Source organism: Trichosurus vulpecula, chromosome 4, assembly GCF_011100635.1.
Source record: "Trichosurus vulpecula isolate mTriVul1 chromosome 4, mTriVul1.pri, whole genome shotgun sequence".
Taxonomy (NCBI): Eukaryota; Metazoa; Chordata; class Mammalia; order Diprotodontia; family Phalangeridae; genus Trichosurus; species Trichosurus vulpecula.
The window spans coordinates 396,171,727-396,243,815 of record NC_050576.1 but is presented as its reverse complement, the minus strand read 5'-3'; the positions used below and the strand labels follow the sequence as shown (position 1 = coordinate 396,243,815).

The 72,089-nt window shown below is 37.4% G+C and overlaps 1 protein-coding gene across 4 annotated transcripts; it reads left to right on the top strand.

The window, feature by feature from the left end:
- The first annotated feature begins 20,796 nt into the window (after positions 1 to 20,796).
- Positions 20,797 to 68,858, top strand: SLC5A7 (solute carrier family 5 member 7). Of its 4 annotated transcripts, none has more exons than XM_036757699.1 (9): positions 20,797 to 20,918; positions 26,433 to 26,663; positions 32,808 to 32,921; positions 35,123 to 35,278; positions 44,416 to 44,564; positions 57,216 to 57,359; positions 61,726 to 61,879; positions 64,119 to 64,336; positions 66,666 to 68,858. In XM_036757699.1, exons 2-9 carry the CDS (start codon positions 26,486 to 26,488, stop codon positions 67,296 to 67,298), a joined length of 1,746 nt encoding a protein of 581 aa, XP_036613594.1. In that variant the 5' UTR covers positions 20,797 to 20,918; positions 26,433 to 26,485; the 3' UTR covers positions 67,299 to 68,858. The 4 variants fall into 4 exon arrangements, with proteins under 4 accessions (XP_036613594.1, XP_036613596.1, XP_036613595.1 ...); XM_036757700.1 differs by lacking the exon at positions 20,797 to 20,918 and adding an exon at positions 25,008 to 25,098 and having other exon boundaries at positions 66,666 to 68,850; XM_036757701.1 differs by lacking the exon at positions 26,433 to 26,663 and having other exon boundaries at positions 20,808 to 20,918; positions 66,666 to 68,851.
- Positions 68,859 to 72,089: the final 3,231 nt, after the last annotated feature.

Here is a 72,089-nt window from a genome sequence, read left to right as displayed (position 1 = left end):
AATTTCATTTTATTTCTTTTAGATATCTTCCCTTCCTCTTCAACTCACCCTGTGTCTGCTCTCTCTCTTTTACATACACACACACACACACACACACACACATATATATATATATATATACATGCATACTCATACATACATACACACATAGATATATACATACATACACATTCACTTATATATATACATAAACATATACATATATGCATATTCCCTTCAGCTACCCTAATACTGAGGTGTCATGAATCATACATGTCATCTTTCCATGTAGGAATGTAAACAAAACAGTTCAACTTTAGTAGGTCCCTTGCAATTTCTGTTTCTTGATTACCTTTTCATACTTCTCTTGATTCTTGTGTTTGAAAGTCAAATTTTCTATTCAGTTCTGGTCTTTTCACTGAGAAAGCTTGAAAGTCCTCTATTTTATTGAAAACCCATATTTTGCCTTGGAGCATGATACTCAGTTTTGCTGGGTAGGTGATTCGAGGTTTTAATCCTAGCTCCATTGACCTCCGGAATATCATATTCCAAGCCCTTCGATCTCTTAATGTAGAAGCTGCTAGATCTTGGGTTATTCTGATTGGATTTCCACAATACTCAAATTGTTTCTTTCTGGCTGCTTGCAGTATTTTCTCCTTGATCTGGGAGCTCTGGAATTTGGCAACAATATTCCTAGGAGATTTCTTTTTGGGATCTATTTGAGGAGGCGATCGATGGATTCTTTCAATTTCTATTTTGCCCTGTGGCTCTAGAATATCAGGGCAGTTCTCCTTGATAATTTCCTGAAAGATGGTATCTAGGCTCTTTTTTTGATCATGGCTTTCAGGTAGTCCAATAATTTTTAAATTATCTCTCCTGGATCTATTTTCCAGGTCAGTGGTTTTTCCAATGAGATATTTCACATTGTCTTCCATTTTTTCATTCCTTTGGTTCTGTTTTATAATATCCTGATGTCTCATCAAGTCACTAGCTTCCACTTGCTCCAATCTAATTTCTAAAGTAGTATTTTCTTCAGTGGTCTTTTGGACCTCCTTTTCCATTTGGCTAATTCTGCCTTTCAAGGCATTCTTCTCCTCATTGGCTTTTTGGAGCTCTTTTGCCATTTGAGTTAATCTATTTTTTAAGGTGTTGTTTTCTTCAGTGTATTTTTCAGTATTTTTGGGGTCTCCTTTAGCAAGCCATCGACTTGTTTTTCATGGTTTTCTCGCATCCTTATCATTTCTCTTCCCAATTTTTCCTCTACTTCTCTAACTTGCTTTTCCAAATCCTTTTTGAGCTCTTCCATGGCCTGGGACCAGTTCATGTTTTTCTTGGAGGCTTTTGTTGTAGGCTCTATGATTTTGTTGTCTTCTTTAGGCTGTATGTTTTGGTCTTTTTTGTCACCAAAGAAAGAATCCAAAGTCTGAGACTACATCTGCGTGTGCTTTCGCTGCCTGGCCATATTCCCAACCAACTAACTTGACCCTTGAGTTCTTCAGTGGGGTATGACTGCTTGTAGACTAACGAGTTCTATGTTCCACGTTTGGGGGGGAGGTGCCAGCTCTGTCACACCAGCACTACTCCTTCCCCAAGAACCCCCAGCCTGGGCTGGGCTTATATCTTCGGCAGGCTGTGCACTCCTGCTCTGATCCACCACTTAATTCCTCCCACCAGGTGGGCCTGGGGCCAGAAGCAGCAGCAACTGTAGCTGCCCCACCTCTGCTGCCCCCGGGGCTGGAAGCTGAACCGTGAACTCCTTCCACTTCCACAGCTTTTCCCACTAACCTTCTCCACAATCTTTGGTGTTTGTGGGTCGAGGAGCCTGGTAACTGCTGCAGCTCACATATTCAGGGCGCTAGGGGCCCCATCCGCCCGACTCCAAGTTTTGTTGTTCCACACCGCTCAGGCTGGGCTCTGCTACACTCCATTCCCAGCTCCCAGCTCCCAGCTCCGTGAGGGATAGACCTCACCCAGAGACCATCCAGGCTGTCCTGGGCTGGAGCCCTGCTTCCCTCTGCTGTTCTGTGGGTTCTGCCATTCTAGAATTGGTTCAGAGCCATTTTTATAGGTTTTTGGAGGGACTCGGTACGGAGCTCACATTAGTTCCTGCTTACCAGCCGCCATCTAGTTTTCAACATTCATTTACACAAGATTTTGAGTTCCAAATTTTCTCCCCATCTCTCCCTTCCCCCACCCCAAAATGGCATGCATTCTGATTACCCCTTCTACCAGTCTGCCCTACCTTCTATCACCCCACCCCATCCCCTTTCCCCTTACTTTCTTGCAGGGTAAGATAGATTTCTATACACCCGTTGCCTGCATATCTTATTTCCCAATTGCATGTAAAAACAAATTTTAACATTTGTTTTTCAAACATTGAGGTCCAAATTCTCTCCCTGCTTCCCTCCCCAACCACCCTCCTTGAGAAGGCAAGCAATTCAATATAGGTTATACATGTGTTGTTATGTAAAACACTTCCATAATAGTCATGTTGTGAAAGACTAACTATATTTCCCTCCATCCTGTCCTGCCCCGCCCCATTTATTCTATTTTCTCCTTTGACTCTGTCCTTTTTTGAAAGTGTTTGCTTCTGACTAACCCCTCCCCAATATACCCTTCCTTCTACCATACCCCATTATCTCCCTTCCCCGCTACTTTACTGTAGGATAAAATACCCAGCTGAGTGTGTATTCCTTCCTTAAGCCAAATCTAATATGAGTGAGTAAGGCTCACTCACTTTCACCTTCCCCCCTTCCCTTCCATTATAACAAAACAACCTGTGAGTAGATCAAGCCACCTGAAAGGGGACCCATCTAGTTGAGTAACTCAGCTCATCCTCTCCCTGTCCCAATCCCTCTCCTTCTCCTTTCCAAAGAAAGGTAAATTTTGATGACCAGAAGCTGCCTACTTAACTTGGGGTTTACTGACTAGATTTCTTATCTCACTCTGAGTATATGAAAAGGCCTTAGCCTAAAAGGGCCAGGATCCCCCATTGTATCCTGGGTCATCTCCAGTCATCCTGATGAATATCTGGTCACTGGAACCAGATGGCTCTTGAGGAGAAAGTGAGGCTGATGATCGCACAGCCCTCCTTCATATCTAAGTCACTACAAGTCATGTTATCATTTCCCTGATGTCGTGGTCCTTTTCAAAACGAAGGACAAACACAACAGCCATTATAACAGCTTTTTCTTGCCTCTTTTATGTGACATAATTTACCCCATCCTATCTCTCCCTTTCTTTTCCCAATATATTCCTCTCTCACTCCTTAATTTTATTTTTAGATATCATCCCTTCATATTCAAATCACCCTGTGCCCCACCCCCATATGTGTGTCTCTGTCTCTGCCTCTTCCTCTGCCTCTCTCTCTCTCTCTCTCAATATCTATATCTATATATATATGTATGTATATACATATATGTATATGTATACATGTATACATATACACATATATTCCCTTTAACTACTCTAAAACTGAAAAAGGTCTCATGAGTTGCAAATATTATCTTTCCATGTAGGAATGTAAACGGTCCAAGTTTAATAAGTCCCTAATGATTTCTGTTTGATTTTTCTTTCTTGTTTACCTTTTCATGCTTCTTGAATTTGAAAGTCATATTTTCTATTCAGCTCTGTCTTTCCATCAAGAATGCTTGAAAGGCCTCTATTTTATTGAATGACCATTTTTTTCCCTTGAAGTATTATACTCAGTTTTGCTGGGTAGGGGATTCTTGGTTTTAGCTAGAAGCTCCTTTGCCCTCTGCAATATCATATGCCAATCCCTTCAATCGCTTAATGTAGAAACTGCTAGATCTTGTGTTATCCTGATTGGGTTTCCACAGTACTTGAATTGTTTCTGGCTGCTTGCAATATTTTCTCCTTGGCCTAGGAACTCTGGAGGTTGGCTACAATATTCCTAGGAGTTTTCCTTTTGGGATTTTTTTTTCAAGAGGTGATTAGTGCATTCTTCCAATTTCTATTTTTACCCTCTGGTTCTAGAATAACAAGGCAGTTTTCCTTGATAACTTTTTAAAGATTATGTCTAGGCTCTTTTTTTTGATCATGGCTTCCAGGTAGTCCACAAAATTTTAAATTCTGTCTCCTGGATCTATTTTCCAGGTGTGTGGTTTTGCCAATGAGATATTTCACATTGTGTCCTAATTTTACATTCTTTTGGTTCTGTTTTATAATGTCTTGATTTCTCATAGAATGGTTAGCTTCCATTTACCCCATTCTCATTTTTTTCTTTTTTTTCTGCTTTGTAGGTGTTTATTTAATATATTTAGTTTTCATCATTGATTTTCACAAGAGTTTGAATTACAAATTTTCTCCCCATTTCTACCCTCCCCCGACTCCAAGATGGCATATATTCTGGTTACCCTGTTCCCCAGTCAGCCCTCCCTTCTATCACCCCATTCCCCTCCCATCCCCTTTTCCCTTCCTTTCTTGTAGGGCAAGATAAATTTCTATGCCACATTGCCTGTGTATCTTATTTTCTAGTTGCATGCAAAAACATTTTTTTTTGTTTTTGAACATCTGTTTTTAAAACTTTGAGTTCCAAATTCTCTCCCCTCTTCCCTTCCCACCCACCCTCCCTAAGAAGGCAAGTAATTCAACATAGGCCACATGAGTATCATTATGTATAACCCTTCCAAAATACTCATGTTGTGAAAGACTAACTATATTTTGCTCCTTCCTAACCTATCCCCCTTTATTGAATTTTCTCCCTTGACCCTGTCCCCTTTTCAAAGTGTTTGTTTTTGATGACCCCTATCTGCCCTTCCTTCTATCATCCCCCCATTTTTTATCTTCTTCCTCTTTTTTTCTTGTGGGGTAAGATACCCAATTGAGTGTGTATGGTATTCCCTCCTCAGGTCAAATCTGATGGGAGCAAGATTCACTCATTCCCCCTCACCTGCCTTCTCTTCTCTTCCTACAGAACTACTTTTTCTTGCCACTTTCATGCGAGATAATTTACCCCATTCTATATCTCCCTTTCTCCCTCTCTCAATATATTCCTCTCTCATCTCTTAATTTGATTTTATTTCTTTTAGATATCATCCCTTCATCTTCAACTTACCCTGTGCCTGCTCTCTCTCTCTCTCTCTCTCTCTCTCTATGTATATATATATATATATATATATATATGTATATATATACATATACATACATACACATACATATATATATACATACATGCACACATATATACATATATATACATGCACATATATATATATATATGCATATTCCCTTCAGCTACACTAATACTGAGGTCTCCCCATTCTCATTCTTAAGGAATTATTTTCTTGAGTGTGCTTTTGGTCCTCCTTTTTCATTTAGCCAATTGTGCTTTTTAAGGCATTTTTCTCCTCTTTGGCTTTTTGGACCTCTTTTGCCATTTGGGTTAGTCTTTTTTTAAGATGTTATTTTCTTCAGTATTTTTGGGTCTCCTTTAGCAAGCTGTTGACTTATTTTTCATGATTTTCTTGCATCACTCTCATTTCTTTTCCCAATTTTTTCTCTATTTCTCTTACTTGATTTTCAAAATCCTTTTTGAGCTCTTCCATGGCCTGAGACCAATTCATATTTTTCTTCAAGGCTTTTGATGTAGGATCTTTGACTTTGTTTTCTTCTTTTAGTTGTATGTTTTGATGTTTTCTGTAATCAAAGTAAGATTCTAGAGTAAGTTTTTGTTTTACTTTGTCTGCTCATTTCCCCAGCCAATTACTTGACTTCTGAGCTCTTTCACAAGGTATAACTCTGCTTCCAGAGTGAAGAGCGCATTGTACCAAGCTTCAGGGGTTTGGTGCTGCTGTTTTCAGAGCTACTTCTAGGCACCCATAAATTTCAGTTCTTCTAAGGTGGTGTCATCCAAGGAGAGGTGTTTATTCCTCTCCTGGCCTGTGCTCTCATCTGTGAGTGATCTCGAGTACTCTTTTCTGACCTGGAACTGCAAGGAGGACTCCCTCTCCACAGCCACCACAGCCACCACTGCCGTGCCAGAGCTCCTTCTCCCCCTAGAAATGCCGCTCAAGATAACAACCCAGATTGAAACAGGGCAAAGCAAGAAAATCCTCCCTCAGCACCAGCAAAGAGATCCCTGCAGTCCCACTCTGATCAGCCACTTGACCCCCCACTGTCTGTGGGCCTAGAGCTCCAGAAACAGCCATTGCTGGTGCCACCTTCTCCGCCCCAGGGCTGGGGCCAGACTGCTTCTCTCACCCAGGCCCAACCTAGTGGTGTTTCTGGGTTGAGAAGTCTAGAAACTGCCACAGCTGCCAGTGATTCAGTGCTCCGAGGCCGGCTCCAGTCCTGTCTATTCTGGCCCAGGCCAGGCTGGTTTGCGCTCTGCTCCCAGCATGGTGTGTTATACCCTTCCCGTGGATCTTCCATGTTGTCTTGGGCTGGAGATTTGTTTCACTCTGTCATTTTATGGGTTCTGTAGCTCTAGACTTTGTTTAGACTCATTTTACAAGGATTTGGAGGGATTTGGAGGAGACCTTAAGCAAGACTTTTACTCTACCATCTTGGCTCTGCCCCTCCTCATTGCTTTCTTATGTCTAGAAAAGAACACGATAAATCAAGCCTTGATTTATAGCATTTGCTGATTTCCAAAGTGTAAATTCCCACACCAAAAATTTGACAATAAGCTCTTGAGTATCAATAGGAGTTAGCTCTAGCTTGTCCCTGTATGGACACATGAACATACACATATGTGTATTATGTAGATACATGTAGATACACACATATATATGTATACACACATACATGTACACATGTATATGATATACATATATACATACACACACAAATTTAGCTACTTCCTTGTGCTATGAATTACTTTACAATGCCAAGCAACATTTTTTAATCCTTGATCATAAACCTAAGTCATGACCTTTGAAGCTGCATTAATTCTTTAAATTATTATTAGAACAAGAAACTTATTAATCACCAATGTCAAAATTCAATCCTAATGCTACCCTCACCAAATCCACAAAATCCACCAAAGCCAGATGTCCTCCTGAAGCATACTGACTCATTCTCCCTTCACTTTAGTAGCAATGCATTTAAATACAACTGACAGCTCATCCATTACACATTGTATAAACCTGTGTTCTTTGGAAATGGAAGCTTCTGCAATCAATAAAATAGTATAAGAAAAGCTTTCCAAAAAATAGCATGATGTAAAGAGGAAGCACCCAAAAGGATACAAGAAAAATGTTACTGTAGCTTTGAAAAGAAAAGCCTTCCATCTTCAGAGCAATACATTCTTTGGGACATTTTTAAAAAGCAAATACCATATTTGTGTGTGTATATACAATTGTATTATAAATCACATATACATGTATGAGACAGAGATTGCTATTATCATTAGTTATAACAATAAATATCTTTACCTTTGTTGTAATGCATAAATTACAAACAAACAAACAAGCAAAAATGCAGTCTTTCATATCCAGGAATAAAGGAAATATGAGATGTTTTTTGAAATGTAATTATAACATGATATTTATTATAATTATAACCAGCCATAAATATTATTTTATTTTAATTTTTGTATAGCAGCACAGATTTAGAGCTGGCAGGAGCATTAGAAGTCACTGAGTCTACCCTCTTCATCTTACAGATAAAAGGAAGGGAAGAGAAAAAGCATTTATTAAGCATCTACTATGCACTAAGAACTATGCCAAGTGCTTTGCAATTATCTCATTTGATGGGAAAATTGAAACTCAGATAAATGATATGATCTTCCCAAAGGTCACACAGGAAGTAAATGGTAGAGCAAATATTCAAACCTTAATCCTCTTACTACAAATAGAAGGCACTTTTCACTCTACCATGGGGAGAAGCCACCACCATAGCTCTATTCTGAGACCTCACTTTGGTAACAACTTTGAATCATATGCCGTAAAATACAAGCACCCACAAAATTCAACCAAACTGGAAAGTCTCCAACTGATATATTACCATGAAATCATTTCTTTTTTTACCCATTCCTCACTAAATAAAACCTATTTATACATATATACACATATGTACATATGTATTTGTATATAAATATACATATTGTATACAATGACAATATAAAGACAATATAAAGCAAAACTTAAGTCAACTACAAAAATGTTGGTACAATTCTATCAAAGCATGAATTTTTCTTTTATGCTAACAATCGTTAAGCTGCAAAAGTGAAAAGTATTAGCATGGTACAGTAGAAATCATTTTCTCTGGGGTCAGAGGATTTGGGTTCATAATTCTGCCTGTTACACTTAATCTCTGTGACCTTGGACAAGTCATTGACTTCCTTGGACTCTAGTGTCATGTCTCTTCCAAATCCAGACCTGTGAGCTTATGATTTCTAAGGCATTAGTTGTAATCAGGCTATACTGTATGGCAGGATTCATTTAGGTTTGTGTTGGAATTCATTCTGTCCTTTTCTGCTCAGTTATCTCTGACAAAACATCTTTACTGATTAAGCAGTTTCCATCAGCCCTGGATATCTTTGATTAGTTGTTTTGTGGTATTTATCTTCAACTATGAAATTTCTCCAGGCTCTTTGAGTACATCTTTCATTTATATCCCAGTATTGTGCAGTAGCTGGCAAAAATTGGAGGCAACTAAGTGGCACAGTGGATAGAGTACTGGGCCTGGATTAACCTTTGAACCTGAGTTCAAATTTGACCAAACCATGCATTATGAACAAATGACAAATAAAAATTAACACAAGTCAATGCAAAGAAATATAAACTGTACAATAAAGCAATTATTAGGTAGAATTAGATAATAGTATTCAAACCACGTTTTGGAGAACAGTTGCCTAACAAAGAGCTTGCTTGATCAATGGGTGTCCCAGTTTGAGACAAGGAGTTGGGGTCAAATAATCTTCTTAAAAGAAATCCTATAATTTACTTTACATTGCAGATTTTACATTAAGTTACAAAAAAACAGAATCCTTTGTCAAAAGGAAAGAAAAAAAAACAAATGCAAGTTACATTTAGTGCAGTTAAATCAAAATAATGATATCATAGAGCTTCAAGGACTTCAGAATGAGATAAAGATATGGCAGCTTCTAAGACTTAAACAATATTAGTGTTACGAGAATAAGCTAAATACTATCTTATCTTTAATATGAAATGTTAATATTGTTAACATATTACAGCACATGCTAGAATATGCATGTAGGTGATTTTGTTTTAATTACTAACTACTAGCTTAAAATTGTAAAGGCCTAATAAACTTTAGCTAAAACTTATGAATTACTTTCTTTCATTTATTTGTAAATTTGAGACCCCAATATTTTTTCACTCATAATGAATGGTACCAAGGTTCAATTTGTCTTTAGTAAATCCATTCTCAAAAGTAAGTGCTTAAGATCATATGTTAAATTGAATTTTGGAGTCTGTCCCAAAGACTTCAATACTAGATCTTTAGATATTATGAATCCAATTTATATTTTAGCAGGCCATTACCAGCTTGCTTTCTGCCTGTAATTCTAATTTGGTACTGCATCAGTTTTGTAATTCTAGATTAGTGATCAGTGAACTTTGATGTGAATGTCAGAAGGTGGCATGCCAAGGCACGCTGCTTGGCATGCTACCTCATGCCCTGACCTCAACTCTAGCATCAGTACAATGAGAGCCAGACTTTGACTAACAACTGCATCTCTTAGCCTAAAGTCGTGTCTGCCAAGGCCAAAGGAACATAAGCAATGTCATATGGAGTAACAGCTATGGATCATCCAGCCCCATAGTCATCTTTGAAAGTGTCAACCAGGGACATTTGTGGGAGCTTTAAAAAAATGTATCCCATTAGGACATCACCTTCAAAGGTCAGAAACACTGTCCTACACCTCAAAGGACTAGTTCCTCTTTAATAATTCCCTATAAATGTTAAAATATATCTTATATGAATCTATCTAAACACTTCTGAAAAAGAAAAAATCCTTTTCAGCTTGTATCAACTTATGAGGGTCGTTATTCAAAAATATTTACTGCCTTTTGTAAAAAGAAATACCTCCTCTTATTTCTCCTTAAATCACCTTCTCTATACTTCAAGGCAGGCAAATGAGGGAGCCTGGGACAGTGGACAGAAAGCTGGCCTGGATTTGAAGTCTCATCTCTGATATATACAAGTTAGATGACAGAGGGAAGACCCAAAGGTGTGTCTTCTCTGAAGCCAGCTAATCATCAGTTCATATAAACCTTTGAATGTCTCTTTGAATTCTTATTATTCATTATTTCTTAAAGTCCAATAACATTACATTACATTCACGTATTTTGAATTTTACTATATTAAACATATAGAGACATTCATTGGAATAATACTTCAGATTCAGATAATAAACCTTCATTCAGGGAGATATCTGGGGTCATTGAAAGTACTGCATAAGAAAATTGGGAGAAAATATTTACAACCAGTATCTCTGATAAAGGTCTCATATCTAAAATATACAGGGAACTGAGCCAAATTTGTAGGAATACAAGTCATTCCCCAGTTGAGAAATGGTCAAAGGATATGAACAGGCAGTTTTCAGAGGAAGAAATTAAAGATAGGCATATGAAAGGCATGTGAAAAAATGCTCTAAATCACTACTGATTAGAGAAATGCAAGTCAAAACAACTCTTAGGTACCAAGTCTCTCCTGTCAGATTGGCTAACATGACAACACAGGAAAATGATAAATGCTGGAGAGGATGTGGGAAAATTGGAACATTAATACATTGTTGGTGGTGTTGTGAACACATCCAGCCATTTTGGTGAGCAATTTGGAACTATGCCCAGAGGGCTATAAAAATGTGCATACCTTTTGAAATAGCAATACCACTCCTAGGGCTGTATCCCTAGGGAAAGGGACCTGTATGTACAAAAATATTTATAGCTGCTCTTTTTGTGGTGGCAAAGAATTGGAAATCAAGGGGATGCCCATCAGTCAGGGAATGGCTGAACAAGTTGTGGTATATGAACATAATGGAATACTATTATGCTATAAGAAATGGGGAAGATATGGACTTCATAATAACCTGGAAAGACCAACATAATCTGATTCTGAGTGAGAGGAGAAGAACCAGGAGAACATTATACACAACCACAGACATATTGATTCTGCGATGACTAACTTTGACAGACTTGGTTCTCCTCAGCAATACAAGACTCAAAGACAGCTCCAAAGGATGCATGATGGAAAAAGCAAGCTACATACAGAGAAAGAACTGTGGAGTCTGAATACAGATTGAGGCAAACTATTTGCTCCCTTTTTTTTCTTTTTTTTTTGGTTTTGTTTGTTCTCTCTCATGATTCATTCTGTTGGTCATGATTCTTCTTTGCAACTTGACTATTGTGTAAATTAGTTTAATGCAAGGATTTATGTAGAATCTATATTGGACTTCATGCTCTCTTGGGGGGAGAGGGCAGGGGAGGGAAAGGAAGAAAATTTGAAACTCAAGAACATGTAAATTTGGTGTTGTAAAAATAAAAATAAAAAATCTAATAAAAAAGAAAGTATTGCATATTGTTTCCAATGCAATGTAGCATATTCTCTTCTCCCTATTCATCTGTGGGCCAGCCCCACTCATTGTCTATTTGCTGTGGCTATTCAAGGCATGTATATTGATGGACTATATCTATGGAGTGTCCACATAACTACCTATCATATTGTAGGCAATAGGGATTTTTTATCCACTTGTTTGTTTCTTTGTTTTTCTATGGAGTAGTTATATTATTTTCCATGATTATAAATCTCATCTTGGAAGCTTTGCAGTGTTCTAGGACTTGATGCAATCAGCACAATTCATCCACCAATAGGAACATATGAAGGAGGTGAGGAAAGGGTGGCTCATCATCAATCTATTTTAATTCTGTGTTAAATATCCTCCAAATGCTTTTGGTAAGTATCCATCTTGCAGTTTTATTTCACTTAATATGAATATGCTCATTTGATGGTAATAAGCAGAGTTATCAAACAAAATTATCTTTGTTGTATCTTCGTTCAAGGAATACTAGGTGATTTTTACGTATAGGGCTGGCATCCACTGAGAAGAGCCTTTAAGGCAGCATCTTGCTTTACTGAATCAAATGTTTTTGATAGTGAACAAACAAAAAGCCCAGTAGGATTTTGTATTCTCTCCACTTTTCACTCAGTTGTGCAAATGTAAAGATGTTTTCTGCTATCAAATATCATTTGTGAAAGCCTGCCTCTTCTCTTATACTTGTATCAAAGATAACCTCAACATGCATGGCTTATTTTAACAAACATTTTTAGAGGCGTAAAAGTAGGCATATTCAGTCCATAGTTACTGATAATCTCTAAATCCTTTTTTTCCGGTAATAATGGCTGTGCTTTTTTCATATGCATTTTGTTTTTACTCCTCTTTCAAATATATTTAGAACTGATCCTTTGATGTTCTCACAATTGTTTCACATCCAACACAGACCTCTTCTGAGGACAGTTAGTCAAATTCAGCTACTTTCCCTATCACTTTTTTCTTTAGGACAACTTCTATTTCTTTATATAACACATAAGAACTATTACGTTATTGTCCAGTGTTGTGACTCCAGTGTACAAAAGAGTCTGTAATAGAACTTTGGACATATCTTTTTCTTTTTTTTAATCTACTTACTGCTTACCTTCCAATTTTATTCTTAAATGTTTTCAGAATGATTTATCTCAACAAATTTTGCATCCCCTTCCCCTGCTTCTCATTGTTTTATGCTGTAATTTTGCTCAGTATCTTTCACTATATTCCTCCATAATATATTACAAATAAATATATATTCTAACCTCACAATGCCTTTGTTTTTCAAGCTAGAAGGTTTTTTGAGCTCTTTTGGTCTTCTTGTGATTATTGTTTCAAATCAATTAATCTTCAATGGTGATAGCTAGTACCCATATTTGTTCATTTATCCATTTCCCATTTTTTAAAAACATAAATAGCTCATTTTGAAATGTCACATTGGAGCTGTTTTCAGTATTCATTTTATCTTCTCATTTTTATTCTTTCAAATTTGATGTTGATTTTGGTCTTTGCCCTGAGAAGTAGATAATTCAGAAGTCCCACATCAATAATCAATCATATCTTATCCATTAAAAACATGATCAATCTCATTTTTGTGATTTTATTTGATGTTTATTATCTCTAATGTCTCCTGGTATTTGTAGAAGAAAGTATTCATAATATATAGATCAAGACTTTCTCAATCGTGGGTCCCCTAAAATTATCCCATACTTAATAAATTGATGAGAAGTAATTGATTAAGCCCTTATGTGCAAAGCATTATGCCCAGGAATGTTTTGGATCAGCATCTACTTAAAACAACAGCTGCCCAGCTACCATTGATGTTCCTTTTATCTAACAACCAGAGGATACATTATTCCAAAGCAAAAGGCATTTACTTGAAATAAAAGTCAAGGTCAACTACAAAGTGTTAAATTAAGCAGAAGCATTCCAGGCTTCTATTCTCAAAACAGCTGCTCCATCCCACACTGGGAGCTGTGTGTGTGTGTGTGTGTGTGTGTGTGTGTGTGTGTGTGTGTCTGGTGGCCAGGGTAGATGGAAGAGGGAGGAGTGATCTTCTAAACCACTTCTTGCACGTTGAAGCAGAAGGAGAATACACCAAGTTGCTTAAACCAGGTGCTAGATAACTCTCCAAGGCAGCAGCATTTGGGTGCCCTGGTTATCAGCTCTATATTTGTCACTCTGCACTATTCCTGCTTTCTACATACACACTCATCAGATCATAGACAGAAGTAGTTAACCCATGACCATATGCTACAGCTTGGAAATTTTATTACCCTTGTCCAGTTTCTGCTCCGTCTTGTTCAGTATCCTTTTTTGCCCTGTTTCCACAGGATATTTACCTGACCAAACAAAGAACATTGATCTCCTGGGGATCAACACCAACCCACTTTTTTCTCTTCTGTCCAGACTGCTTCACCATAGGAAATATCCTATTTAGAAACTTACTTCTGCTCTTCCTCACATACTAGGATAGCAGAACGCAGAATTCTCTGAACTCAGCTTCATAAAAGAGGACAATGGGCATCTCCTCTTGTTTCTACTCTGTCACTAGCCCATTACATTTCAATTACCATGTTTCTCAGCCCTCCATCTTCTCTACTGAGACTCTGCTAAGGATAAAAGGCAGCATTAGTATACTGCAAATTATCACACAGATACCTGAGAAATGTGATTTCTAAATAGAATATCTTAATGGTAATACTATATGAATTGTTCTGGTTCTGCTCACTTTGCATTACAGGATTCATACACAAGTCTTCCCAGGTTTCTCTGAAATGATATCTAAGTCATATCCCATTACATTCATATATAGCAATTTCTTCAGCCATTCCCCAATTGATGGATACCCTCTATTTTCTAGTTATTTGCCACCACAAAAAAGAAATCCTCTCAATATATAAATGTATGTAAATATAAAAACAAAAATATTTTTGAATACATGGGTACTTTTCCTTTCTCTTTTATCTTCTTGAAGTATAAGCCTTGAAGTATTATTACTAGGTCAAAATGGATATACAGTTCAATAAGTTTGGCTTTTGCATGCCACCCACCTCTCCTAATAGAAAGGTGATAGATTCAAAATGCAAAATGTGACATACATACATTTTCGGACATGGAAAATATGGGAACTTGTTTAGTTTAACGTATTTGTTAGGAGATGTGTTTTCCAATAAGGGTGGGAAGGAGAAAAATTTTAAAAATAAATGGATAAATAGATATATACATGAATAAGCAAAGAGATTAGATAGACAGACAGAGAGAGAGAGAGAGAGAGAGAGAGAGAGAGAGAGAGAGAGAGAGAGGAGAGAGAGAGAAATGATATAGTATCCAATTACATCCTGGCAAGGCTTCTGTTAGTTTTTCTTGATGATGATTCATATTTATCAACATGTTATTTATAGTTTTTGTTTACTGTCTTCTCCCTTAAATTAAAGTTCCCTAATATCAAAGAATATATTGCTCAAATATAATGGGCTTCCTCATGTTCTTTATAGATTTCTCTAACTCTTTTTTCCATGCAATAGATGCAGATACATCTATTTCACTCTCCTTTCATAGAGAGTGGTAAATGGTAAATGTTTATCAGGAATGCTGAATGATGAGATGACCAAGTGTTCCACAAAATGATGTCTTATTGTCTATAGCTATACAATAAAACGAATTCCACTAACTCTGTTATTTCCCTCACTGAGGAGAATATGAGTCATTCTTCCATTTAGTTGCAACAATTTTGTCTTTTGATTTTGTTGACAGTGAAAATGTCAATATTGGTATGATTCAGTTCCTCCATTATTATGACAACACTGGAATGAGTACTCACATTTAGAGTACCGAGAGTTAAGTTAATATTTATAAAGAGTCTAAATACTGTATCTTCTCTAGAACTCTTTACTATTTTTCTACCATTCCATTGGGCATCTAGGTGGTATACTGGGTAGAGTACCAGACATTAAGTCAGTAAAACTCATCACTTTAAATTCAAATCTGAACTCAGACACTGGCTAGCTATGTTATCCTGGGCAATCACTTAACCCTGTTCACCTCAGTTTCCTTATCTATAAAGTCAACTGGAGAAAGAAATGACAAACTAGTCTAGTGTCTCCACCAAGAAAATTCCAAAGAGGGTCATGAAGAGTTGGATACAATTGAAACTACTGAACAACAACAACCAATCCATGTAATCATTGCAGAAACTTCAATGGCACTGAGTCACAGGGGACTCAATGCCGTTTTGCAATTTTTTCTGAGTTGCTATAGTTTTCATAAGGTCCCACTTCAGTGTCCTACTATGGCATGGAAATGACCATTGATTCTCAAACTCTGTACTAACAGAGTGTAAGCTCTTGTAGATTCTGCCATGCCAAAAGACATTATTTGGTCTTAGAGACAGACAGACTATTTCTGTTTTCCTTGCATCAACCTAATTAAGTAAAGACAAGATCAAAACTTGCAGGTTGGCCACCAAGGGATGGATTCTTTGGTTGTGGACCACTGTCTCATATACTCATATGACCTTTTCAAGTTGCATATCTACTTGAAGGTCATTGCAATATATGGTGTAAAGTGTTGGTCTAAAGCTAATTTCTGCCAAATAGCATTTTAATTTTTCCAGAAAGAAGTTCTTGTCAAATAGTGAGTTGTTCCCCTGGTAATTTATATATTTTTTTGATTTAGCAAACACTGCTACAAGATTACACATGAATACCTATTTTAGCTTCATTCTACTAGTCTAGCCTTTGGGGATTTAAATTCAGTAATTCAACATAATTATCCCTCTGATTTGTCATCTACAACTTTGAAAAGTATATCACACAAATATCCTAGGCCATACTTTAACTGAGCAGAGGGATTTGAAGTCATTGAGGAAAGCTAGCTGCTTCTTTATTATTGCCTTATTCATCCTGAGTTCCAACTTCCAATTAATCATTATTGTTCTATCCTCTGAATTCTGAGGACCAATTCTTTTGATAGACCCAACAAAACTATAATTAGATTTAAGTAATTTGCCATCTTCCTATTCCCACTAAACTCTGCAGGTATCCTAGCCTATGGTTACAGCCATAACCATAAAAACAGATTTGGGGATTTGGTTTAAAAATGAGATAGCATAATGTAGTGGTAAAAATATTAGTGTTCAAGCCAAATAGACCAAGGTTCAAATCTTGACTCTGCTATGAGTTTAACTTCTCCATTTTTTCCTAAAACTCATTGATAGAACTTCACTGATTATATCAATGAAAGACCAGTCACTTATCTGATATAGTGATTGGGACAGCAAAATGTCATTTCACTTAGTAACAGTCTCTCACTACTCTTCATCTACTTTGGATTTCAAAACCTGCTTGACCATTTTTGTTTTCTCCTTTTCTGATTCAAGATTATTCTCCTTGATAGATGAGAGGGAAAGATTTGCAACTGAGTAGTTCTTGACCTAAACATTGTTTTTTTAAGGTCCCCCTTTTTAATCCTTGACATATTTTGGAGGTATCTTTTATCAAGCTGCTGTTCCGTGGCTTTATCAAGATACAGGGGTCTGTTGAGATGCCTTCCTTTTTTCTTCCTCATTGAGATTATTTAAATTAGATGAAAAGAATGTTATTTTTGAAGCTATCATTCCTCTTGAATTATCTTCATTGTTAGAATCTTAGGCACATGGTATCATAACTACATAAATATAAAATTTTTTCTCTTCCATCTCCCATATAAACATGTATACATCTCAGGTTTTAAAAAGAATGCTTTAAAAACTCTTGGCAATTATATTTGAATGGAATTGATCTGTTTTCATGGTAGGAAAAAAGTCATTAATCTAGAATTATCGTTAATGTCAAAACTTTGAACATTTATTCCATTGTTCTCAAAATCAAACTAATGGAGGCATTACTAAAAATGCCAATTTGGTTTTTCTCCATGTACCTTTCTCTACCTTTATTCTTTTTCCTTTGCTTATGCTTCCTTCTTCCCTTTTGCTTCCATTTTTACCTTAACCTCTATATCCATGATTAAAGAACCCCCAAAATATTAAGTACTAAGCTTTATTACCCTCTGGATATACCATATTGTCCTGGAATCAAGGGATGGTGAAATATCAATTTGATTACCAGAAGGCATCATGGAAAGAATACTGGACTTAGATATAGGAGACCTGGGTTCTACTTATCTATAGCAGTGAGGTGATATAATGCATAGAGGGTTAGATCTCAGAGTTAGGAGAGCCTTGTGTTCAAATCTTATTTAAGATACTTCCTAGGAGATACTTCCTTGACAATGGGCAAATCACTCAAACTTTTTCAGTCTCAATTTACTCATCTGCAAAATCAGAGTAATAATAGCACCTTATAGGGGTGGAGCCAAGATGGCAGCTGGAAAGCAGGGACTTTCTTAAGCTCTCCCCCAAATCCCTCCAAACTCCTGTAAGAAATGACTCTGGACAAATTCTAGAGCTATGGAACCCACAAAATTGCAAAGGGAAACAGGTCTCCAGCCCAGGAGAACCTGGATGGTCACTGGGAAGGGTTCATTGCATAGTGCTGGGAGCAGAATGCAGCCCAGCATGGGCCATGCCAGGACAGAGCAGACTGGGAGTCACCCAGCTGGAACGGGACTTAGCGCCATAAATCCTTGAGCTGTGGCAGTTACCAGACTTCTTAACCCACAAATGCCAAAGAGCAGGTTAGAGGGAAACCGTGGAATGGAGAGCGGTCTGGCCACCAGCCCTGGTGGTGACAGCAGCAGGAAGCTCCTGAGGCTGTATCCAGAGCTCCAGCATTAGTTGCCTCCTGAGTCCCTGGCTCACATGGTGGGAGGAATCTAGCAGCCATTCAGAGTGGGAGTGAAAGGAGTGCTTTGTGGGCACAAAGACAGGTTCTCTTGCTGTGTCCTTCTTGGATCTGGATTGCGGTCCTGGTTGGCAGTTCTTGGGGGAGGAGGAGCACTGCTGTGATGGTGGAGTAGAAGTAGCTCTGAAAACAGTTGTGCAGCCCCTAAAACTTGGGACCAAGTACTCTCTACTCTACAAGCAGTCATACCCTGACAAAAAGCTCAATGCTCAAGTAGTTGGCTGGGAACATGAACAGGCAGAGAAAATGAATTCAGACTCAAACTCGGACTCAAACTCAAACTGTAAATTCCTTTTTTGGTGACAAAGAAGAGCAAAAGATAGAGCCAGAAGAAGAGAACAAAGTCAAAGAGCCTACATCAAAAGCCTCCAAGAAAAATATGAATTGGTCTGAGGCCATGGAAAAGCTCAAAAAGGATTAGGAAAAGTAAGTAAGATAAGTAGAGGAAAAATTGGGAAGAGAAATGAGAGTGATGCAAGAAGACCATGAAAACAAGTCAACAAAGGAGACCCAAAAATACTGAAGAAAATAACACTTTAAAGAATAGACTAACCCAAATGTCAAAAGAGTTCCAAAAAGCCAATGAGGAGAAGAATGCTTTGAAAGGCAGAATTACCCAAATGGAAAAGGAAGTCCAAAACACCACTGAAGAAAATACCACCTTAAAAACTAGATTGGAGCAAGTGGAAGATAGTGACTTTATGAGAAATGAAGATATTATAAAACAGAACCAAAGGAATGAAAAAATGGAAGACAATCTCTTCCAAAAATGGAAGTAGTATCTCATTGAAAAAACCACTGACCTGGAGAATAGATCCAGGAGAGATAACTTAAAAATTATTGGACTACCTGAAAGCCATGATCAAAAAAACATAACCTAGACATCATCTTTCAAGAAATTATCAAGGAAAACTTCCCTGATATTCTAGAACCAGGGTAAAATAGAAATTGAAAGAATTCACCAATCACCTCCTGAAAAAGATCCCCAAAAGAAGACTCTTAGATACATTGTTGCCAAATTCCAGAGCTCGCAGATCAAGGAGAAAATACTGCAAGCAGTCAGAAAGTAACAATTTGAGCACTGTGGAAACATAATCAGGATAATACAAGATCTAGCAGCTTCTACATTAAGGGACTGAAGGGCTTGGAATATGATATTCCAGAGGTCAAAGGAGCTAGGATTAAAACCAAGAATCACCTACCCAGCAAAACTGAGTATCATGCTCCAAGGCAAAATATAGACTTTGAATAAAATATAGGACTTTAAAGCTTTCTCAATGAAAAGACCAGAGCTGAATAGAAAATTTGACTTTCAAATACAAGAATCAAGACAAGCACAAAAAGATAAACAAGAAAGAGAATTCATAAGGGACTTACTAAAGTTGAACTGTTTTGTTTACATTCCTACATGGAAAGATGATGTGTGTAATTTATGAGATCTTTCTCAGTATTAGGGTAGTTGAAGGGAATACACGCACACACACACACATATACTTATATATAGACAGAGGGCACAGGGTGAGTTGAATAGGAAGGGGTGATATCTAAAAAAATAAAATAAATTTAAGGGGTGAGAGAGGAATATATTGAGAGAAGAAGAAAGGGAGAGGTAGAATGGGGCAAATGATCTTACATAAAAGTGGCTAGAAAAAGCAGTTCTATTGGAAGGGAAGAGGGGGCAGGTGAGAGGGAATGAGTGAATCTTGCTCTCATCAGATTCAACTTGAGGAGGGAATAACATACACACTCAATTGGTATCTTACTCCACAGGAAAGTAGGGGGAAGGGGATAAAAAGGGGAGATGATAGAAGGGAGGGCAGATAAGGGGAGGAGGTAATCAAAAGCAAACACTTTTGAAAAGGCACAGGGTCGAGGGAGAAAATTGAGTAAAGAAGGACAGGACAGGATGGAAGGAACTATAGTTAGCCTTTCACAACATGAGTATTGCAGAAGTGTTTTAGATAATGATACATGTGTGGCCTATGTTGAATTGCTTGCCTTCCTAGGGAGGGTAGGTGGGGAGAGAAGAGGGGAGAGAATTTGGAACACAAAGTTTTAAAAGCAGATGCTCAAAAAAAGTTGTTTTTGCATGCAGCTGGGAAACAAGATATATAGGTAATGGGGCATAGAAATCTATCCTGCCCTACAAGAAAGTAAGGGAAAAGGAGATGGGGGGAAGTGGGGTGACAGAAGAGAGGCCTGACTGGGGAATGAGGCAATCAGAATATATGCCATCTTGGAATGGGGGGAGGGTAGAAATGGGGAGAAAATTTGTAACTCAAAATCTTGTGGAAATCAATGTTGAAAACTAAACATTAAATAAAAATGATAAAATTCAAAAAAAGAAATGCAAATTGCTAAGGCCAAGGATGACAAAGATTTTGGACACTGATGCTGTTATCTTTAATGGGATCACACAGAGATTTTGAGAGATCTTGGAAAGGTAGAGAATCCTTGAACTGAGACTGTTCACTGGAATTCTGAGAGCTCAAGTTGTTTGGGAGAAGCTGTTTCTCTAGGAGCCTTGAGGAAGGGACTTTTATTCAAACTTCAGGACACCAAACTTCAGGATACCACATGAAAAGGTAAGACTGAGGCTATAGCAGATGGTCTTGTGGACAAAGCAGAGAGTAAGAAAAAAAAAGACAGCTGTGGGCCAGAGGAGTGGACCAGAGTTGATAGCAGGCTGAATCTGCAGTTGTGACAGTTGGTGAGAACGGAGTTCAGTTAGAAACTTCTTTCACCTGCTTTCCCAGACCACAGACCCCATGCTGGCTTTGAACCTCATCACAACTGCTATACTTTTCTTAAATGTTTATTTATTACTTGATTCTGCTGGTAAACTACCTGGATATTAACAGTGAAAAAAATAGCACCTATATCACAGGGTTATTATGAGGATCACATGAGATAATATATCTAGAGCATTTTGTAAGTACTCAAGCACTATAAAATATTAGCTCTTATTAGTACTAATTTTGAACAAGTCACTTAATTTTCCTGGGTCTCAGTTTTGCTATCTGAGAAATGAAGGCGTTGAACTAGATCCTTGTAGCTCTACATTCTATGAAACTCAATTTTTTGTTTCCTAACCTTCTCACCACTGTTCTAGTCAACAACCATGTAGGCTGGATTTAATTTGAACTTTCGAAAGGAGTAAATTATAAAATAAAAGCAACTGAGGAAAATGTGAATATGGTCCTGAATAGATACTTGGCTTCTTTCAGTTCACAAAAGCAAACTTCTGGAAATAAACATCACAGGGCATCTAGCCCAATCCCTTGTCTCTTAGAAAGATAGTACTTCAACCTTTTATGTATACCATTGTATGGAAAAAATAAAAAATATATCTAACCAGAGTCAAAAGAGAAGTAAATTTCTGGGTGACTACAACATAAAACAGAGAATCAATCCTGATGCCATTCCTGGATCAGACAGAGGAATTTAGGGGAATTTTTAAATGAAGAAATGTCTCCTCAGATTCAGACTTAATATATCTGAAGCTGTCTTGCCCAGCTGATGCCTCCTCTCCATCCAAGCATGGGAAAACATTGTATTTTCTTGCACTTTAATTACCAGGCTTTCTTGTAACTTTCAAGGTCATCATTTCCACCCACTTTTGCTATTCCCATGGAGACCGGCAAGTCAAGCTTCTCAAAGTGTATTAGATGGGCCTCTGTAGAGCACTGAGTGCCAGTCTGGCTCTTCTGCTTGCTGCTTGTGACAGAGAGGCCTTACATTGAAAACAAAAGCTTTTGCAAAACTAACATTCATCTGTTTGGTTTTTCGGTTGGATTTTGTTCAAGCTTCCTAATCTCTGTGCTGTGCATCATTTCAGTCCCTTACATGCCTACATTGTTGCTTCCTGAAGCTTTCTGTTACCATTGACTTGGAAACAGAGAGTGGACCACTATGAGTGATTTCATTAATGTAAGAAACTCCCAGATAAATAAGCTCCCTCTGACCCTGTAGGTCAGTAACTTTTTTACAGCATATAATCTTGAGAATTTGCCTTGTACACTGAGAGGTTTATAGAGGGTCATACAGCCAGCCACTATGTGTCAGAAGTAAGACTTGGACCTAGATCTTCCTGGCTCCAAGACCAACTCTTTATCCATTATACCTGTGTTATCAAACTTGAATAGAAATGGGCGCACTAAATCATCCATAAGGATCTCTGAAGCTATATATTGACTTAAGAAATCATATCTATATTTTATCCTATTTTTAATTTATTTTGTTAAATATTTCCCAGTACATTTTAATCTGTTTTGGCTGCAGAGGAGTGTTGTCTGACAAAAGTGGACAAGGGGCTACATATCTGACACCTTTGTACTACACCACAGTGTTTCTCTGTCCTTGACTTTGGGATATTTTTAATGACAGATTTAGACTGATCCATATCCAAAGATTACCATCTGAAACAGCATTATTGAAGAAAAAGCATGGATAAAAGAAGTGTTTAAGTTAAAACATCAAGGTTAACAATTATGCCAAAATTCCTATCCATTGACTTTCTCTTCCAGTCTCACATATCTCCTTACCAAAATGTGAGTAAAGTTAGCAACTATCTCAGATTTTTTTTTCTTTCAGAAAAGCCATTAGGGTTAATCTGGGAGGCCAGATCACTTCCCCCTTGCTGGGTCTGGGCCTTTGTCTTATCTTCTGTTTGAACGCCATAGGGTTTCTCACTTCAAGAACTTTATCTGTAGCTCATGGTGGTTGTTTTTTACAGAGAACAAAGAAAATAGGACACAAGATAGCTATGACAGCTTCTGAACCTGACTGGTGATAATGTGGAGGGTAAGGCTCTAAAACTGCTGGTTAAGTGACTGAGAATTCCACTTAGATATTTTGATTGCATTAGTGGATTGGTATTATTTTGCTTTTCACCTACCCTATGAGAATCAGCATGGTTCCTGGACAGAGTACTGGCATTACACCTAGGAAGACATAGGATCAAATTTTACCCCTCTCCCAGCCATGTTGAATCACCCTGGGAAAGTCACAGTCTTTCATTACTCTAGGCAAGTGCAGACCTCCATTGTGAAAGGAAATTTCCTTATGCCAATGAAGTCACAGTTCTGTTGTTTTCCTACCACCACATGATGACATTTTAGAGAAGTTAAGGGAGAATTAACTGCTATCCAGAAGGATACGTGGCCAAATAGTCTTTTTCCCATTATAATTTTTACTTTTTTCAGTTAAAAAGCATTTTATTTTTTCTCTCTGTTACCAACCCCCATTGAAAAAAGAACAAAATCTTTGCGACAAACATGCATAATTTTAATTTGTCTTTACAAGCCATGTAGCTTTATTTTTTGCAGTCTCTAAAAAAAATGATGGTAAAACTAATCATTTGTTCTCCCTCTCCTTGTTTTGTTCTGTTTTCTGTTACGTGGGAGAAGTTTTATTTGCTGCCTGACCTGGAGCAAGTCCCTTCCCATCTCTGTCTCATTTCCTCCTTTGTAAAAATAAGGGAGTTAGAGTAGATGTCTAAGGTCCCTTCCAACTCTAGTATTCCGTGGGTCTAAGAAGCTAAAAAAATTCTTTCCAAAACCTTATTTTAAAGGCTTCCTTCAAAAGGCTAGTCCTTGGGGGTTTCATAATTCCTCTTCACATAGTCCTACAGGGGCCAAGAGTGGAAGGCTTTCTCTATATGTCTGATGAGATTATAATATTAGATTTAGTTCAGGAGGGCACCTGGGGAACCATCTGGTCCGACTCCCTCATTTTACAAGTGAGGAAACTGAGACCTTGTTACATTAAATAAATTACCCAAGTTTGTTCCAGCCTATATTATGTGGCGCAACTGGGATCGGACCTCCACAACTGCTAAGAGAGGGCAAAAGGTAGGAAATATCTGGAGCCAGGTTGCAGGTTAGGGGGTCTTGAGAGGCTGCCCCTATTCATTTGTTGCTTCCCTTGAAGTCAGATATTTCTCTGAACAGTCCCTTCCCCCGCTGGGCTGGGGGTACTCGTTCAACTCCCCACACGCTGCTCTCCTTCCTTTTCCTCATCTATTTTTCTCCTCACAGTCCCCCTCCTCTTTCTCCATCAGTGGTTTTAGTATCCCCATCATCCAACGACTCCGAATCCGACTCCTCTCCCTCCCCTGGCACTCCGCCCTTTTCACTGCTTCCCTCATCTCTCCGCTGCTTTCAACCTTTCATCCACCCGGAGCGCCCCAGACGGTCGCTGTCCCCAAGTACTCTCTCATTCACTTTTCTCTGACGTCCGGCTTCCCGGCTCTGACGAATACCCCTTCCTCTCCGCCCCTTATTATATTATAAAAGGTGTTTTCTTTAGCTTGACAATCACGTCTAACACCCACAGAATCCCCCAGCCCAGCTACTCGCCTAAGCCCAGCAGCACCCCATCCCTTCGAATCTCATCTTCCCCATGAACATTCCATAACCTTGTGCCCCACCCACAAACTAGACTGAAACTCGGGGTACTGAGATACTTGTAGACTAGAGGGAGGCTCCTAAAAGAAACCTGCTGCTGCTCCTGCTGCCTCCAGGGCCGCCACCAATCTCATCCTCGGTCTCCCCAGGGAGACCGGGGCGGGGCTGGGGGGGGGGGAGCGCACTCATCTTTCCAACTGGAGGAGCCAGCGAGTGTGTCCCCGGAGGAGGGCTGAGTCCCTAGCATCTCCTGTGGAAGGCTCGCAAGAGAGGAAAAACAAGGTAGGACCCAGGGCTCTGCATTCCCGCGCCCAGACTGGACTTAGGAGCCTTTTTTGGAGTTGGTGCGGGAAAGGAGGTACGCTCGCGGTTCCTACCGAGGTGGGATTGGAACGTCTTTAACAGGTGTACCCTGAGTCCTTGAAAAGGGTCTCTGGGGGAGATCATATCAAACTCTCCGTCCTCCTCCGCCCGGTTAGGTTGGTCTAAATTAGAGTGGAGATCTAGCAGGTTGGTGCCGGCTCAGGGAGGAGTGGAGACAAAGAAACCGAGAAGGAAGGGGTAAAGGGAAAAAGGCAAGGAGGGCAGGAGGTGATGGGACCAAAGTATCCCACTAGAACAGGTCAGGAGCTGTGTGCACCAGGATGTTGGGATGAGGACTGGTAGGAGTAGAAGGTATGGTAGAAATATAGCAATGAGCATCTAAGGAAACTACTTTCACAGACTAATTTCCAGAGAAAAGCTGGGTCTACTTTTTCCTAGATAAGGGAAAGTGCTTTTGTGCCCACCTACATGGGTGTATTCTCAGCAACCTGCTTGATTGACCTGATGACAGTAGGCAGGTGTGGCATCCAAAAGAAAAAAAAATCTAAGGGGAACAGAGTTAGAACTGGTCCCCTCGACTCAATGTTTGGTACTTTCAATGATTTTAGGAATTTATTGTATTTCTAGGCGTTCTTAAACTTAAAAGACAAATCCATTTTTGTTCATGGAGAGATTTTCTGATAGCATTCCATTTTAAAAGCTGTGTAGGGGAAAGAGGGAAGAGATATTTTTTCCAGGGTTGGGGGTTGGGAGATTCTTCGCCACTAGGTAGAGAACAGCTATAGAAATGATTTAGTGAGGTGTATTTGGCTTTGACTTTCCCAAATGGATTTAGTCTATACTTATCAAGTTGTTTTTAAAGCTGTGTATGTTTGATATTGAATATAAAGTTCTGATATATTCACTAATTCAACAGCCTAGAGAAGTTCTAATTCACTTAAGACATATCTGAATATTTCTAGGTAAAAAATATTGAAAATTACTTATAAAATTATATAAAGCCATATTCTTAGCAAGTGTTCTCACAAACTCGGTAAGTTGAGACAAGGTTCTTTGTTTCTTTTTCTTTGAAAGACCACTAAACACCAGCAATTAAGATATTTATAAGAATTATTTCCAACTTAATTTTCTATGTAAAAATTTTTACTTGGTGAAAAAAACACCTAGTTTATAGTCATATTCAATGACATTTAGTAATGGTTTTAGGTTTTAGGTTGTTCTCAATATAATGCTCCTTTAAGTCATGCAGGCTATCCCATTCATCGCCACCTAGTATGCACATAGCTTCTTCTCAGTTAATAGTATATTACAGTTATTATCGGAATAATTATATTAATGAATTACAATTCTTATTGTATTTTTCTTTAGAATCCTTAATGAAATAGCCAATCTGGGAAACAAATCAAGATCTCTAGCTGAAGATGGCTTTCCATGTGGAAGGATTGATAGCCATCATTGTGTTCTATCTTGTGATACTGTTGGTTGGGATATGGGCTGCTTGGAAAACCAAGAACAGTGGCAGTTCAGAAGAACGCTGTGAAGCGATTATGGTTGGTGGCAGAGATATAGGTTTGCTAGTTGGTGGATTTACCATGACTGGTAGGTGCCAAGATTTCACCTTTCACCTTCTTGGCTTCCTCTGAAGGAAAACTGTGTTGATGCTTTGTGACTTACGTAGTGATAAATCCACAGACCTTGATCTTCAATTCCATGTACTCAGTGATCTGAAGGAAGTCCTCTCTGTTGCTAAACTAGTAAAATTCTAATGGTCTAGATAACTATTTAAAAGTTTTTAAAAATCAAAATGGTTCAAAGCCTAAGAGCTATAAAATTGTGTAGCAAAATTGAATTTGTGGTAAATTTGTTAGTAGTATGTCAATTAATAAATACATAGACTGAAATGTGGCTCAATCAGAGTTCGCTTTAGTGGATGAAATGAAAACAATGAAAGCAAAGAGGTGGGTGAAAAGTCTAAACCAGCCTTAGCTTTCAAAATTAAAATGAGTACAGCATGTAATCTCCAGTAATAAAGAGGAAACTAATCAGAGCCATGTTGTGCCAGTAGATACTAGGGTAATATCATTTTTAGTAAAATCTTAAATGCAAATTCAATGAATATTACTAATTGATTTGTTATTTTTTAAAAATCCAAGCAGATTAAACCCAGGAGTAAAAGTTGCCATTGAATCAAAATCTTAATAACAAATATTCTGTACTAAAAATTAATTTACTAAAAAATGAACATTGCATGTTGATAATGTAATGCTCTCATGCAAAATCACTGAGGACATGTATTGCTGAAAAAGAGGAGGAGAAACAGCAGGGAGTGCCCTAGAAGAAATTCCACTCTGATCATTCTCTCTTCTCCACCAATTCGTTATGTCTAAAGTATTGTCCAGCTTGTCCTCCTTTTCCCCAGAATGTCATTTCAGGAGAGGAATGAAAATTAGTGAAAAAAGCATGTGCATATCATAATATTTGATATGCAAACATTCACCAATGACTAATGGCTAAAGAATTGTGTTTTCAGCATCTCAAAGTCTGTAGTGTGTTAATGTCTTTTTAAATGATTGCAATGCCCCTTACATTGATAGTCTTTCCTTTTTTCTCCCAGTGCAAACTAAAAATAATTGCAGCTCTGAAATTATAATAGTTGAGTCCTGAAATTCCATTAAGAATATGTTTCTACATAGCACAGTTATGTTGCCAGAACTGAGTTGATGAAAATTATTTCTGCATCTTGAATGTATGATTTTGCCTAGCTTAAGCATAAAATATTCTGGAACGATTTATTGGATACAATAATTCATCTTTCAGATGTTTATATAGCTAGCATATTACAAGTATCTGAGGTAGGATTAAAGCATGGGTACCACTCCCATCATAGATCTATAAACATTGCTGGGGATCAAAAGGGTTGGGTGTGGATTAAGCACCTGCTGATCTACTATGTTCATCACAGAATGGCTCTCAGTTTGTTCTTGTTCAATTTTTTCCCAAGGTATCTGCCAATTTACCAAAAGATATTGGAAACATTTCATTTCTAATCATTTTGGTTAAAAATATCAAGAACTATACCTTTTTTTGAGGAGCCCTGTTTTCTCATAACATAGTCCATGATTTTATTACATTTTGTCTTAAATTTATATAGTATGTTTGCTAAGTAATTGTGCACTGGTTTGGCCATCCTGTGTGTACTCTACAGAGAAGATAATTATTCTTTTAAAAAATAAAAGTTAAAAACAATTTCTTTGTCCCACCCCCAACCCCTAAACTCTCACACTCATTGCTTACAGTCACATAAGAAACTTTCTCTTTTTGTGTTTTTTTGTTTGTTTTTGTTTTTTCTTTAACAATATAATTCATTATTTATTTATTTTTAACATTCCTTTCTTTTTAAATTTTGGATTCCAAATTCTCCCCCTCCCCCACTCTCTGAGAAGGCAAGCAATATAATATCAATTATACATGTGAGATCATGCAAATCATATTTCCATATTAGTCATATTTCAAAACAAAGCAAAAAATAAACTGAGAACATTATACCTCAATTTCCACTCAGTTCATCAGTTCTCTCTCTCTCTGTAAGTGCATAGTATTCCTTCATCATGAGTGTGAGGAACTTTCAATAGAAAATATATTTTTTTTTTCTTGATCAAAATGTCAAAAATGAAGAATTTTGCATAATCAAAATGCTAACCAAACTAAAATTATACAATTATGAGTTATAATCAGTCTGATAGTAATTTTCATTTTAGCCTAAAGGACAAAGGGACCACCATGATGAGAAACTGTGCTTGTGTGACTAGACATTGCTGGTACAGCTGTCAGCTTCAGTTGCTAACAATCTTGCCAGGAAGAAATAGCTACAGGTTTTGTATCTGTAAGAATACACTATTCCATTTTTTCGAATTAAACCCTGGCAGAAGGCTGTTATTTAATGAAAGCCTCTCTAAACTGTTTGAGACTTAAATACATAACTTGAAACTGCAACAGGGCTAGAAGTGAAGAAAAATATTACTTATTATTTATTAGTAACCCAGAAAAAAGGTTCAGGGTCAAGGTGGAACACAGGGAGGATGGGTGACATATTACTCTATATCAAATAACTTGTTTCAAATGTTCTCATTTTATACAAAGAACCTTTGGTATTTAATACCACTTGGGAACATATTTTATCATTGCTTTTACATTTGTTTTTAAAATAACATAGCCTAGAAACATTTCCCCTCATTAAGTTTTGTTTTGAGTTTCTCTAATAACAGCTTGGGTAATAAGAATAATAATGGTATAATTACAACTGGTATAGATATATGTATGTGTACACACATGCATACATAAAGTAAACTTTGTAAGCCTTAAAACACTGATATAAACATATATGTGTATATCATGTATGTATATATATATTATATGTGTATATATGCATATATACCTCATGTCATTCGTTATTTAGTTGACTGGCATAGGTGACAATAAAAGCAGTTAGGTAGTTGTGGTGCTCTATAGCACTGGGGCTAGAGTTAAGAAGACCTGAGTTCAAATGTGACCTCAGGCACTTGCTAGCTTTGTGAGTCTGAGCAAATCACCTAACCTTGTTTGCCTCAGTTTCCTCACCTGTAAAAATGAGCTGGAGAAGGAAATGTCAAACCACTCCAGTATCTTTGCCAAGAAAACCCTAAATGGAGTCAGACAGAGTAGGAAACAAATGAAGACTGAACAACTAACAGTTGGACAGTAGCAATTGAGGCTAATTGGTCTGTACTGAAGAAAAAATGGAGATGGAGCTGCCATATCTTTTAATTAAAAGATACATTAATTACAGTCAAATTCTAGACTCAGGCTGCTAATACCAAATGAGGCTTTTAGAGAATTAGCCTGATAGACCTGTATAGACTGTTTTGAGGAAATATTGCAAGTTCTAGAGATTTTAAAACAGCAGAAAATTGAAAGAAAAAATAAAAGGCTCTTCCACTGGTCAGATTTACAGAAAAACCTATGACATCTTTTTTAATGCATTGGTTTTAGTCACTGTAGTCACAAAGGAACATGGGAAATTAAGAGCAAAAATATAAACAAAGATATGGAGAATCTCATGGTAAGAGGTAATATACATAAATGAAACTTTGCAAACTTTAAAACATTTTATATATATATATATACACATATATATGTACATGTATTTCATATATATGTGTGTATATATGCATATACATATATACATAAACCTGTAATTATTATTATTATTACTATTGTGACCCAATATGCTGTTTATTCTGGCCCTTCATATTGGACCTGTTACCAGGCAGTAGTACTCCTTGAACTCAAAGGTCCTTCCCATGGCTCACTGGACCTCCCATAATCCTGATGCCTAGTTTTTATTGTTGTTCAGATGTGTCCAACTCTTTGTGACCCCATTTGGGGTTTTCTTGGCAAAAATGTTGGAATAGTGTTACATTTCCTTCTCTAGCTCATTTCACAGATGAGGAACTGAGGCAGACAGAGGTAAGTGACTCACCCAGGTAAGTGTCTGAGGCCCAGTTTGAACTTACATAGATCAGTCTTCCTGACTCATCTGGCCTGGCGCTCTATCCACAGTGCCACCTAGCTGCATAGCAGGGGATGCATAGTAGGTGTTTAATAAATGTCTATGGACTGACTATGATTTTAACAGTGATACTTCATTTTCCCCCATTAACATTCCTTTTCTTATCATCCTCCTTTCTATTGATGGAGTTGAATTTTATCTTCAACTCCTATAGCTTAGCATAGTGCCTGGCACATAGCAGGTACATAATAAAAGTTTACTGAGTGAATGAACATGTACCTGTATATCTATACAACCCATATCTATGTTGTTTGGTATTAATCTAATTTGTGGTTTCATTCTTATAGTGTAATTTAATTGGGTCTTTTCTGAAATAACTGTTTCATCTCAAGATCTTTCCTAGCATCAGACATGCTTCAGGTGGCTCCAGCATGCCTTTGCCAGCAAGCTAATTCTGTGTTATTGCCCTACGAACATTTGTTTTAAGAACAGGCATGATCATTGTCTACGGAAAGGGAATATTCTTCACTTCTTGTTCCTCATGGAAAAATAGTCTAAAAACAAACCAAAAAATCCTCAGTTTAGAAGTTTTGATTGTCATATAGTGGTGATGATGGTGATGATGATGATGATGATAATTATGATATTTGCATAACACCTACTATGTGTCAGGTACTGTGCTAAGCACATTTTACAAATATTATCTCATTTGACTTTCACTACAACCCTGTGATATGGGTACTATTATCAACCCCATTTTACAATCAAGAAACTGAAGCAGAGGTTAAATGACTTGCCCAAGGTCACACACCTAGAAAATGTCTAGGGCTAGATTAACTCAGGTGTTTCTGATTCTAGCACTCTATCCATCATACCCACTTGTGCATAGCACAAATATTAGCACTACTACTATCCTGAGCATAGTTCATTCATTTGCTAATTGAATACTTATTAAGTATAATATGCTATGTTTGGAGGCAAAAGAGATAAAACCATAAATAAGATAAGGACTTTGCCCTCAAAGAGCTTACAATCCAGTAGGACATAAGACACAAATCCAGATAAATAGGATGCAAATTAAAATATAAATATAAAATGCAGTGAGATCAAACCAGGAGAGGCTGGTATGATAGAGTCCTTCTTCGATTTGGAGTCATATGGTTGGTATTTATTGTCTCAGTGACTTCAACTATCTTTGGAATTTCTGTTCCTCAGTCTGGGTAAAAGGAGGGAGTTGAATTAGGTGATTAGAAGTTTTTTTCAGCTCTAATTCTATGATCCTCTGAGGTAAAACTGTTTTGCGGTTGGTGGCGGGAGGGGATGAAAGGTAGCATCATAAGAGAGATGGAACTGATTAATTGTTAGGCTATCAGTTGGAAGAGACTGGGAAGGAGGGCATTACAGGCATAAGATACATCATGAGTAAAGTTTGGAGCCAGTTTCAGTTCAATTCAGTCAACAAACATTAAATGCCTACTATGCAGTAGAGATACAAAGACAAAAGCCAAGAAGTCCTTGGCCTCAGGGAGTTTAAACTGTATTCTCTCCTGGCATAAAGGCAACTATTCTATTTAAAAATTGTAAGGATTATTATCAGTAAATATTCCATCCACAATTGCATCCTGTACACAAAAAGTACAGAGTGGAATTTTGCATTCTGAAAGAAACAACATTGACAATGTGAGCACTGGGAGAGGAGGTTTCCTCCATTTTAAAAAAAAATTGTATCCCCAATATTTAGCAAAGTATCTCATACATAATGAGTGCTTAATACATACTTGTCCATAAGTTGCTTGATTGGCACAGCCCTGTGGATCCACATGTAAACAGCCACACTGCAACCATCCCCACTTTAGAATAATAATTTATAATAATAATTTAGAGAGAAAATATGTAAACTAGAGGTTGTAGGGAAATGAAATCATAACACCCCATTTAATGCTAGAGAAAACTTTAGAAGTCAGCTAATTCAGGCACCTCCTTTTACAAATGACAAAACTAACCTTGAGTTGAACATAGCAAGACATCCACCTTTCTAAGGAAATTTAAAAAAAAAAGATTGGGAAGGATTACTTATTTATTGTAGATCATACTTTTTCTGTGTCATGCAATGAATAAAAATAAGAATGGTCACTTAAAAGGTTAAGTGATTTGCAGAAATATAACTTAATTTCCTGTTGTTTCATTCTTTTCAGCCACCTGGGTTGGAGGAGGTTACATAAATGGGACAGCTGAGGCAGTTTATGTACCAGGTTATGGTTTGGCTTGGGCACAAGCACCAATTGGATACTCACTTAGCCTGGTTTTAGGTAAGACAAAAAGTTGGACCACAGTGTCTACTTAACTAGATGCAGATGGATCAATGACCTTTGTGTGGGCAAGTTCTCCATTGATAAAGTTTGAAATCCTTCTATACCTCATTATGCATAATTCTCATACATTTCTTTGCACACATGATCCATAACAAGCACTGGAGGAAATGGATTCCTTCCTCTGTCTTTTTGAATCCTAAAAGTCATGATCTAGCATCTCAACTGTCCATCTGTGGTCTGTAGTCTGTCCTTGCCTACCTCATGTCTTGGATGATGTCTTGCATACTTTTTCTCACACAAGTTGTCATCGGTGGCATGCTTCAACCAACCTACTTATCGTCTCCTTGAGTCTTTCCATTAGCTTTTACGTTAACAACCAGTAATTTTGCATCATGATTCACCAGCATGTAGCGACATACAAGGTTATTGATATGGAAGAGTGGATTTTCTGCCATTTCTACAAACATTTCCCTCAATGTATCCAAATTCAAATCTTTCTCTCCTACTAAATTGGGGGCCCAAATCATTATTCTGATGCTGTACCTGTTAGATATTTTATATTATCTCTTTGTATGTCTATTCATAGAGAGAATAAGAGGGGAGAAGGGAAAGGGAAAAGGGAAAGAACAGGGAGAGAGGGTGGAAGATGAAAATGGAAAGAGAGAGGAAAAGCTAGGGAGGGGAAGAGGAGAAAAAGAGACACACAGAGACAGAAATTAAGTCACTCAACATTCCTTCTATTAAGTTATGTGGCATAATCTGGGGGAGAAATGCATTTTTAGTCTGTTTATTTTGTCAGTATAGATGTGTAAGAAAACATGTTTTAATTGTTATGTATTTCACTGTGAAGGTATTGTAATAATAATCATTGCAGAAATCTACACCTTTTTCTTTCTGTTTTTGCAATGGCTTTTTTTTGGTTCAGACCTGTGTGATTACATTGGTAAAGGAAACTCCTAGTGATAAAACTCCCTCTACCAATGTATATCTGCTACTATTCAGAACTAATAGTTCAAGAGAGTCATCTGAGGCATGGAGACATTGAATAACTTAACCATACTCATAGTCAGTATTTGAAAAAGGTACAATTTGCATTCAAATCCTTTAGACTCAAGGCTGGCTCTCTAACCACCATTTTATATTTATATGGGGAGTATAATAGACCCTATGGAAATATGTAAGTAAAATGTTAATGAAAAAAATTACGCAGATCTACAAGCAGCAGTTTTAATGAATATACAGTTTGATCATTTGGTAATAGAATGTTCCTAAGAATTTCTTTTAAGATGACAATTATAATGCTAAGGGATTCAGTGAGCTTTATCTCTTATTTTACTTCTTTCATTGATAGCCTGCCTATAGGTCATTAGTATTTTTACAATTAGAATTATCAAATCATCTTCAAATGCACATGAATCTTGCATACAATTAGTGTTCAATTTGAACAAGGAACTGCATAAATGGGAAACAAGAATGACCAAAAACAATAGCAAGAGATAAAAAACTGCAACTGTTCTGAATGTGCAGTCTTAAAGATTTGCCCAGGGTCCCAAGTTGACGATATTGGTCATAGCCTGGGTGACATCTGTATTCATATCCTTCTGAAGACTTGCATTGACTCAAACTAGAGCTTCTGCTAGGACTTTTCACTCACACAAGATTCCTAAATAATATCTTGAAAATGCAAATATCGTATTTTGAGTTGAGGAAGACTTAAGATAATGCCACAGGAGGAACCTTTGTGTGATTTTACTAGGAAGAGCTTTTATAGCTTTTATTTTTCCATTGCTAAGTTCTTTAGATTCAACTTCATGAAGAAACTATTTTAAACTTTTATTTCTGCTCTACCATCTTTCTGTGCTTTTAGATTTCACTGGAAAAAACCCTTTCTTTTTTCTGATTTTTCTTCTATCCCCCAATTTTATAGCTTTCCCAGAAAATATTAGAATCCCCTAAGAAATGAGTACACTTTGCATGGATGTGAAAACATATATGTATAATATGTATACGTTACATATAATATGTGTATATATTATGTATGATATGCATGTGTTATATATAATATGTATAGATGATGTATGTATATATTATGTGTATATGTATGTATATATGAATATATATGATATAAAACCTATTATAGAAGCTAATAATTACATAGTAAATTTCTAAAATTATATCTTTCTTATGTTTTGTTTTAGGTGGTCTGTTTTTTGCAAAACCCATGCGTTCCAAAGGGTATGTGACAATGTTAGATCCATTTCAGCAACTCTATGGGAAGCGCATGGGTGGACTCATCTTTATTCCTGCCCTAATGGGGGAAATGTTCTGGGCTGCAGCTATTTTCTCTGCCTTGGGTAAGGAACCTAAAGTATTATCTCTACTATTTACTATATTGGTGACTTTGGACATAGATCATTTAACCTTCTTAAGCCTTGGGTTTTTTTTTTCTTCTGCATGATACAGACATTTCCTTTCCCATCTTTCCCCCAGAAAGCTACTGTGAAAATAAATGTGATCATTTGTATACAGCATCTGAGGTCCTTAGCCAGAGGTACAACTAGAAACATAGTTGGGGCAGGACAATCAGAAACTTTATCCCATGGTGTTGAACCTTTGCACTTATTCATCATCATGGGAACAATTTTGTTTAACATCTAGTTAACAAGAAAAATTTATTAAAATAAGAAGCCACAACCATTTGTTCCCCCTATTTGCCTCACCCCAAGTGATCTCTTCATCATTTCCACTTTCACACTATGCCCATTTTGTGTTCTCTCTCTCCCTCACTGCTCCCTCCCCCATGCTCCAAAATGAATTTATCTTAATAAGTTGACTTGAAGGAGTTTCTAGTTGCCTTCCCTAGGCACAAAAAATTATAGTGCTGGGCAATAACAGAATAAAAGATATTGTCATTTCTGGAGCTTTTAACTTTTAAATTCCACTTCCTCTCATTCAAAAGACAAGCCTTGCTACTGTAAACTCCAATAGAAGAAAAGCTAGGAATGATTTGCATTTTTTAAATCTTTGTTTCCCAAGCACTTTGAACAACACTTTGTGTATAGTAGGTGCCTAATGAATATTTATTGAGTTGACAATGCTGATAGTACTTTGCAGGAAAGTTCAGTAACTAACTGCAACCACAATTCGAAACCAGCCAATCCAGGAAACCATTCAAGGAAGTGAAGGATTTTGATACCAATCTAGTGAATTATAAGTAGAAGTCATTTTTTTAAATGGATTATAGAAAGACACACCACCAATTCATGTTAATAATTATTTCCACACCAAAAAAACAGCAGTAGGGGAAAATACTGTAACAGGTATTGTGAAATAATACCAATCATTGAAACATTATATAGGAATTTCTGTAAGTTTGTAATGAGTTCTCCTAGCTTCTCTAGAATATTAACTGGTTTGTGGGATCTTATTGGGCAGGTTTCTTGGTCCTTAGGGAATTATCTGTCAATAGGAAAATCAGTAACTGTGGTATGCTAGCTCTCAATTACCTTTTAACTACTCTCTTTGATATCTAAATTGCTGCCAGTAAATTACTAAAATTCTCAGGAGAATGTGCTTTACTGGTCCAATGAGCCTTATACCATGTTTATGAATTACTGTCCTATATGGATGGGACCTTGAGATACCATCTGGTCTTTTAGACAAGGGAAAGGCTGGTTCTCATTTATTTTTTTGTATCCTAGACCCTTTTGCTTTTTCTCGTTGTTATTCAGTCCTTTCAGTTGTGTTCAACTCTTTATGACCTCATTTAGGTTTCTTTGGCAAGGATATTGAAGTAGATTGCCGTTTCCTTCTCCACCTCATTTTACAGTTGAAGCACTAAGGCAAACAGGGTTAAGTGACTTGCCCAGGGTCTGAGGCCAGATTTGAACTTGGGATGATTAGCCTTCCTGACTTCAGGCCCAGCACTCTATCTGCTACATCACTAGCTCCTCAACCCCTTTAGTAGTGTGGTGAAATCTATGGACTCTTTCTCTGAATAATTTTTAAAGGTATAAAACAAGATATATGGGTATAAAAATAAACCAGCTATATTTAAAATATTTAAAAAATTGTTTTAAGTTAACAGACTTCAGATTACAAACTCTTGGTCTAAAACACACAATCACACAACTCTGCAAATCAATCTAAGATTATAAAAACACTTTTCCCACAACAACTCTGTGAGGTAAATAGCATGAGTACTGTATTTATATTCCCATATTATAGCTGAGGACACTGAGGCTTAGAAAGTTTAAATAACTTCATCATAGTTTCACAATTAGTAAGTGTCAGAGTTAAGCCCTGAACACAGATTTTCCAACTATTCACCAGATGCTCTTAAACTACCCACAACTGATGATTGCCTATTTTTCTTGAATGTCTAGGATCACATTGGAGGTAGAAGGTGTATAGAGGCCACCTAGTCCAGCCTCCTCATTTCCTAGTTGAGAAATGAGACACAGTAAGATTAAATGATTTGATAAAAGTCTCACAGTCTTATACATATGAAATGTCGATTAATCTACAGAATTATTAATTGATTTAGTGTGACCCAGGTAAGAGGAAAAAAAATTTCCTGGGGAACTCATGGTTCAGACACCCCACCCCACCCCATCCTTGCTTTCTACCCATGAATTCATTGTGCCCAGCTTATTCAAGGGTAGGAGTTACTATGAATAGCATAAAGCCTCAGTCTTGGTGCTCACTGTTTTATGGCTAAAGGAACAGGACGTCTAAATGGTCCCTTTGGGTCAAGGAGAGGCAGGAAAGTTTTTGGATATTCTCAGGGAAAGACCAAGATAGCACCAAGAAGGGAGTAATGCTTCAACCATACTTCAATAAGGCACAGAGGTTACAGAGAGATGGTACGGTGGAAGAAGACAGGCAGCATGGGGAAGATAACGGGAAGGAGAGGGATGTAGAGAATATTTACAAAACCACAGATTGGAATTGGGAGGACTCAAATAGCATGGATCCATAACAGATATAGGAGTCCCACGGTGGGGGGAGGGGTAAGAGTTTAGGGGTCTCAGTTTTATAGGGTTTTGGGGGAATAGATTAACTCTTATCCATGCCACCTTAGCTCACCAGCAACATGTTAGGGTTAGTTCATTAGCATAATGCTCGAGACTGTGTTCTGCTGGTTTTACTATGCATGTCTGGAGTTTGTCTGAGGCTTACAGGAAGTCAACAGGACCAAGGGACCCTTACGTTAAGACCTAACTGGCTTCCCCTAATTTAGCACTTAGGATGTGGTCTTAGTTATCTAGGAAGACAGTTTTCAGTGACTGACACTCTTCTAATTTCTGAAGCACTTTGTAATTAACTGTTGTGCTTCCTTAATATATAGGACAGTCTGTTAGTGACTTCTAGGTTCTCTTTGCAATTGTACTGTTATACCAGCTACTTCTAAGCTTACATGCTATACTAATTAGAAGGGAGTGTGTTCAGGGGCACCAGGAAAGGGTCAGTCAACCAACATTTGTCAAGTTCTTACTATGTGCAAGGCACTGTGCTAAGTGCTGGGCTACAAAAACAAAAAAGAGTCTCTGTTCTCATGGAGAATCTAATGGGAGAGATAACATTCAGACATTTATGTATGAACAAGATAAATATAAGTTAGAGGGAGGGAGTCTCATAAGGAAGGCAATAAGATGAAGGAGGACTAGGCCTTGCAAAAGGTGGGACTTTAGTTCAGACTTAAAGGAAGCCGGGAAAGCTAGGAGGCAGAGGTGAGGACGAGTGAGAGCATTCTAGGCAAAGAGAGGCGCCAATGAAAATGCTCAGACATGGAATGTGCTATGTGAGGACCAGCAAGTGGCAGAGGAAACATTAAGGAGAATAAAGCATGAGAAGACTGGGAAGGTAGGAATGTGTGAATTTGTGAAGGGTTTTAAAAGCCAGAGGACTTTATATTTGATGCTGAAGTAATATGGAGCAAATGGAAGTTTATTGAATGATGGGAGAGGGGGTAATATAGTCGGATCTGTACTTTAGGAAGATTACTTTGACACTGAAGTATAGGATGGATTGGAGTAGGGAGAAACTTGAAGCAAGAAAGGAGACCAATTAGCAGGGTATTGAAATAGCCCAGCCAAAACCAAAGTTTGGGATTTTTTCCACGATACCATGAGACCCTTTCCGTTTCTTCCTCAAAGGCTCATTCTAATACTTTTTATTTTGCTGATGCTCATGAATACATTGTATTCTTACAAGGAGAGTATGGAGCAGGAGTGTGCTTATAGACAAATGTTTCACAACTGGCTCTCAGGAGGGAAAATGTTCTTTTTAAGTTTAATCTGGCTTACTATTATTTTCTCCACCACTTTCTTAAATCTAGACAATCAACAAAACAACAAAGTAAGTCCTTATTTGTAGCCTTTTGTGATTGTTGAAGTATAAATACTCATGCTGAAAATTTAACAATCAATCAACTCTCCTGAGCCAAAATGGTTCGAAATTTCCTGGCTCCTGGTATGGAAGTAATAGGTACATATAATCTATGGCTAGAAGGAACCTGAGAGGTCATCATGTCCAACATACCCCACTTGGACTTTACTAGGCAGAGAAATATAAGGGTAAAACATTGTGTTTTTTGTAGAGGTGGTATACCATGATGCTTTGAGTGTTGGACCTGATATCATGAATAACTGGATTAAAATCCTGCCTCTGACACTTACGAGCTATGTGATCATGAACTAGTCACCTTCTTTGAGGGCTTGATGTTTCCATTTGTAGAATGGGAATGAAAAAATAATTACATGTAGGACCTACCTAACATGTTTGGAAGGATCAAATGAGATGAGGTACATAAAGCACTCCTTGAATATGTATTTATTGAATGTGTGCCTTTGGAACAACCAAGTTGGCCAATATCAAGCAGCAACACAGTAGGTTGGTTATGGTTTCATTCTTTTTCAGTCACAAGAAGGGCCACAGAACTTCCCCTCTTTCCTACACCCCACCCTCATACACATTGTGCTTTCAGAAAGCTGTAGAAATACCAGACATTATCAGAGACAGAGACAGACGGACTGAGACAGAAGGGGAGAGAATGAGAGACAGAGACAGAGAGAGAGGGAGAGCCAGAGAAAGACATGGAAATCGAGACAAAGACAGAGAGACAGAGACAGAGACAGACAGAGACAGACAGACAGACAGAGACAGAGAGAGAAACTTAAATGCAGGAGATACAAGCCTCCTATTCCTAATGTACCTTAAGAGGCTATAATGGCTGGTGCTGCTGCCTACCTAGGCTGGGTAATGATGCTCAGCAAACACTGCTGCTCCCACTTAGTAATGGAATTGTATGCAAAAGTGCAGCTCCTTTCTTGCCCTGCACTCATTAGCTCAAGAGCCACAGGGAGCCTATTCACCATGATTTAATCATGAGAACCTTTAGTTTTCCAGAACAAACTGCCTGCTGAGTTGACAGGAAAGGAAGGAGTGGGCTGGAGAGCTTGGAGAAAATACGCGATGTTCACTCTTACTGAATGAAGATCAATTTATTTGGCAAGACCCTGGAAGGGAGAGAACAAGATTAATTAGCTAATGCTTTAAAAGTACATTTTGAAAATATAAAGCCCTATATCTATAGTCTGGGGATTATTACAACATCTCTCAATAATTGAAGGAGATGGGCACATGGAGTAGTAGATACAGAGCTGGCTCCAAAGCCAAGAAGCCCAGGATTCAAGTCCTGCCTCTGACACATAGTGGATGACTGACCCTGGGCAAATCATTTAATCTGTCTAAGCTCTAGGTAACTCCCTAACAGTATATAAGTGGCAGAGTAGGTGCCTGTCTGGAAGCATTTCCTCACCTGGGAGTTCACAGTACCAAAGAAATCATAGGTCCAGTCCTAACTTAGAACAGAAAGAGCCATCCATGCAACAACTGGATTGACAGAAATGACTTTACTTAATGTTACTGTTATGACTTAGTAGTTAGTATTAATAATTCACATTTCTGTAGCATTTTACGAAATATTTTCCTCGCTCTAACCCAGTGAGACATATAGAGCACGGGGCATATAGTGTGTCCAGGGAGGACTATCACCTCTCATGTGAGGGCTTGCGGAGCCCTTTTCAAGGCTGCTCATCTATCTTTGGTGTCCGCTGTCACTCAACTCTCACTTGTGGCTCCAAGAAGCTATAGCATGTGTAGCAGCCACACCCCAGGAAAACCATCAGAGGGGCTAAACCAGGTGGAGGGTAACTGACAAGCCTCAAATATGTAGGTGAGTTAGAGGGATGTCCATCCCAAGCATGTGAAAACCTCCTGGTGGAATAGGTGGATGAGCAGTTTGTGGCCATGAAGATGACTGAAACTATGGAACATTTAGCTATGGTGCTATGGAACATTTAGAGCTAGTTCAGACATCGAAGATGCCAGAGTCATCCACTGCATCCTGGGTCATTGCCAGTCGTCCTGACTTTTGTCTTGCAAATAGTCTTTCATGACTGTGGAAGAGAGAGTGAGGCTGACAACTTTGTGCATCTTTGCCTCACTTAAATCGAATTCATGCCCTAGTCAGGACGTCATCTTGAGACGTCATTGGTCCTCTTCAAAAACTAAGGACAAATGACAACTCATTTTACCTAAAAACATTTGTGAAGCTTATAAATACCAGAAAAAACACTTGAATCCACTCCTTCTGAACATAAGGCCACCTCTCCTTCCTCTATGCTAAGCTACTGCTGTACACCTCAACTTTGTTTTATAAAATATGTTCACACAGTGCCATGTATTCAATAGTCACTTGTCTAAGAATGATAAGAGAACACAATTGATAATAAAAACTCAGAAATAGCTCAGTGAACGAAAAGACCAGTGAAATAGTGAATCATTATCTCACTGTCTCACAATTAACCATTTACTATTAACCACTACATGTATGAGCAATACTGAACAGACAGACATTTCATCTTGATGCTGGCCACAGAAGATCATAAATCGAAAAACTCTCCATCAATGAAATTGTTTTATTAAGGTTTTCTATAAAAATAATGACAATAAATATCATTTTTATAACACTTCAAATCTTGCAAATCACTTTATAAATTTTATCCTCACAACAACCTAGAAGATACTGTTATTATTTTTATTTTTATTAGTGGGAAACTGAGTCAGCAGTTTAGTGCAGAGTCACATAGATAATAAGTTTCTGAGGCTGAATTTGAACTCCAGTCATCCTGACTGTAGACCCAGCTTTCTATTTACTATACAACCAAAATACCTCTAAAGAGGTACCTAAATGCCTTCTCTAGCATCTCTGTGTGTGTACACACACACACACACACACACACACACACACACACACACACACATATGTACCTAGCTGCCTTCTTTAGCATCTCTGTGTGTGTATATATATGTATATATACATATATGTGTGTATACATATATATGTGTATATATGTATATATACATATATATGTATATACATATATGTGTGTATATATATACATATATATATATTTTTAGATATGTAGACAAAAGTATAACTATGAGGGTACTGCAATTCCAAGTGAGACTTCATAGTGGGTTCACCTATTGATTGAGACATTTAGGACAAGTTGTGGATAATAAAGTCATCTTAAAATTAAGATATAGGGGTAGGGTTTCCTGGAATATAGGGTAAACAAAATAAAATTAATTCTGAAAGGTTATGGTTAGATCTGAACTGGTTATTCTATAGAATCAAACTGGAAAAGTAATTGAACAATTGTAAAGGAGGTAGAAAATCAAGCAACAACAAAAATATAATGAAGAAAATGTCCAGGAAACACAATGAAAGCCTGAAGCAGGTTATCAAACTGAAGATATAAGAAAAATCAATCAACTCATTTTTCAAATTTTTAAACTAAGGTTAATATTTTTTTCCATGTCATTTAGCCTTCTTTCAGATTTTCCTGTCTCCTTTCAGTTGAGGTATTCTCTTTAATCTGGTACTCTGATGAACTCATGATTCTACTGGTATGAGATCTCTCTTCAGGGGCAACTGAGGGCAGTGGCAGTTAGGTGGTGCAGTGGATAGAGTGCCAGGCCTGGGGTCAGGAAGACCGAAGTTCAAATTTTGCCACAGACACTTATTAGCTGTGTGATGACCCTGGGCAGTCACTTAACCCTGTTTGCCTCAGTTTCCTCATTTGTAAAATTATGTGGAGAAGGAAATGACAATCCACTCCAGTATCTTTGCCAAGAAAACCCAAAGTGGGGTCACAAAGAGTCATATATCACTGAAATGAACAAACAACAGCAATTTCCTTCTCTGACAGAGACAGATCTCAGATCCTCCTTCTCTTGCTGCATAATTTTGTCTGTTTTACCATGAATCCTTAATGAAGACATACTTATATTCACTAGTCATCTATGAGACACAGTTCAAAACAAAGGTGTTTAATGAAATATCACAGTTACAAAATAGCAATGGTATATCTCACATTCCCAAACTTGAGTCTCACCTTCCTAGAAATATATAGACTTTTGATGGGAAGAATGAACATATGTAGGGAACACTTAGAAGAAATCACAGATATGGAAAGTGTGTGGCTAGAGCACATGCCTAGAAAGGCAACTCATGCTTCTCTGTAGGATGCTGATGTCTTCTGGTGATGTCCTCACAGTGCTCTCCCTGGACCAACAGTGAGAGCTATTTCCTGCTGGGCCTATACCTGAATATGGCTCAATGTCTCTGGTCTTTCCCATTGAATATTATGTTTCTGAAATTGTCTCTGTCTTCTCTTCTCCTCCTCCTCTTCCTTTCTATCTCTTTCTCCCTGACACTACCACTGGGCATGTGATCCTATTGGCATCACTGTAACTTAGTGCTGCTATCTTTTCATAAGTTTGCTATGAAACTAGAAGGTTGGTGTGACCAGGAAGACTCTCCCCAATAAATACAGGTTTACATCTCTTTAGCCCTAGCCAGAAGATACAAGCCACCATACCCAGGTAATGAAAGGCAGGTAGAGTATGCAAGGCTGATTACCTTTCTTTGAACCCTTTTCCCCAAAGTTGAAATTACATACTTTGTCCCTGACAAATATGGCTTAAGGTTAGAAATTTCTAACATCTTCTCTGACTTAATATGGAAAAAAATTTGAACTGGAACAAAAGGTAAGAGAAGAAGATAATGTCATTATATTCCACCCACATGGATGGGCATTTGTACCTTTGTTATTCATACCTGACATTAGTAAAACCTCTACCATTGGTGTTATATTTTGGTCAGCAAAAAGTTCTGCTGTTTCCATATATACACACAAAAGCAAAGAGGAAAATAAATTATTTTTAAAAATTAACATGTATTACAGGGCCAAACAAGAATTTTTTAATTTGTTTCAATTATCTATGTCCTTGATGCGAATACTTAGGTGTTAACTTTATAATAACAGGTAATTTTAAAAGAGTAATTGTATACTACATAAAAGTGCAAAAGAAGGTACAACTCATAACCCTTCACCTATAGTATTTTCTTTTCCTTCAGGTGCAACCATCAGTGTGGTTATTGACATCGATATGGAAATTTCAATTATTGTGTCTGCCTTGATTGCAACTCTGTATACTCTGGTGGGTGGACTCTACTCAGTCGCGTACACTGACGTCGTCCAACTCTTCTGCATCTTCTTGGGATTGGTAAATTCAGCCAACTATTTTTCTGGCTTTAAAATAGTGATACTGGATGACAAGTCAACTAAAAGTCAGTTGATATGTATTTTACATCATATTGACACATGGTTATAGTCAATAAATATCCAGTCATTTTACAAAACAAAATTGAGACAAAGGTATGAACTTCAATTGATACCCAAGAATTTCTTAGGATTTTCAGAATTCTAATGCTTTTCAATGGTGCAACGCCAAGTTGTAGAGATTATTCTTCCTCTCACATGGACTCTGACCCAGACTTAGTTGTGAAACATTGTTTGATCTTGGGAGATAGTTACTATCATCAGAATTTGAGAGAGATAATCTCCTGCAAACTTGTTTGGTTTTCTTAAGCAAGTACCCTAAACTCACTGTGCATTGTTTCAGGTGACATCTTAGGATCAACGTGGGAATGGGTACATGATTCATAATATGTGAGTTGCTTAGGGAAAAAAACTACTATGTGATCACATGATTATAATCTTTTATTCACCTTGTATCTATAGCTGTAAATATAAGACTAATCTCTCTGAGGAGAATAAAGAAGATTCATTAATGCTTTTGAATGCCATTTCTTATTATTGTTAATACAGGCAGAACAGGTCTATAAGCAGGTATATTTTCTGTCATAGAAACGTTCTGCTTATTACTTTCAAAATACTTTAGAGCATTAAAATTAAATTTCAATTAAAAATTAAATATTGAATAAAATTAAAATTAAATAAGGCATTAAATTATGATTATGGTTTTAATAACAGTTCCTATGCAGGTATCATAAGGGCACCAGGAGTAAATACAAAAATTAGTATATTCAAATACCATAATAAGATGTAAGACCTTAAATTCTTTAGCAATTTCCCCTAGTATGTCAATACTTTGGATATGTGATCCTGACAATGTGGATAATCCCACCAGGTGTGAAATTCACAACCCATTGATTCACATCTACTTTTGCATGATTGTTGCCCACATCTTCCCAGGTATAGTTCTCTGTGAATCTTATTCAGAGTCCTTTCTTCTCATAAGACCATAGAGCTAGAGCTGGAAGGGACCTCAGAGTCTAACCCTTTCCGTTTACAGATGAGGAAACTGAGGTCCAAGGAAATTGAGTATGTTTCTTAAGATCACATAGAGAGTATAAAGGCAGAATTTGAACCTTCTTCCTCTTTCTACTGTTCCACACCTTTTTCCTTTTTCTTCCTCATCTTCTAAGCTTCCCATCTTGCTCTGGTGCTCATACCAGGTATTTAGAAGGAAAAAGGAAAAGAACTGAAATTTAAATCAGTCTGAGTCTAGTAAAAATAGCCTTGATGGAGGAATTTTGAAATTAATAGCTAAAATTCAGTCTTGGATCTTATTTATTTATCCTTATCCCTTTATTGTCACATATAGGAACTACTAAGGTCTGTGATATCCTCTCATCTATCGCTATATATTTTATTTGTATTCTTGAGATTTTTGTTCAACGAGGTTTTATATTGGTCTTGAGTTGCTTTAAATTTTTCAAGCTCTCTTTTATTTATATTTTTAATGGCAACAACAAATAAACTCTCCTGAAAAATCAAGGCTTTCACCAACTACTAGAATGAACTCTCAAACCACAAAGAAGAAAATACAGAGTTAAAAAGGAATATATCTTCCTAAAGGATGTCTGAAATGGACTTAGCTTGGTAATGCCATATGTTTGCCTTGGTGTGGCAATGGATGACTGTCAGTGTTTGTAAGAACAAAGTAGCCTAGACTGCATAGCTATGTAAATTAAATTACGACATCATAAAAGTGGTAGAACAAAGAAATCCGAACTCAAATACAAGAAAAAGTAATTCAAGTGACACAGGGTACTGTATTCAAATTATATATGTATATATATGTGTGTGTGTGTGTGTGTGTGTGTGTGTGCATACATGTATATGAGAAAGTAAAATGATTGAAAATGCTACTTAGCTAATCTGCAAACAACTGACTCCCTCAGTGAAGGCACCATACAATTAAATAGCAAGGCATTCATCTTCCCATATTCAATAGTCTCCTAGTTTAGAGATCACATAATTATCAAATTTATATTTCCTTCTTTAACTGTTGTTATATTACACTAACATAAGGAGGAGTAGGGAAATAAGAAAGGTGGCAAGTTAGTAGAACAGAATAGAATCGAACAGAATAGAATAGAATAGAATAGAATAGAATAGAATAGAATAGAATAGAATAGAATGGAATAGAATAAAATGGAACAGAATAAACAATAATTTTAATTGATGACCTTGGAGACATAGTGGTACTAAAGGCCTACAGTGTGGCCATGTTTGTGGATGACTGATCTGGAATAGATATTGACATTGTTGGAATTGAAGAAATGTGAAGTAAAAGCCTTTGATATGAATTTGAAAGTCATGGAAGATGACTACCAGAGAGGGAAGACTCAACCAAGTGATGAAGTCAGTGAGGGAGGAAGAAGAGTCAATGGATGGCTGTGACAAAGATGGAGAGAGGAGTCAATCATAAAACGGCATCATAAAAAAATCTCAGAGTTGTAAAGTACCTAGATGTCATTTAATTCAACTTATCCCTGAAGAGGAATCTCCTACAAAGCTTTGTTAATAAAGTAAGTTAATCCATCTTATACCAGAAGACCTCAAGTGATAGAGAAATCAGTCTTTTAACAATCATTTATTAAATCCTTTTTAAGGAACTAGGGATGCAAACATAAAAGTAAAACAGGTCCATTCTTCAAGGTGCTTAAATTCTAATGGGGAGAAAGATACACACACACACACAATGAGCACAAGGGAATTTTAGGAGGGAGGGCACAAGCATCTGAAGGGATCATTAAAGGCTTCAGGTAGATTGTAGTGTGTGAACTGAGGAAAGGCATGGAAATGGGAAATATGTGGGTGTGTATGAATATGTATATATATGTATATATGTATATATATATATGTATACACACACTATTTACATGTGTATATATATATATATTTTTTTCAGAATAGAAAATAGCCAATATGGCAGACCCACAGAGTGTACAGAAAGGAGTAATAAGCAGACTTGAAAGTTAGGAAAAGGCTAGTTTGTAAAACATTTTAAATGTCAAATAAAGGAATTTGTTTTTGTTCCTAGAAGTAATAGTGATCTGCTAGAGTTTACTGAGTAGTTGCTCAACAGAATTGCACTTGAGGAGAATCACTTGGGATTGGAATTAGGAGATGTTAGAGATAAGAAAGGTATTGCCATAGTCCAGGTAAGAGATGGCAAGATCCTCAATTAAGATGACAACTGTGTAAATGGAAAAAAGGACATATGTGAGAGAAGTCAAAGATATAGGAATAACAGTGAGGAGACAAGGATGACATTGAGATTGCTAACCAAGGTGCCTGGAAGGACTTGGTACCCTTGATAGTAGCAAGGAAAGAGGTTTAAGTTTCAGAGAAAATGAGTTTTGCTTTAGATGTATTGAATCTGAAATATCTACAGAAAATGTAAGTTTATATGCCAAAAAGTCATTTGGGGATGTGGGTTTGGAAGGCAGGATTAGGACTGGGGTTAGATACAGAAATATGGAAGTTATCTACATACAGAACCCCATAGAAGTTAATAAGGTTACCAAGCAAGAGAGCAAAAAGAGAAAAAAAACCAAGGGATTCTATGATGGAGCTTTAGGACATACTACAGTTATTGCATATTATATTGTTGATGAGCCAGCAAAGGAAGCTGTGAAGGAGTAATCAGACTATTAAGAAGGGACCTGGAAGAATGTGTCATGAAAACGTTGAGAGGAGAGACTATCCAAAAAGAAATGGAATTTATCAGTGTCAAATGTTGCTTAGAAGTCAAAAAAGTAGAGCATGAAGAAGATATTAGACATGGAAATTGAGTGTTCATTGGTAATTTTGGAGAGGATGGTTTCAATTAAAGGATGAAGTCAGAAACCAGATTGCATTTAAGGTTACGAAGAAAAGAGGAAATGGAGACAATCAATGTAGACAACTGTTTCAAGGAATTTGGCTTAGAAAGTTAAGAAAGAGATAAGATTTTAATTAATAGGAATAGTAGGATCTAATGAGAGTTTGTTCATAGATTAGGATAGCCTAAGAAGAAACAATACCTTCTCAAATTTTGAACAGCAATAATTTTTTTTGGAAGTTTTTCCTTTCGTTGTACTAAAATCTTCCTCTTTGCAACCCATGGCACCTAGTTCTTCATTCTATAACCATGCAGAAATCTAACGCATCTCCTATGTGACAGCATTTAATATACTTGAAGACAACTACCATGAATCTCAATGTCTCCTCCATGTTATGTATTTCTAATGACTTCAATCTGTCACTTGGTTGGGACCCTTATGGCAGAACTTGCAATATGCTCACCAGGCTGCTCACCCTGTTCCCCTGCACAGCTTTCAGTTTGTCAGCATCCTTCCCAAAATGTCATGCTCAGTAATGAGCACAATATTCCGGATGGTACCTGACCATAGTATAGTGAGCCTATCACCTCCACTTACAAGAGGTCATGCATCTATTGATGTTGTATGATATTAACATTTTTGGCTTCCATTCCATATTTTTGATTCCTCATCTGGTACTTATACAGTTGACCAAGGTTTTTTCCTCTTTACATTTGGACCTTTGAACATTAATGCATTGTTAAAGGACTAGTGAATTAATCTAACCTGCTGGAAGGTAATTTGGAACTAAATCGTGCATACTTTGGCCCAGCAAAACCATTACTGATCCTATACTCCAAAGAGCTCAAAGAGAAAGGGAAAAGGCCTTTATGTACAAAAACATTTGTTGAAGATCTTTTTGTAATGGAAAAGAATTAGACACTAAGAAGGTGACCATCAATTGGAAATGAATGGATAAATTGTGATGTACATATATAATGGAATATTAATGTGCCATAAAAATGATGAAATAGACAATGTCGAGAAACTCCGGAAGACATATATGAAATGATGCAGAGTGAAGGGATAAGGACCAGGAGAGCAATTTGCACAGTAACAACAACATTGTAAAGAAAAGCAACTTTGAAAGACTTAAAACTCTCATCAATATAATAATCAATCATGATTCCAGAATACCAGTGATAAAGCATATGTGACCCACTCCCTGACAGAACCTCAATACATAGAATGAGACATAAGTTTTTGGACATGGATGATGTGGAAATTTGTTTTCAATTATGATGCATATTTATTACAAGAGTTTTGTATTTCTTCTTTCAATATGGATTGGGAAACAGGAGGGAGAGAGTGTGCAGGAATACTGCCCCCCCCCCAAAAAATGAGAAGAGAACAGTAAGAGAAAAGGGAATAACAGAAAAGCAGGGCAACTTTGAAAGTTACATAGTGAATTCAATACCTACTTTCAAAGAAAAGTAACCTCTACATAACAGTGATTCGCAGTTTCAAGTACAACCCTCTCTTGTTCTACAGTGTGTAAGAAAGTGATCGTTTTATTTGGTATTGGTGAGTACAGAATTAAAGAAAGGAAAAGAGAAACATTTGGGCCTTTGCATTTGTTTGTTGAAATCTTTTTGGATCCTACTTGCTATCTAGTGTGTTAGCTATCACTCCCAGGTTTATGTCTTCTGCAAATTTTTTTTTATTTTTTTTTAAATTTAAATTTATTTATTTAACATATTTGGTTTTCAGCATTGATTTTCACAACAGTTTGAATTGCAAATTTTCTCCCCATTTCTACCCTCCTCCCCACTCCAAGATGGCTTATATTCTGGTTGCCCTGTTCCCCAGTCAGCCCTCCCCTCTACCACCCCCCTCCCCTCTCATCCCCTTTTCCCTTCCTTTCTTGTAGGGCAAGATAAATTTCTACACCCCATTGCCTGTGTATCTTATTTTTTAGTTGCATGCAAAAACTTTTTTTGTTTTTGAACATCTGATTTTAAAACTTTGAGTTCCAAATTCTCTCCCCTCTCCCCTTCCCACCCACCCTCCCTAAGAAGTCCAGCAATTCAACCTAGGCCACACACGTATCATTATGTATAACCCTTCCACAATACTCATGTTGTGAAAGGCTAACTACATTTTGCTCCTTCCCAAACCATCCCACTTTATTGAATTTTCTCCCTTGACCCTGTCCCCTTTCCAAAGTGTTTGTTTTGATTACCTCCACCCCCATCTGCCCTCCCCTCCATCATCCCCCCCCTTTTATTTTTTATCTTCCTCCCTCTTCTTTCTTGTGGGGTAAGATACCCAACTGAGTATGTATGGTATTCCCCCTCAGGCCAAATCTGATGAGAGCAAGGTTCACTCATTCCCCCCTCACCTGCCCTCTCCCCTCCTGCCACAGAACTGCTTCCTCTTGCCACCTTTATGCCAGATAATCCACCCCATTCTATCTCTCCCTATCACCCTCTCTCAGTATGTTGCTCTCTCATCCCTTAATTTCATTTTATTTCTTTTAGATATCTTCCCTTCATCTTCAACTCACCCTGTGTCTGCTCTCTCTCTTTTACATATATATATATATATATATATATATACACACACACACACACACATACATACACATACATACATATACACGTAGATATATACATATATACACATTTACTTATATATATACATAAACGTGTATATATATATATATACATATATATATATATATGCATATTCCCTTCAGCTACCCTAATACTGAGGTCTCATGAATCATACACATCATCTTTTCATGTAGGAATGTAAACAAAACAGTTCAACTTTAGTAAGTCCCTTGCAATTTCAGTTTCTTGATTACCCTTTCATGCTTCTCTTGATTCTTGTGTTTGAAAGTCAAATTTTCTATTCAGTTCTGGTCTTTTCACTGAGAAAGCTTGAAAGTCCTCTATTTTATTGAAAATCCATATTTTGCCTTGGAACATGATACTCAGTTTTGCTGGGTAGGTGATTCTAGGTTTTAATCCTAGCTCCATTGACCTCCAGAATATCGCATTCCAAGCCCTTCAATCTCTTAATGTAGAAGCTGCCAGATCTGGGATTATTCTGATTATGTTTCCACAATACTCAAATTGTTTCTTTCTGGCTGCTTGTAGTATTTTCTCCTTGATCTGGGAGCTCAGGAATTTGGCAACAATATTCCTAGGAGATTTCTTTTTGAGATCTATTTGAGGAGGCGATCAATGGATTCTTTCAATTTCTATTTTGCCCTGTGGCTCTAGAATATCAGGGCAGTTCTCCTTGATAATTTCCTGAAAGATGGTATCTAGGCTCTTTTTTTGATCATGGCTTTCAGGTAGTCCAATAATTTTTAAATTATCTCTCCTGGATCTATTTTCCAGGTCAGTGGTTTTTCCAAGGAGATATTTCACATTGTCTTCCATTTTTTCATTCCTTTGGTTCTGTTTTATAATATCCTGATTTCTCATAAAGTCACTAGCTTCCACTTGCTCCAATCTAATTTTTAAAGTAGTATTTTCTTCAGTGGTCTTTTGGACCTCCTTTTCCATTTGGCTAATTCTGCCTTTCAAGGCATTCTTCTCCTCATTGGCTTTTTGGAGCTCTTTTGCCATTTCAGTTAATCTATTTTTTAAGGTGTTGTTTTCTTCAGTGTATTTTTCAGTATTGTTTTGGGTCTCCTTTAGCAAGTCATTGACTTGTTTTTCATGGTTTTCTCGCATCCTTCTCATTTCTCTTCCCAATTTTTCCTCTACTTCTCTAACTTGCTTTTCCAAATCCTTTTTGAGTTCTTCTATGGCCTGGGGCCAGTTCATGTTTTTCTTGGAGGCTTTTGCTGTAGGCTCTACGACTTTGTTGTCTTCTTTAGGCTGTATGTTTTGGTCTTCTTTGTCACCAAAGAAAGAATCCAAAGTCTGAGACTGAATCTGGGCGCGTTTTCGCTGCCTGGCCATATTCCCAACCCACTAACTTGACCCTTGAGTTCTTCAGTGGGGTATGACTGCTTGTAGACTAACGAGTTCTATGTTCCACGTTTGGGGGGGAGGTGCCAGCTCTGTCAGACCCGCACTACTCCTTCCCCAAGAACCCCCAGTCCAGACTGGGCTTAGATCTTCAGCAGGCTGTTGCAATCCTGCTCTGATCCACCACTTAATTCCTCCCACCAGGTGGGCCTGGAGCTGGAAGTAACAACAGCTGTAGCTGCCCCACCTCCACTGCCCCCGGGGCTGGAAGCCGAACCGTGAACTCCTTCCACTCCCACAGCTTTTCCCACTAACCTTCTCTGCAGTCTTTGGTGTTTGTGGGTCGAGGGGTCTGGTAACTGCTGCAGCTCACATATTCAGGGCACTAGGGCCCCCTCCGCCCAGCTTCTGGTCTGGATGGTCCACGCCGCTCAGGCTGGGCTCTGCTCCACTCAGTTCCCAGCTCCCAGCTCCATGTGGAATAGACCTCACCCAGAGACCATCCAGGCTGTCCTGGGCTGGAGCCCTGCTTCCCTCTGCTGTTCTGTGGGTTCTGCCGTTGTAGAATTGGTTCAGAGCCATTTTTTATAGGTTTTTGGAGGGACTCAGGTACGGAGCTCACTCTAGTCCCTGCTTACCAGCTGCCATCTTGGCTCCACCCCTGTTCTGCAAATTTTATAAGTATTCCATTCATTCCTTCTTCCAAGTCATAGATAAAAAATGTTTAATATCACACAACCAAAGACTCCACTAGGAACTTCTTTCAAGGTTAATATTATTCTATTATTAACTGCTCTTTGAATTTAGGGAGATTCAACCAGTTTCAAATCCACCTATATGTCCATGTTGATCACATATCTACATTTTGTGTGTAAGAATGATATACAAAATTCTGTCAAATGTTTTACTGATATCCATGTATTCTACCTTTATAACATTCTTGTGATCTATGGATGTAGAACCCATGTCAGAAAGAATGAAAGGAAGGAAGGAAGGAAAGAAGGAAGGAAAGAAGGGGGAAGGAAGGAAGAAAAGAAAGAGAAGGAAGGAAGGAAATGAAATTAGTCTGGCATGTCCTGTTCTTGATGAGTTCATGCTGGCTCTTAGTGAATACTACTTATTAGCAATAATTATATTCTGGAATTTTGCTAGGAACAAATTCCTCTGTCTATGGTTTGGATACCACACTATATTCCTTTGGGGGAAACTCAAGATATTTTCCAATCTCTGGTCCTAAAATAACTTTCCCATTCCCCACAAAATTTTTCATTAATCCTTAACATTGGTTAACTATTCCATTCGCCAGGTATGCATTTTTTAAGGACTGATTACTTAGGATCACAAAGGTAAAGGTTTAGACTGGAAGAGACTTAATGAATCAATTCATTGAGAATGGCTAGATCCCAAGGTTACTTCACCTTCCTGAACTTCATTTTCCTTAACTGGGAAAATGACAGTATTGGACAAGATGACCTCTGAGGTCCCTTCTAACAACAGAACTATGATAATATTATCCTATGTTCTCTTACCATCTGCTTATAAGCTGAACTTTAGTCGTTTTTGTAATCTCCATTCCAGCCCATTATCTGTCAGTATCTTTGGCAGATAAGACAGTAATACAATAATAGTTAGTCCTCTTATTCACCATCCTCATTAATTTCCCATCTATGTACCTCCATGGTTATCAAAATAGGAGAGGTTGTTAGTGATGGCAAGAAAATGATGGTCAGGAAGCAACACTGAGAGGCAAGAAGTATGCTCACATCTTTTCCTTACCCAAGTGTTGGAGGAGATGGGGTGTAGGTAAGGAATTAACTAACACTGGATAAGGTGACTAAGAAAAAGATCTTCTTACTCAGAAATGCTCAGGTTTCATTTAGAATCAAGAATTGAATTTTCTTTTAAAAATCTTAATTGTCTTGACTCTTGAATTGTTTCAAACAATTAAATTCTGCTTCCATCTCTCTTTTTACGCTGTCTCTTCTCAAAAGTCTGTTTTAGTTCTAATTACTGCCTCTCTTAATCTACCCTCCCTTTTATTTCTCCCCTCTCTCTTATCCCCTTCCCCACTGAGTGGGTGTGTTGGTAATTAAGGTGCACCTTTTTTTTTTACTGTTTTCTCTTTTAGAATGCTGAAGTAATTAAGTGCCTTTGATTGAGTCTTGCTAGGTTCGAAGCCCCAGGCCCACACTCTTTTGCTAACAGGGCTCACACCTTTTTGCTAAGTAGGCTCTGAGCCCTGAGGACCCTAAACAAGGTATATAAACTCAGAGGCTAGCATTTTGTTTGAGGCTCTCACTTACTGGGAGAGTGTTCTGTGATTTGACCAGAGGAGACTCTGGGTAGCCATTGTTAAGAGCCCCAGGCTTTGGAAAACCCAGATGTTGGTGCTTCTCTGGTAACTATTTTATTTTGTGATTTGGTTAGACAGAAATGTTGATCTGTTTATATTATCTCTGTTTGTAATTTCTATTATTATTCCCTCTGAAGTTCAGGATGCTGGCTTTTCCCCCTGAACTAAGTGAATGGTATATGTATGTTTAAAGTAAGATTGTTAACCCCTTAAAGTTGCTTTCTTTAGAAAAGCAGATCAAAGAACCTGTGTTGGCAGCCCTTATGTGTGATAGTGTTATTGGCCTTACATAGCCACAGTAGTGGTAAACCACATTGTTGTTACAGTAGGATACGTTTCCATACCCAACTTAGTCTTTCCATGTATATGTATGTATTTGCTTCCCTCTTTGAACCACTTCCAATGAGAGTGAGATTCAAGTATTGCCCACTGATCTCTTCCTTGCATTCCTCTCTTATTTAAGATAATTTCCCCATTTTTCCTCTCTTCCCACTTTTCCTACAGCATCCCTCTTTCTCAATCCTTCTTTTTTTAGATCATCTTAACATAATTGATTCAAACTTGTGTCTTCTTTGTTGACTCCCTCTATGTGCCCTAATAATGAAAAAAGTTATTAGGAGTTAGATGTATCATCTTCCCATATAGGACTATAAGCATTTCAACCTTATTAATTCCCTTAAGATTTCTCTTGCATATTCCTCTTTTCATGTTTCTTTTTAATCTTGTGTTTGAATGTCATATTTTCTATACATCTCTGGTCTTTTCATCAAGAATATTTCCCCTTGAAGAATTATAGTCAGGTTTGCTAGGTAGATTATTCTTGGTTGTAATCCTAACTCCTTTCCCTTCCACAATATCATATTACAAACCCTCCACTCATTTTTAATATGGAAGCTGCTAAATAGTGTATGATCCTGAGCTCCACGCTATCTAAATGGTTTCTTATTGGCTGCTTGTGATATTTTTTCCTTGACCTGAGAGTTCTGAAATGTGGCTATAATATTACTGGGAGTTTTCATTTGGGGGATCTTTTTCAGTGGACAACCAGTGGATTCTTTCCATTCCTATTTATTCCTGGTTCTAGTTGTTCTTGATAATTTCTTGAACTAACCTTTTTTTTAATCATGGCTTTTGAGGTAGTTTTTTAAAAGGTAATTCTTAAATTTTCCCACCTAAATTCATTTTCTAGGTCAGTTGTTTTTCCAAGGAGATATTTCACATTTTCTTCTATTTTTCATTCTTTTGACTTACTGATCTTGTTTTCTGATGTCTCATGAAGTCATTAGCTTCCACTTCCCCAATTTTAATTTTTAAGGATTTTTTTAGTGAGATTTTATACTTTTTTTTTCCATTTTGCCAAGTCTACATTTTAATGACTTCTTTTCTTCAGTGAACTTTTTTGCCTCTTCTACCATTTGGCCAATTCTGTTTTTTAAGGTGCTATTTTCTTCAGTCTTTTATGCCTCTTATACCAAGTTGTTATGAGAAGATATTTAATTTCATAATTTTCTTGCATCATTCTCATTTCTTTTCCCAATTTTTCCTTTCCACATTTCTTTCTTTAGCTCTTCCAAGAATTCTTGTTGGGTGTGTGTGCAGTTTGAACTTTTTTCTTTGATGCTTTACTTACAGCTGTGTTCACATTATTGTCTTCTTCTAAACTGTGTCTTAATCTTCTCTGTCACCATAGTTGCTTTTTATGGACAGGTTCTTTTTGTTATTGTTGTTCACTCATTTTTCCAGCCTATTTCTTGATGTTTAACTTTACGTTAAAGTGGGACTCTGTTGGAGGGGCAGGGCATTGTCTCAAGCTTCAGGTTTTGTTGTGCTGATTTTTTTTCAGAACTAATTCTGGGGGGTTTGTAAGTTTTCAGTGCTTCCAAGGCAGTTTGATCTGAGGAGGGGTGTGGTCACTGCTTTCCAGATCTCTGCTCTGGTCTTTACCCAGGAAAGGTCCTGCTTCATATGGCAAGAAGTGCTACTGCTCCTCTACACCCTGGAACTGCAACCTAGAAGTGTGTGGGGGCAATGTAGCAAGGTCTTGCACCCAGTGCCAGCTCAGGGTCTGTTATAATCTTTTTCTGACCAATTGTCCAACCCCCTTATTATCTCTAGAATGAGAGCTCCTGAAGCTACTACTGCTGCTATTTCAGTCACCTCCAAGGCCTGCCCCTGGTGCTGGATGTTTCTTGTCCTACCCCAGTGTCATAGACTTCTTCTCCTGATCACTTAAGTTATATTGGCCTTGAAAAGAAAATTGTTACTCCAACCTTTGTTGGCTTTGCCACTCCAGAATTCAATTGAATGCATTATTTTAAAGTTGTTTGGAGAGTTCAGCTGAGTTGCTGCTTCTATTCCACTAGGCTGGCTGTGCTTGAACTATTAAAATCTGAACATAATGTTTTTTTTTGTTACAGTGGATCAGTGTGCCTTTTGCAATATCACATAAGGCTGTCGCAGACATTGGGTTCACTGCTGTGCATAAACTTTTCCAGGAGCCTTGGTTGGGATCTATTAAACCAGATGACATCTACACTTGGATTGATAATTTTCTTTTACTGGTAAGTGATATCTTACAAATAAAACATCTGGTTTGTCATGGAGTAAATCTTCTTCATATTTTGACACACGAAATAACTGACTAAAAGTCCCTAACTAAACCAGGTGTCAGGTGGGCCAAGAAAGCCCACATTCTGTCAAATTATGTCAGATGGGCCAAGTAAGCCCAGGGAGTCCTTTCATTTTCATGAAGCATCAAATGTATGTGGCAGCATGATGACAATAATGAAAAACAAATCTTGGCTTGTTGATGGAGTTGACTGATGCTAAAGTTAGAAAACAAGGTCACAGACAAGGGTAATAACTTTGGCTCTGAGACTGGGCTCTTCTTATGCATAGGTGAAATAGGCAGCTGCCAACACATTATAATTTAAGAGGCACTATAAGGCACCCTGCCAATTATTTTTCCCACCAGCCTATTACAGTAACAGAAAATTTCACAAAGCCTTTTTGAATAAAAACACAAGACAATACTAATATATAAATGTTGGTTTAAGATGTTAGCAATTTATAAAATTCACGTACCAGAGTAGGGAGTAAGCCAATTAGCAATGCCTTTGAGAGATGGAACTTAAAACAAGTCATATTTGAGGGAGTAGGTGGGCTGATAAAAAGAGAAATTGTCAAGAATGTTTTTAAGGAATGTTTCCCACAATGAGAAACCCGGGGTGGCCGGGGACAGAATAAGGAAGCTAAGTATTTGGGGGGTAAAAGAAGAAGGAAGAATTAAGGGAAAAAAAACAACCTACCAACCTGGGGTTCTGCCCATATGAAGAGCAAAGTGGCAGATTTTCAAAAACATAAAAATATGACATTATTAAAAGTTGTTTGTTTGTAACAGAAACTTTATTTTAGAAAACAAAGCAAAAATTACTTACTTTTGCCAATAATGTGACCACCTTAAAAGTATTCCTTTTAATGAGAACAGTTATTTTTAATTCTTAGTATTATTAGATTTAATATTACCACATTGATTTAAAAATTATTTTGAGTTCTAGTGGCTACTACAATTTTTTAATGAAGTTTACGTTGCCATCCTGTCCCAAGTTCTAAAAGGAAATTATATCAGAGATGCCAGGAATAAGATGATGGTTCTTAGAGGTTTAGGAGAATAAAATATTACTGTTTATTATTTTTCTGTACAAAAAAAAGCATTTGACTCCATTGAGCATGCCATAGTTTTAAAAGCTTTCCTTTAACAATGTATCTCGTATACATATATTAGGGTTATACAAAATTCCTTGATGGACAAAAACATAAAGATAACTTTTGAACAACATCAAAGTTTGTAAAAATGATGTTGCTTACCAAGGGAGGAGGCATTTCAGGTATAGGAAACAGCCTAAGCAAAGGTAAGAGCGTGTGACAATAAAATGTGTTTTAAAAGGTCAGAGAATTTTACAGTTTGGCTTGAGCATAAAGGGCATGGATGACAGTCATATGAAATGGGTGGAAAGTCAGGGTAGCACTAGGTCTTAAATACCAATCAAAGGAGCTGAAAATTTACTTAAAAAGCAATAGGGAGCTACTGAAGATTTTATAGCAGAAGAGCAACATGACTATATCAATACATTTTTTTTCAAAATACTCTGGCATGAGGGTGAAGAAATTCATAAGGAAGGATAGGGAGTAGTCAGGATTCTTGTTCGTGTTCAAATTGAACTAGATATACTCTGAAATTCCTTCTAACTTTGATATTCTATAATTCTGTAAAAGTTGATAAGGACCCAAGCTAGAGGAAAAGATTGAAGATGCAGGAGAGTAGGGTGATGACTGTTGAACTAAAGTCTCAGAGAAAGCAGGAAGAAACCTGATAGAGAGGTATATAGAGGAAGAAGTAAAAAAGTCTCTTTTGTGAACAAAGGGAATGATATTGAAGGACTAAAGAATATGGATGATATAAAATGGAGACTAAGGAAAGTCACATGAGTTGTATCCAGTCTTCTTAAAGGAATTAGACCTGTTCAGCTTGAAGGAAAGACGACTTGGGGAGGGGGGAGAGGGTATGGAAATAATAGCTTCTTAAAATACTTGAAGGGCTGTCATATAAAATAAGGGCTAAATTTATTCTGTTTGATCCTAGAAAGACAAGATAGGACCAATGGATGGAAATTTCAAAGAATCAGGTTTAAGCTAGAAGTTGGGGTGAGGGGGTGAAGAAGGAGAAATGCTTCCTAACAACTGAACCAATTCAAAAGTGACTTAAGAGGTGGTGGGCCTTAAAAGGGATTTCTTTTATGTATGGAATGGGCAGCTGGGTTCCCTAGCAACTCTAACATTCTTGTGATTTGATGCTCAGTAAAGTACAAGACAAGACAAACTGACATAAGTATGGAACTTTTTTGATGGGTTTAGTTGGAAGGGTGAAGAAAAAAAGATTTGGAACAGCCTCAGGAACAGAACTATCAATAAGGGTAGAACTGAAAGATGTTCATACATCTGCAAGATCCCAGCTGAAGTTAGATACCATAAATTCATAGTGAACACAATCAGAAAAATTTAACATTTTCTCCAGTGACACTTAGCAGTCCTTGAGCAGGAAAGGAGAAATCAGGTGGCAGAGTTACTAAAGAATAAGAATTCACAGATGAAGGACTAAAGTCAGATAATCTAGAAGTTCTGGAGTACCTAGTGAGACAGAGTGGCAAACCACAAAGTCAAGGTTGGGCATAAGACAAAGCAAAGTCAGATTGGGGGAGATGGACTTGGAAAAATAGGGTGACTCAAGGGACAAAAAGACACAATAAAGAAGAAAAATTGGCCATGGTACCTATGAGAGAAATAGAAGAAAAGGAGGTGGTGACTGGTTGGAGAGTATAATTTTAGAGTTCTGGATCTCGGAGGTAATTCAAATCTCAGAAATGATATGGTATAATTTGAGTAAAATGTAGTTGATATATGGTGGTAAAAGAGGTAGCTGGAGTTAAGGAAGTTGAAAAACTGGTAAATCAGTTCTCTAGAGGGGTCATCACAATGAATTTTGCAATTCCTGAAGACAGCAAGAGATAAATGATGGAGAAAGAACATGAGTCAGAATATGCACACACTTTGTATGTATATGTACTTTATATGTATATGTGTATATATGCATACATACACACATACATACATACATGAAAATTGAAAATGAGAGAATCATGTGGAGATCAGTCCATCACAGCAACAAGGAGAGGGAGAAGCTGGTACAATCAGGTAGTTGTCAACAAGCATTTATTAAGTACCTATTGTATGCCAGATACTAGTTTATGCACTGGTGATAAAAAGAAAGACCAAAAGAAAGTCCCTGTTTTCAGAGAACTCATAGTCTAAAGGAGGAGACAATAGACAAAGCTATGTGTGCACACACACATACGTACATATATACACATATATTTATATACACATCTATGATATGTGACAGCTACGAGGACAGAGAAAAAGACAAAGAGAGGCAGAAAAAGAAAAAAATAATATTGTCTGAATAAAAGGAATAGAACTATCTTTAAATATAATGTCTTCAACAAAACCACTGTAGTGTCATAGGTAGAGAGCCAGTTTTGGAGTAAGGAAAAACTCATTTCAAGTCCTGCCTCAGACTTGCACCAGCTTTGTACCCATGGCTATGCCATTTATTCTCTCAGTGTCACAGGTACTTAACACAACTCTAAGTTACAAAAAATGCCATTCTCATTGGTAGAGAGTGTTTCTACACCAGGAATTCCCCACATTGATGAAACCATGAATCTCAGAACACATGTGCCATCATTAAACTATATTTGATTGATATACATGTCTCTCCTCTAGGAATAAACCTATCCTGCACTAGAGTATTTTGCCAGCTAGCCAACAGTACACTTTCCCATCAGCAACACTGGGAACCGATAAATTTTGATTTTCAAGTTCTTTCTTTATCAGTAATCTAAAACTTGTATTATTACCCAACTTCTTGATGATAGATATTGTACAATGTCCAAGATTACAGCTTCTCTTCTATTAGTCACATTCTCAGTTAGCGCCTTCCATTTAGGAAGGCATTCTTAGTCTCTTGCTAAGATAGAGACTTGCTCTAGTCTAATCAACAGTGAACTTATAAATCATACCTTGGGTAGTTTATGATCTAGAGAGATTTCCACAGAATCCAATTATATTTACATATATGAATTATTGTAATGCCAATTTTCACAAGAATCAAAAGCTGTAGCCTATTTCTGGCAACTTGCCATATATGAGATGAGGATTTCCCATTCACTAACTGCAGTACAACAGTCATAGAACAACAGTACAACAGTAATAGAGCCATAATTGGATTATCAGGAAGCATATTGCTGCTGTCATTTCTGGCAGTGTTTTCTGACTCAGAAGTAAGAGAAATATTTGATTTATTTGCAGGCAATGGGAGGAATCCCATGGCAAGCCTATTTTCAAAGAGTTCTGTCATCATCTTCAGCGACTTCTGCTCAAGTACTATCCTTCCTGGCAGCTTTTGGATGCCTACTGATGGCCCTCCCTCCAATACTTATTGGTGCAATTGGAGCATCAACAGGTAAAGTTGGATCTTGTTACTGCCAACACCATAGGGACTTAGACATACAGACTTGAAACTCCATATTGTCTGGTTGATTTGGATGTTTTTTTGCAACTTTGGAATTTACTTGGCATAAAATGAGCTATACAACAAATAGTAATCTCCAAATGGCTATGGGACCTGAGAATAGAAGGTATTGCCCTTCACAACTGTGGTGAAAGAAAAAATTCTTAACCAAACAGATGATCCTGGCACTCACAAAGGATAAAATAGGCAATCTTAGTCATTCAAAATGAAAAATCATTCACACAGAGCAAATCAATCAAGATACAACAAGAAGAAAAAACTGTTGATTGGGAAAATATTCATATAGAATATTACTGATAAAAATTGATAGCTGAGATATACAAACCACACATATGCATGTACACATACACATATACACACACATACCCAGAGAGGTGAAAGGAAAACTTGCAAACCGTGAATGACCATATACAATTACAATCCAAATTACTGGTAGTTTTAGAGTTTAAAATTAAAACATCTCTGTGCTTTCACCACAAAACCTAGAAACTGTCAAACTTGACAAAAAGAGAAAGACAACAGATAGCACTGGAAAAAGGGATACACTATTGTTGGAGTCATCAGTTGGTCTGACCCTTCAAGATAACCATTTGGAATTTTGCCAGGAAAAGGACTAAACTGTTCATACACTTTGACCCAGGCACCCAAATAGTACTACTTTTCCCCAAAGAGGGCAAAGTCATGAATAAAGAAATAAAATGTGTCAAAATGTTCACAACAACACTTTTTTGGTAGACTGCAAACATAAAGGATGCCGATCAATTGGAGAATGGTAAAAAGAAATGTTAGATATAAGGAATTCAGAAAAAAATGAGATGATTTTATGAACATGTGCAAAATGAAATATTGAGAAGCAGATTTACCACATACAGAATGATACAATGTAGGGACAACAATCACTAAAAGAAAACCTGATTGTGAACAACTGAAAAACCAATAATGACCCCAGAGAAAGATAATGTCAAATATCACTTTCCTCTTGGTAGAGAAATTAGGAACTCTTTATTTCTTATCAGATGCCACTATATCAGGTGTGTTTCCTTAACTGTTTTTTTCTTTTTTTGTTACAATGAAGGGTTTAATATGTTTTGGGGGAAGGAGAAGAGGGGGGAATATTGGTATATACAGAAATTATTGAATGTAAAAATAAAAGGCATTAAAGAAAACTTTACATTTTACAATCTTCCATGATAGTTGTCAAAGAAGAATATTCTATAGGGAAATGCAAGCATCCTTGGGATCTTGGGAACTACATTTGTTCCCTTAGACCAGCTCGACTGAAGAATGATTTAGAATTCTACAGTTCCTGGTACCCCAGGCTCAGAAGTCCCAGAAGTGAAAAAAATAATAATCTAGGACAGAAGAAATAAGCTTCACAAAGTAGCAGCTTTTAAAATAACTTGGTTGTCTTATTGCTATTTTTAATGAGAAATACATGTTAAATTCTCTCAATATTTAGCCAAAAAGCATTCAGAGACATTTAACTGCCATTTGACTTGTCATTGGGAATATACAGTCTCAGAGAATCATTGAAATTAAGTGTTGAAAGGCCCATGTAGTCCAAGCCATACCCAGAAAAGAATTTGTTCTGTTACACAAATGACAAGTGGTCATTTGGGCTTTGCTTAAAGACATTCAGTGAAGGAGAACTCACTCCTTCTCAAGGCAATCCATTCCTCTTAGATCGGCTAGCCTCTATACCTGAACAGAGCTAGCCTAATCCCTCTTTCACGTTCTAATCTTTTAAATTCTGAAGACAGCTATCATGCCCCTCACCCTTCTCCCAAGTTTCTCTTCCCTGGGTTAAACAAACATGTTTCTTTAACCAATATTCATACGATGTGAAATTGAGATCCTCCACCCTCCTTCCTAGTGGACCTCGCTTTCATATTCTTCAGCTTATCAATGTCCTTCCTAAAAATGTGAAACCCAGAACTAAAGGTCTGTATTTGAATTCCAACTCCATCTCTTTTACTGTTCATGAGACCCTGGGTAAGTCACTTGATCTTACTGGGAATTAGTTTCCTTATTTACAAAGTGAAGGCTTTTGGTGAGGGTGTGGGGGGAGGATGCTTTCTGATGTTTTCAGTTTCTGATGCTTTCCAGTTCTGTATGCTCATGATTTAAATGAATGGTGTGTATCTGACTTTTACAAATTTTAATCCAACAGACTGGAATAAGACTTCTTATGGTGTTCCAGGACCCGTAGAAAATCAAGAAGCAGATATGATTTTACCCATTGTGCTGCAGCATCTCTGTCCAGTATACATTTCTTTCTTTGGCCTTGGTGCAGTATCAGCTGCTGTAATGTCATCTGCAGATTCTTCAATCCTATCAGCAAGTTCAATGTTTGCTCGAAATATCTACCAACTGTCATTCAGACAAAATGCAAGTACTAATTTAAAAATAATCATTCTGTCTCTCTTTACCCTAAGGAGAAATGTGTGATTCCCACTTCATTTAAGGGTGTAAAAGAAGTTGGAACATTATCCTATTGAAATTGAATCATTATGTAAATGCAAACCATAATGTGTGTGATTATTAGTATTAGTACTAATAGAGACAAATCAGTTGAATGGATATAAGCTTATTGCTCTGTACAGCAGGATCTGTATATAAATACTCTTTTAGCTTGATTTTTACTTTATAAGGATGCTTAGCAGTATCTCATTGACCAAAGTGACCAATTGCCTTAAGTCAAGGCAGGCTCAATTTACATTAAACAATTCATCTCGATTCAATAAACTTGCGCTAAGCAATAAAGATTTATTGCAATTTGTGTGAGGCACTGTGCTAGGTACTGGGGAGACAAAGAGAAAATGAACAACAAATCCTTGTTCTTAAGAATCTTATGGCATGGATAGCAGATAAATAATACATTTGAAGAGGGAGCAAGATCATCCTATAAGCAGGTGAGGTTATTGGGAAGGACCTCATGTAGGAGATGGCACCTAAGTCTTTAAAGAAACCAAGTATTCTAAGAGGCAGAAGTGAAGAGGGAGTGTTTCAGTCATGAGACAAATCCTGGGCAAAATCACTGAGACTGGAACTGCAACATAGAAGCAGATAGATGGCATAGTGGGTAGAGCACTGGACCTAAAGTCAGGAAGATCAGAGTGTGAATCGTACCTCAAGCCCTTAGTATCTGTGTTACCCTGGGAAAGTTACTCAGCCTCTCTCCCTCAGTTTTTAATTTGAAAAAGTGGGGATGGTAATAGCACCCACTTCCCAGATCAAATGAGATAAAGTGCTTTACAAATACAAACATTAATGTCCTATATAAATGCTAGCTAGAGTTCAGAGAAGAACTGGGCTTGATTAATTTGGTTAACCAGTTTAGCTGGAGTATAAAATATGTAAAGGGGAGTAATATAAAATACAATCTGGACATGTATCAGACTGCTCCTAAAGGGACTTTAAGTCTCTTCTAACAAAATCGACCTGGCTGATGATACACATACCTGCTAATAACAGATGGTATTTTTACACTACTTTGCAAAATGCTTCACATATATCCTTTCACTCGATTCTCAGTTTAGTTCCTACAGGTATTATTGTACTCACACTGCAAATAAGGACATCGAGGAGTCAGGAAGATGGGTTCATATCACACTTAACACTTAACGCACTTACTAGCTATATAATCCTTAGCACATCGATTAAATTCTCCATACTTCATTTACCTCATCTGTAAAATAAGGGACTTGTGCTCAATAGCCTCTAAGATCCCTTCTGCTTCTAAACCTATGATTCTATCATGTACACATAGTTATAAAAGCATAAAGTGTTGGAGGTAGAATCTGAATACAGGTTTCTGCTGACTCCAAGTTTAGTGCTCTTTCTACTAAACCACCTTACCAAGATTTTTCTCTCATAGTCACTGAAACAAAAATACAGGATGATCCTGTTTGGTAGCATTTTTGTTGTCAGTTGTTTCAGTAATGTCCAACCCTTCATGACCCCATCTAGGGTTTTCTTGGCAAAGATACTGGAGTGGTTTGCCATTTTTCTCCAGCTCATTTTATAGACGAGAAACTGAGGCAAACAAAATAACTTGCCCAGGGTCACGCAGCTAGTGAGTGTCTAAGGCCAGATTTGAATTCAGGAAGATGAGTCTTTCTGACTCCAGGCCTAGCACTCTATCCACTGTGCCACCTAGCTGCCCCATTTGGTTGCATAGTAGAGTGCTACATTATCCCTATTAAAAGGCATGGAGAGATCAGAGAACACATCCTCCAAATGTGTGTTTACTCTTTAATTCCTACTCCACCATACCCTTGGTCATGATGCTTTTAGAGAGTCCTAAAACCAAGGTTGATGCACTATGCTAAGTTAAATAAATTTACAAAGTGTATCCAAAAAGTGTACAAACTGAAATAAATCTTTCTTTATTATATTAGCTATAAGTAAGAACATTGAGGTCATTCCTGCATTCTTTCAGATAAGCCTATTCACCTCCTTTCTCATCTTTTATAATAGAAGGGACATGAGCTCATAACTATACTCTTCCATCTCTCCATTATAGAATACATATAGAATATTTGAAATGACCCTTTCCTAGGAAATCACTAGTACATTGGACATGGGCCTTGTGGTTTAACTTTATATTTTATAAGCTATCTGAACCACAGAAAATGCTACAAAATTTGAAAAATAAAAGACAACATTTTTTAATTGAAATGAGTCAATCCATTAATACTGTGAATTTTTCTTTTAGGCATCCGATAGGGAAATCGTCTGGGTTATGAGAATTACTGTGTTTCTTTTTGGAGCTGCAGCTACCACAATGGCCTTATTAGCCAAATCTGTTTACGGACTCTGGTTTCTCAGTTCTGACCTTATTTACATAATCATCTTTCCTCAACTCTTGTGTGTACTCTTTGTCAAGGGAACCAACACATATGGTGCCATGGTGGGATATATGCTTGGTCTTATATTCAGAGTAACTGGAGGAGAGCCATATCTTTACCTGCAACCATTGATCTTGTATCCTGGTCATTACCGTGATGAAGATGGCATTTATCACCAGAGATTCCCATTTAAAACATTTGCTATGCTCATCTCCTTCTTCACCAATATCTCTGTCTCTTATCTTGCCAAATACCTATTTGAAAGTGGAACCCTGCCTCCCAAGGTAGACCTCCTTGATGCTGTGGTTGCCAGGCACAGTGAAGAGAATATGGACAAGACAACTTTGGTCAAAAAAAATGAAAATATTAAATTAGATGAGCTTGCACCTGTGAAGCCTCGGCAGAGTTTGACTCTCAGCTCAACTTTTACAAACAAGGAGGCCCTCATGGACATCGAGTCAAGCCCAGAGGGCTCCAGTACTGAAGATAACTTACAATGACTCCAGTGAAATGAAATACTGTTTCCCCAGAGAGGGTATTTCAATCACGTAGCCAACAGAGGATGATATACAGCATTTAAGGGAAAAAATTAAGCATAAGTAAGACTTCATGATGTTGTGTAACCAGAGTTAAACACCCCTGCAGCAATCCAAGCCACATCAAGAGGAATGAGTGGGCAGCCTTCTATGAAATCAGTGACTATGTTTGCCACATTCATTGTTGTTTCAATAACATTTCTAGATAATTTTACAAATATCCAGGAATGGGGTCATCTCCTATTGGAAACAGACAGCAGCAAGGGGTTTGTAGAGTATTTTGCAAAGTGTATGCATTTTACAGGAACCCCAGGGGGAGTAGATGTTTACAATTAATTAGAGCAGCAGCTGGAAGAAAATTGATGATCTCAATCAAAGTCTTGTGAGGAGATGACCCATCCAGAAAAATAAGTAGGCTTTCTTTTTACACTAAGTGAACAGCATAATGTTATCCTTCTAAATAGTGTCCTGAATTAGCCACTACATTGTTCTTGAAGTGAGGTTTCAAAAAATCCTATAATGTCTATCCAATATAGAAGGCTGAAAGTCTATCACCTATGTAACATAGTTTTTTTTTTCAATTAGGGATTTTCATAGGAATGGCTGCTAACCTTTTGTTCTGAACCCAGAATCCAGATGTAAATTCATGAATATCTTCAAGTGGGTGTTTTCTGATTTTCGAGGTATTAGGCAAACAAAATCTGCTGTTATTCTTTGGTTCCCTGAGTATGCCCACCACCAACATCTATTTAAAGGGTATACCTAGAAGCAGAACAGAATTATTAGAAAACTTGGAAGCAATAACTTGAGCTAGAAATTCAACAAAAGGGGGTGGGGAGAGCAATAGACATTTATGCTTTGCCTGAAGTAAATATAATTTTGCCATCATGAAAAAGAACAGTTTCCGACTTCACTTTTGAAGTCAGTATTGGAAGGAAATATCAAGGCAGATGAACATAAATGTCATTACTAGCACAGCTCAAGCTAAGCTTACTAAAAAACAAATTATTAAATAATTGTGTATTCTACTAAATATTTTTCCTACCAGCATTTCATCTCCCATGCAATCATCTTAATAATAAGAAAACTAGAAGACTTAAAAACTACCTATCCTTGGATTTGGGCTAATGGTGCATGGCACACTGCAGCATTTACTCACTCCCAAGCTCATTCTCCAAATTGCGTGCATAATCACAACAGAAGAGAACCCAGTGCATATAAAAGCCAAGATGAAAGGAGAGAATCAGAAAAGTGGAAATAAATCCTGCTGCCAAAAGGAAGAAGCCATCAATTTTAACATTTGATGTTATCATAACTTTCATGAGGTTGTTCATTATGTTATTTTTGCTCCTTTTCTGGAGTTTTAAAAATAAATATGTACATATTAGTATATATGTATACTTATATGCATTCATTTTGGAATCCTAAAATACTTTCTCCACAGCCACATTTCAGTAGTAACATGACTTGTTTGGGTAAAAGTTGGGAGCTGAGCAAATAAACAGATAGAAAAGCTGAATCATTCTGGCCTAAAGTTTTATTATTCCAGTAATTGAATGTTGGCCCTATACAGACAGAATCCAAGTTGATTTAGCTTTCAATATCGACTATAAACATTCATATTCCTTCCTTTGTAATTTTCTTAAAGCCCTGAATGAAACATAGATAACCTTCATTCTAAGTAAGCTTTCTGCATAGAATTGAACTTTCAGAGTAAATAGAATAGGAAAGTTTATCACTTTATTAGCACGTGAATTCCCAGATTCTCAGGCTGGAATTTACTATGTATTCAATTGTTTGGCAATCCGTATGAAGTGGGATGGTATGACCCACTCCCCACTGGCCACTAGAAATACTCAGATACAAGGAAAATTCAATCCAAGTATTTAATAAGGCAAGAACTGTGTTAAGTGTAGAGAAGAGAAAAATTCTAGAAGCTGAGGCTATAGAGTCAAGGAATCTTCAGGCAATGATGAAATTCTTCTGGTCCAGTAGAAGGATTCTGAGAAAGGTGTTGCCCAAAGCAACAAAGTACTGGAAGTTTCCAAAGGAAAAGTTGAACTGCTTGGTAGAAAGGGCAATTCCAAGAATAAATAATGGTACAGGTATACTAGAATTGCCAAAATGTCACAGAAATATCCATCTAAAACCTTTCACTATGATACAGTTTCCATTTGGGAGAGGGAGTAGTATTTTTTCCCATGGGAACATAACTCCAAATTTATAATGGAAATTGTTAAGGAAATAGTCACTTTACCAAAAAAAAAGCACATTCAGGCTTCTGGGGTCCCTTCCAACATAAAATATATGATTTTATGATCTGAATAGAAATTTGGTAGAACACACATTTCATAAATTAAGGAATTACCTGCATCAAAAGTAAGGTTAGGGTAGGTTCTGGACATGTGATTTTATTCTGTTGGGAATCCCTAGGTAAGGAAATGCTTTCTTTCAAAACAGATCTTCATTTGCTCTGCCATTTAGAGTCTTGGAGAGTTAGGCCCACTACTTGTGGGTAAAGCAGTCCTAGCATGACTGTATACTTTATTTTCTTGTGTTTTTAAATGAGAGGAAACAACATGCTTCCATGTTTCTAGGTATTTCAAGAGCGGATACATAACATCAAGCTTTTTTTCGGTTAATTGAGATGTTAAAGATTAGCCCAAGGAAACTATTCACTATATTGTCTAAATTCAACAAAATATTTGGTATATGTATAGATAAGATAATTTTATGTGACTGAACAGAATGTAAACTTGAAAGGAATGAACCTAGTATGATGGTTGTTGGATTTTGATCATTATTTTTATGCAGTGAATTGGGTTAATAATTTAAATATAAATGGTCATTTTCCCTTCAAGTCTTCAAGCTGATTTGCTCTGGTATAACGTACAATTAGGAACCAATTTATTGTAAGTCCACTATTAGCCAGGCCTATGCTTATGATGGTTCTAAAATATATATTTTTGTCTGTCAAAAATATTATGTAAAATTATGCTTAATATTAAATAGATTAAATATAATAGATGTATATGTTTTCAACAAAATAGTACTGTATTAAATCATGCCAATATAATTCAGGATATCATTGTGTAGGTTTGCCTTTTTTTTTGGCCATCCCTTAAAAATAAATAGAAATGTATTTCATTAGCAAATAGGGTAAACAGTGCTTTATGAAAACTATGCAAGAGAAATTAAATAAAACTAACCCATTAATGAAGTCAGTGCACATGCTCAGTGAAACTGCTGCATCACGTAATTCTTGGGCAAAAACATGATGATGCATACAAATTGTTAAAGAAAGGAATGTCACAGAAAATAAGCCTTGTACTTAGTGCTTAAGTAATATACAGCAGTGTCCAGAAACTCAAGGGATCACATAGTTTAGCTTCCTTCCTTTGAAGAAATCTCTATCTGAATCTAAGACAACTAACTGCCAAATCTTCCCTTCTTGTGCTTAAGCTCCTGGGGAAGGCCGTTGTCCAAATCATTCATTGTAGCATCTTTAAGTACTTTTCTGTCTGAAAAGATTTTTCCCATTCCTATCCTAAATCTCTCCTATTACTTTTTGAGCTGTATTGTGGACACTCAGATCTCTCAACACTTGGTTTTAAAATGATACTGTTGGGTGGGTGTGAGAAGTAGGGTGTTAATAATGAACTTTCCAGTGAAAGAAGCAAGATTGGTCAGGGTTGACAAATTTACCATATGAACATACTCTTTGAGAGGTATGCTTTTTGCTATTTCTTCCATCTAGGCAGTGGAATATATGAGAATGAGAGTGAGAAAGAATGCACTGAAACACCACTTGGGGAGCATCACTGCGTGACGCTGAGAGAGTTGGGTCATTTTCCTAGGGGAAATCTAAGGAGTCCCATGTTCAAATTTTAGGGCTGTGCTTGGGGATCATTCATAAAAAGTAAAATGTATTTTTAACCTCCCAAGTCAGAATTTTAGGGCCTTGGAGAGAAATATAAAACTCCTTCAGGGCCATTTCCCACCCCATCGCCAAGACTACCCGGCACCTGATAACATTTAAGATCGTACTCAGCAAAACTACAGAGAAGGGGAGGGAAGGAGTGAGAGAGAGAGACCAAGAGAGAAAGAGACAAGCATATACAGACAGGCAGACAGAGACTACACAAGCACTCATTAACTGTGGAGCATAAAACTACAAGAAAGATAATTCTTGCTCACAAGGAACTTATGTTCTAATACAGGAAGGCGACACATGAAACTAGAACTAGAAAGCTGACATGAGGTAGAGGTTAGGCAAGATGAGGTGACAGTTCACCTAGCAGAGTCCAGCATCTCAGAGGCAGAGTTCAAGGTTCCCAGAAAAAGAGAATAAGGATCATGGTATGAGTGTAGGCAACATGGTGTGGAGACATCCAGGAATTAAGCTTAATGACTAAATATTACAGCAATGGAAGATTAGTATAAATAAATCTCTCAACAGGATGATCAGTAGGAGGAAAGGAGAAGGAAGACACCCCTCAGCTACTTGGCTTCAAAACTGAAGGGAGAAAGTCTTCTCCCAGCTGAGACTTTTCTTCCATTCTGCTTGCTGTCTCTCATGTCTGATAAAAGTAGCCATATCAGGGGAATCTCAGTAAATATTGACCACATTTTAACTGCCTCAGCCTTTGCCGAACTCTGTCCATCTTTGCTGCCCAGCTTGCTTCTCCCTACCCCTACTGTTTCTAGCCTGCACCAACGCTTATGTTCCTTTCACCTTATCCTGGTCTAAGAGGG

Coding starts and splice junctions, on each gene's coding strand:
- SLC5A7 (XM_036757699.1), top strand. CDS start 26,486: ATGGCTTTCCATGTGGAAGGATTGATAGCCATCATTGTGTTCTATCTT. Junction 57,360..61,725: donor TTGATAATTTTCTTTTACTG/GTAAGTGATATC, acceptor ATTTATTTGCAG/GCAATGGGAGGAATCCCATG. Junction 61,880..64,118: donor TGCAATTGGAGCATCAACAG/GTAAAGTTGGAT, acceptor TTAATCCAACAG/ACTGGAATAAGACTTCTTAT.